We start from the raw sequence: 72,089 nt of genomic DNA, 5'->3' as shown, positions 1-72,089 counted from the left end.
GATGACCTCAGATGTTGAGTCCCATGGTGCTCAGAGCCATTTGAATCATTTGAACCCTCACTCTCTTACTCGGGCGGAACCCTATGTTAAACATTTGGCAAAAGGACAATAGACATATAACTGCTCTCGCAGTGAGAAGACTGAGGAATTTGAAGTACGAATTGTTGGAACATCCGTCCTTGTCAACACATTTGAACCCCTCTACATCTCGTATATGAATCATGCGTTTAAGTGTCCCAGACGGCAGATAAATGTTTAAGGAACGGCCGAACAAGGGTTTCGCGAGATAGCTTCCATGGGCGTGAATTACATTTTATAGAATTCCAATGAATCGCAGTCTGGCACCTGCTTCTCTTGAACTAGCTGCGTATCGGTTATTTCACTTTTGGTCGATCAGGATGCATGCTCTTGAATATTTTGAGGTCGTTACGGTTTCCGGTTTCAGACCCTGTAATCAAATATTAGTGGATCTTTAAGCAGAGGTTTCCAAAGTAACTTTTTTTGTGATGAGGGTCAGCTATAAAACGTTCGTCCAAACGTTTGTGCCCCTGCAACATTTACTGCATTTCGGCGCAGTATATCGGTGCTGCAACTTTCTTTATACAAAAGCATCGTTTGTCAACAGTTTTGCGCAAGAACCGATGTTACTCAACAAGTAGTTTATGCATATCATGAACACGAACGGTCCTATAACAGTCCATAAGAGTTCACCGGAAACAACAGGAAAGGCACACGAAATTCGAAGGTAGCTAATGATTAGATCTGTACTTACGTTACTACAACTTCTGTCTTTTCTATTTGGTAGCAGAGTTTCATTTTCTAGGTGTTCCTTCCATTTTCTCCTACAATCTAAAATTTTATCACGTACAGCAAAAATTTTTAGTGCTTCTGTAATCTCTTGATTCTTTAGTCTGTCTTCTATAGTGGAACCTTTGACACGTCTCAGGAATTTTTCGAAACAGTTGCAGTCCTCACACTGCCCTACGTAAGCGAGACCTGGGTGATTAGCAAAAATCAAGAAAGTCATATTCAGGCACAAGAAATGAAATTCCTGCTCTGGGATCTTCCGGAACAATGACAAGAAGATTTGTACATTTAAATGATTTACTAGAAAAAGAAATGTCAGAATGGAGGTGGAATCCACTAAAGCTTGTTCGATTTGTAAAGGGAGACATATATTTCTAAATGAATATTGCTACATTCCTTGCGTGAATACGAAGTTATTTGATGTACTTACACTCATTTTCATTCCAGACTGCAACATATTTTTCTTTAAAGATTTCAGTTGTTTTAACGAGTAATATTTGTAGAATACTGCTGTTGGTGTAAGTAAGTTATTTGAAACTGGACGACACTGCATGTAGGTGATGATCTTTTACGTCTCTGTTTTCGAAAGCCATGAAGTTTGGACGCTGTTCTTGAAGTAAGTAAAATAAAAATACTTTTTACGAGAGTTGATAGCAGGTTTGATTTGAACTGTGGTAGTGGTGGTCTCTTAGAGTATGACGTGGAAAAAAGTATTTCTCGTGAAACACAGCGCTTAACTTCCCTGTTAATTATCTTAGTAATTATTTACTGACACGTTTTTGCCCGGTATGCAGGCGACTGAATTTGACGATATTTAGTTTATAAAATACTTCGTTTACGTCATGGAACCTACAAGCCGGAGAGTGAGCGTACGCTGAGCTGCCTACTAGGTTTCGCTTCCGCTTCTGCTTCTTTACGATCAGACTTGCTCGACAAGTGTAGGATAAACACTCGTGTGTTGTTCGTGCTTGTACTCTTGGTTTCTGAGTTGTGTGATGGGTTGGTCTCTGGTGATGTGAATGGAGTGTTTCATCACACTCACGCAGCAGGTCGCTGCCTGCGATAGAGTCGAGCAGCGACTTGAATAGGCAGAAGGCAGGAGCATGTCCTCCCTTTGCTGGGGGTGAGAAAGTGATCCGTGGATGTAACACTGCACCGTGACTGCAGCGCTTCTATCGTCGATAAGAACGCTACCGTCGGAGGGAAAGGGGGGTGGGGTTGCATCTGTGGTGGCGCCTGCTAGAGGTTAGCATGCTGAAGACTGCCGATTACAATGTTGCCAAACACACTATATGTGTGCATTTTTCGCCGCCTGTACTGTCTCCGTTGGAGAAATGCCAGGGTGCTGGAGAAAGACTCCGATGGTCGTCCAAGTCAACCGGAAGCAGAAGTAGCCCGCGAGCGCCCGGATATACCGTATACCACCGAATCCAGGAAGAGGTTTTTTCGGAATTTTCGTACCCAGAAGTGGGGAGTCGTCTTGTGTTCGCGACATATAACGTGGAGTTTTTCTTTTCTTCGTCGATTAAAACCACGAGCTCCCATTAAGACGTTACTCTCTGCTACGTATACCGGATCATCCATGAACGTACCATTTCACTTTGAGTATTGTTCTATGATAGCAGGAAGTGTTTCTCGAACCCGTTTTTTATTCAGTTGTTTGACTTGTAGATTCTACTTCTGAAGTGTGTAATAAAGTGTGTAATGGATCGTGGTGTGGAACAACGTGATTCAACATAGAATTTTTGAACAGGATGTAGGCGTTGCTCAAGTTCCAAAATCGTGATTGTTCGGTGTCCTGAAACAACAAACAATCGTGCCACTTCGTTGAAGTTCGGAGTCACAGAAGCCAATGTCCAGAGCTGGTGAGAGCACAGAGGGCATCTGAAAAAAGCGAAGTCGACTAGGAAAGATTTAGTCGTTCAGATAGTGGACGTTTCGAAAATACTGAAATTGAAGTAATGGTATTCGTGTGCGAGGAACTACAGAAGGAACGGCAGTTTTCCGTGATGAGATACGAATTGTCGCAGTAACACGGTGTCCAGTTCAAAGCCAGCTCTAGGTAGTGTATAGGAATGATGCGACGCAATGGACTTGTGCTGCGACTTCGAACATCCCTTGCTGAGCAACTTCCAGCATCGTATGTGGAGAAGAATCAGTGACGCGTTCAGAGACATAGAAAGGAAGATGCTTACCTCACAGGCCAAATCGTAAACGCTGACAAGACACTCGTTTACTTCGAAATGCCGTCCAGTACGACAGTTGAAGAGAAAGGCGCCAAACGTGTATCGGTTCGCACCACGAGCAATGAGAAATCGCGAATCACCGGGATGTTGTGCGTGCTTCCCGATGGAACAAAGATGCGACCCTACCTCATCTTCAGTTGTAAAACTGTGCCAATGGAAGATATGCCACCTGTTGTCATATATCGTATCAGCGGAAGAGGATACATGGCCAATGAGTAGGTTATAGATTGTCTTCATACAAAATGGAACTGAAGGTGAGGTGTTTTTCTAAAGAATCGTGGATTGCTGATGCTTCATCAGCGGTGAAGACAGAAATCCCGAAATTAAACAGAGATTGTTCCAGGATGCATGACTTTGCAACTACAAGTCTGTAAAGATCATCTGTAGCAGCTGTACAGCAACTGGTTACTTCAAGGTGGTCGAACACTGACCACTACCGGGAAGTTGATGAAGCCTTCAGTATCTCTAATTACGAAATGGATCCAGACTGCTTGGACACGCACATCCAGAGCATCAGTTATGAACAGCATTAAGAAGTGCTGTGTAACAAATTTGTTGGATGGGAGTCAAGACGATCTACTAAGGAGGAGGAGGAGGATATTAGTGTTTAACGTCCCGTCGACAACGAGGTCATTAGAGACGGAGCGCAAGCTCGTGTTAGGGAAGGATGGGGAAGGAAATCGGCCGTGCCCTTTCAAAGGAACCATCCCGGCATTTGCCTGAAGCGATTTAGGGAAATCACGGAAAACCTAAATCAGGATGGCCGGAGACGGGATTGAACCGTCGATCTACTAAGGGAAGAAACGGAAAATAACTAAGGGATCTCACTGACACTGGTGATTCTGTGGACCATACCAGTGAGGGAGACTAAGTGACATCTGTATCTGATTCGCCGGCCGAAGTGGCCGAGCGGTTCTAGGCGCTTCAGTCTGGAACCGCGCGACCGCTACGGTCCCAGGTTCGAATCCTGCCTCGGGCATGGATGTGTGTGATGTCCTTAGGTTAGTTAGGTTTAAGTAGTTCTAAGTTCTAGGGGACTCATGGCCTAAGGCGTTATGTCTCATGGTGCTCAGAGCCATTTGAACCATTTTTTCTTTATCTGATTCCATTTTCTGTGTAACGGCACTCTTACTGTCACCTTCAGTTACCTGTAATAACGTAGCCATTTGAAAGTTTAGGAAATGAACCTAGCAAGTGTATAGGGGCCTAATGATTTTCCGTAATCCCTTGTTGAAAAAGGGGGGGGGGGCCGTCGTCTTGTATTTGGAGTCGTATTTGATTAGGAAATAGATGGCAATAGGTTCCGCCTCTCGAGACATTTAATGGTCTACTCTGCATTAGATAGGGATGACGGGATATTTTTGATAAAATAATGTATGCACGAGCTACTAGAATAGGTCTATAGAACAGAAATTGCAGTTGATGATAACAAACACAATGCCTGGCAAAAAATTAATGTTTCTATGTATAAAGCTCGGCGAGAGTGCAAACCTAACTCAAAAGCAATTGATAGATAAAGGTAAATAATGGTTTGGTTAACGTTAAAACTGGGAGGACACATTGGTCTCGTCCCTGTGGAGTAAGATTTCAATGAACGGCTGAGGCAAAGATGATGTTAGAAAGTAGATTGGAGTTCGAGAAGCTACTTTCGTTCAACTGTTGAAGTATACCGGAATCTAAAATGCACTTGGAAATGGATCACAAGTTTCTGAAGCTGTACTTTGTGGCATATGGCAGGAGGACGTTTAAAGTTAAGTGGACATAAAGTGCTATTAAGGAAATACTAGCACGGATCGGAGACGAAGGCTGTCTTTGAAATCCTCTAGAGGAAAATGCAGCTGAATGCGAACACCATTAGGAATATTGAAATAGTTGCTGGCAAGGGCTACATAGAGGAAAAGTTATGTGCAGCGGATTATAGTTGACATTCGAGGACGGAACTGACATGGACGATAGAGGAAGAGACAAAGGTCGATGACCAGCTAGTCGAAAGATTGTCCACTCAAAATAAATTTGCGAGAATCTGTTTTTAGTTGTACCTTGGTCTTCTGCCTGATAACTAAGTTTACGTCAACGTTAAATTGTACTTGTAACGTTCGTCTGTTTCGTGGCACATAAGCCTGGCATTAGTGATCGCAGTTGTTGCAATCGTACTGGGCCAAACTCGAGCCTAATGGCATCGTTAAAAACTGAAAGCGCTGTTTCCGACGCCAATGGTGTTCTTTACGAGCTCGTATTGGTTTTACGGTGTTGATTTCATCCGCTGTTTTCAGTGTAACAGTGGACGGAAGATAGTCAGTATTCTAACTTACGAGCCCGAGTTTCTCTAATTGTAAGATCCTCGCCATTATGTGGGAAATACTTTGGAGGAAATAAAAGGTTATTTATCTTGATTTGCAGCGTGGATGGTTAGAATTTTTAGCCTAAGCGTCTTCGCACTGCACACAGCCTTTCTTCTAACGTCTCTCATTGTACATCGTTGAGAATTTCTACGACCCTGCCACACTGGCTGAAGAAATAACATTGTTCTTCTTATTCTTTTTTATATCTTCTGATAGTACAAATTGGTAGGGTCCCACATCCAACAATAATTTGGAAGTCAGTTGTAGAATTTTAGAACACATTTTATTGTGACGTTCCTGGATACCAAGAAATTCTTCTGTGAAATCAACATGGACTTCGGAATCAAGAGGGGTTGGGGTGGGGGGAGGTGAGGGTGGGGGTTGAAAACTGGCTGATGCCAGATTATAGGGTTCAGTTATGGACTGTCGCTCAAGGTAAAAAATGAGACCGCACGGACTATCCAACCAGCTCTATATAAAACTTCTGGGTAACTTCAGAAGCTACAGGAACTTGTTCACTGATGATAATTTTGTATAAATTAAAGTCGCGTTGTTAGAAAATTTCAGTGGAATCCAGGAACAGCTCTAGGAAAAGTAAGGAAGAATGAATCCGGTTCAACTTTCCGTCGACATCGAGATCATTACAGACGATGTACGAGTTCAGATTGTGTCAAGGATGGGGAAGGAAATCGACCGTGACATTTCAAAGGAACGATACCGGCGATTTAGGGAAATCACGGAAAACCTAAATCCGGATGGCCGGACGCGGGTTTGAACCGTCGTCCTCCCGCATGCGAGTACAGTGTGTTAACCACTGCGCCACCTCACACGGTCAGTAACAGCTCCAGGGGATCGATGTTTGGTGCGGGGAGTGGCAGTTGACTTTAAACACAAACAAATGTAAAGTATTATGCATGGAACAGTAAACCTCGGGTTCTGTGAGGAATCGAAATGCCATGTACAAAACAACTTGAAACATCTGGTTTAATGCAATGCGTAATATGTCTGACCTCAACTACGTAAGTCAGAAAAAGTTCAGAAAAGATTTAGTATTACGTTTAAAATTTGTTGATAGTCGCTAGGTGCTATCATTATCGAACATTAGATGAGTATACTCTGGCTAATTTGCGCTCCGTTTTAAGCAAAATTAGTTTCTCACTCATCTCGATGATTGTAACGTCATACTTCCTGAGATGTGATTCGTACAGTGATACAATTTCGCTGGTGCATTCAGTGACATATACGGGTACTGTCTGCAAATTTTGCTTGCAATAGAATTAGTTGTAAAGAAGTAATAAATTAAGAAGTCATGCATGATGCTGAGGTTTTACTACATGAACAGTGGAAATGTAGTAAGCGATAAATATTTTTCCTTTCATCATTTTGTCGGGTTTCCAGCAAGAAAACGTTTATGTAAAGGTTTGAAATTGTGTGTAACATATTCTGGAAATCGCCAAGTGCTCTCATTCACAAATTCTGGATGAGTATAGTCTCTTGTTACACATAAGATTATAATTTAAAGAGTAGATTATGACAGCATTTTTAATTTTAAAATTCGGGCAATAATTAAAGAAACATTGAAAATAAAGATTTGCCTGTCCCTGGAAACTGTTAGATAGGCAATCTGCATCTGGGACCTCTATACCTTATCGATGAACCGGGATAGCGGTTTGGTAATGTTTGATAAGCGGAAAACTTAAAACTGGGGGACTGTCACCAAAATCAGTCCAAAATGGTTCAAATGGCTCTGAGCACTATGGGACTTAACATCTATGGTCATCAGTCCCCTAGAACTTAGAACTACTTAAACCTAACTAACCTAAGGACATCACACGACACCCAGTCATCATATTATAATTGTTACTGTCTATACATGGTGCATATACCTGGAAGGGAGCCTCACTGTAAAGTCCTATATTTTTGCCATCATGTGCCTTAATTGACAACTATTCAAACCAAGGGTCACCTTGACATATTATTTGATTTCTGAATGCATTGGCTTTTAATAAAGCAATTGGCTAGCTAATTAAATTCAAGTGATTCTATTGTAATTTTTAAACGCTTGAGCCACACTTTGGATGGTCTCGACCCTTTGTGATACTGCCACCGTTTTCTGTTGTTGTCTATTGTTCTACTTCCCTCTGCTGTCCCAGTGGACGAAAGTTAATATAAGGATTTCGTAACTACCATTTCTGGACGGTCAGCAACGTTAACTGTCAATCTCTATTAAAAACTGATTATCAAGTATTTCTTTTATTTAAAAAAAAATATCTTGGTTGTTGCCGCAAAAAGTTTTACCTGATACGAAATTTAGTACCAGTAGGTTTTTTAGTTAAATATCTACCTTGCCATGTCCCATCAGAGGCATATATTTGCTGATCTTTTGTTTTCTTATTGTTGCTCGAAGTCGCTTGGTTCAAATGCTTCAAATGGCTCTGAGCACTATGGGACTTAACTGCTAAGGTCATCAATCCCCTAGAACTTAGAACTACTTAAACCTAACTAACCTAAAGACATCACACACATCCATGCCCGAGGCAGGATTCGAACCTATGACCGTAGCGGTCGCGCGATTCCCGACTGTAGCGCCTAGAACCGCTCGGCCACTCCGGCCGGCGAGGTCGCTTGTTCTAAATTTAATTGTTCATGGCCGTTGATGGCGGTTTCTTTTGAATAAAGAAATTAAAATAAGTCTTTGCTAGTAAGTACGTCATGAGGTGGTTTTCAGTCTGGAACCTGTAACTCACCGTTGTCAGCGAATTCTGACTTTAATTTATTTTTCTTCTCCTTGGCGGGCCTCTTGTTTATATTCCAATTTGGCATTCTGTGTATATTAAGTACAATTTTGTGGCGACCAAATTAGCCGGTTCTAGGCGCTACAGTCTGGAACTTCGCCACCGCTATGGTCGCAGGTTCGAATCCTGCCTCGGGCATGTATGTGTGTGATGTCCTTAGGTTAGTTAGGTTTATGTAAGTTCTAGGGGATTGATGACCTCAGAAGTTGAGTCCCATAGTGCTCAGAGCCATTTGAACCAATTTTTCGATCAAATTACTGTAAATTTATAATTGGCAGCTGGCCATAAATACTGTGCCAGAAGGCCTTGGCCTTTTTAAAGTTTTGGAATTCTACGTATTTTAATATTGCTTTGAGATGTTCCAAGTTGTGATTAAGCTTATATTTGTCTGTGGTGCTAAAAGAACAGTAACCATTTGTCTTTCTAAACTACATTCTTGGTGGAGAATTGTAATATAAATTTATTTATTCTGGATTCCAAGGCACTTTCTAGAGAACCACAAAAGCTTCCAGATCGTTTACTTATTTTTTATTTTATGAGCATCGATGTTAATAAATTTTTAAAGTTTTATACGTTTTCATTGGACCAGTACCTTACCACTCAACATACCAGTTCCCTACCGCTTTAGATAATGTGCATTGAAGGATGTGCTCTGAAACACATGCGCATACACCAGCATTGTACACTGTCGTCGGGTATGCCACAGATCATAGCTTATCCTGCTTTTGAGGGCGGACAACATCTGCGTTCCTTGGTGAGTTGTGAACATCCAACACCTTATCTCCCACTTGTTGTTTCTCCAGCCTTCAACAAATTTCCATAGATTCTGACAACAGTAGCACGTGAATAGCCGAGAAGCTTCACTGTTTCGGAGATGCATTTTAGCAGATGCCAGGCCATAACAATCCGTCCTCCGTCAAAACCGTTAATGTCAGTGGATTTTTGCATTTCAAGTAGAATAGCAGCTAGAATGATTCCGCACCACTTAAGCTCCACGGGGTATTTTCCTCTTGTGATGTCAGATTGTGTCACGAGTAATTAGAAAAATAAGGGCATTTGATCTGTATGTACAGTCTGTTTGATCTGTAGTCTGCAAAGTGTCGTGAGGGTCATCTTTCGTTATTTGTGAAAGGTATTTGTGGATTGTAGCCAAGTGAGTTTTGAGACTATGGAGCGAATTTTTTTCCAGTTGAAATATGATTTTTCCTCTGGATGACATAATAGCTAGACGACTGCCCTAAATGTTGCGTTATATGAGTGTTGAGAGTACAATGGGAAACGGTGTAATGGGAAGCAGTATAGTGGGAAGCGTTCGTATTAACCGGGAACCGCGTTTTGAAGAGGTTGCAGTCGATGTAAGTTTTTGTCTGCGGTCATTGACCCCACTTCGGAATCCTGCAAGATGGCCAAAAGTAAGACTGTCAGTGAGAATGATTCCTGCTCCAACTCTGTTCCGCTCATATATGCCTGCAAAGCCATCAGGAGGCATCCAGACTCACTCGGGGCAGTTACCGTAGTGTGTGTGTGAGTGTGTGTTTGTTTTTGTTATGCAGTTGTCATTCATAGTATTACTGAAGTGGACTGTTGAATCGTGCAGTAGACTAAATCACTTCTGAACGATAAAACGAAATCAGAGGTCTAGTGCCTTACAGCAACACTTTTTTTTACCGTCAGTAACATTTTATGGCCAAATCTAGGGGAGTATGATGGAAACCATTGAAGCAGCCTCTGACAGCTGAAAAATGCGTAATGTTGGGGCTACAACTGTAGTAACGGAGCTGTCTACCCATTGCGAGACGGGCTAGGGTAGGCTCAACGAAATTTGACAGCATAACGGTAAGATAGGTTCTTGTAGTACGATCAAGGGGATTTCTCCACAGACGGATTTGAGTTTTGTTGTAAAGAACGTTACTGGAATGGCGCATCGGTGTAACAAGTGCACTGATAAGCTATGTAAACAGCTGTCACTTTGTAACAGAATAATTCATAGCCCAGTAGTGCTAATTGGACGTGGACGCTACACCGGACGAGCAGACGAAAGGAGCCACCAGCAGCAGTCACGAGTTCGGGCCTCCACCGCCGTACCTGCCTCCTGCACTAAGTAAACCTTACGCACTTGGTGCCACGGCGCGACGACGCTATCCAGTGCGCTCTTAGTCTGCGAGCCTCACTCCTGCCCTGTCCGGGTGGGGTGGGGGCGTGGTGGGGGGAGCGAGGGGGTGTGGATCGAAACCAGGCACAGTGGCCGCCTCCGATCACTGACAGAGCGGGCGCTGCCGCATCTCATGACATCACAGGCAGCCGTCCACCGATGAGTTGGCTACCGCTCCAGGAATTTCGGCTGATCCGAGCACCGCTGATCCCATGTGATTGTCGCCCTACTCACGTACCAGGTCGTGCCTGGGGGCATATGTCTCAGCCAGTTGATTGGGCACTAGCTGTCACCTCAATGGCCGTGCGCCAAGTATCCTCTCCCCTCCCTTCCCACTTGCCGAGAGGGCTGTGGTCGCTGCCCTGCATCTGCAGAGTGCAAAAAAAGTTTGAGTAAAATAAAGTGGTTACTTTGATAGCCGTGTTTCCCTGGACCACCACCGGCCTGCAACACTGCCACCGTCCCCCACATCCTGCCATCCTGCACCAAAGCCACAAAGCCACCACCACGTTCGACTTCATTCCACGAATTGAACATCAAATAACAGAAAATGAATGTGTTACCAAGCCTTTTACAGAGATGGCGTTGAAGTAAGTGAAACTGTAGTTGTGTTAATTTGTAATAGTTTGCCCTATTGCGTAAACTGAGTATCAACTTCATCTGCATATTACACTGAAGCGCCAAAGAAACTTATATAGGCATGCATGTTCAAATAAAGAGATATGCAAACAAATTGAAGAGAATCGTTCAACGTGACAGAAGCGCAACCTTTTCGCAAATTGCTGTAGATTTCAATGCAAAGGCCATCAGCAAGTGTCAGCGAGAGAACCATTCAACGAAACATCATCGATATGGCCTTTCGGAGCTGAAGGCCCACTCGTGTACCCTTGATGACTGCACGACAGAAAACTTTATGCCTCGCCTGGGCCTGTCAACACCGACATTGGACTGTTGATCACTGGAGACATGTTGCATGGTCAGACGACACTCATTTCAAATAGTATCGAGCGGATGGACGTGTACGGATATGGAGACAGCCTCATGAATCCACGGACCCTCGATGGTAGCAGGGAACTGTTCAAGCTGGTGGAGGCTCTGTACTGGTGTGGGGCGTGTGCAGCTGGAGTGATGTGGGACATCTGATGATAATTTTGTATAAATTAAAAGTCGCGTTGTTAGAAAATTTCAGTGAAATCCAGGAACAGCTCTAGGAAAAGGAAGGAAGAATGAATCCGGTTCAACTTTCAGTCGACATCGAGATCATTACAGACGATGTACGAGTTCAGATTGTGTCAAGGATGGGGAAGGAAATCGACCGTGCCATTTCAAAGGAACGATACCGGCGATTTAGGGAAATCACGGAAAACCTAAATCCGGATGGCCGGACGCGGGTTTGAACCGTCGTCCTCCCGCATGCGAGTACAGTGTGCTAACCACTGCGCCACCTCACACGGTCAGTAACAGCTCCAGGGGATCGATGTTTGGTGCGGGGAGTGGCAGTTGACTTTCAACACAAACAAATGTAAAGTATTATGCATGGAACAGTAAACCTCGGGTTCTGTGAGGAATCGAACTGCCATGTACAAAACAACTTGAAACATCTGGTTTAATGTAATGCGTAATATGTCTGATCTTAACTACGTAAGTCAGAAAAAGTTTAGAAAAGATTTAGTATTATGTTTAAAATTTGTTGATAGTCGCTAGGTGCTATCATTATCGAACATTAGATGAGTAGGGCTAATTTGCGCTCCGTTTTAAGCAAAATTAGTTTCTCACTCATCTCGATGTTTGTAACGTCATACTTCCTGAGATGTGACTCGTACAGTGATACAATTTCGCTGGTGCATTCAGTGACATATACGGGTACTGTCAGCAAATTTTGCTTGCAATGGAATTAGTTGTAAAGAAGTAATAAATTAAGAAGTCATGCATGATGATGAGGTTTTACTACATGAACGGTGGAAATGTAGTAAGCGATAAATATTTTTCCTCTCATCATTTTGTCGGGTTTCCAGCAAGAAAACGTTTATGTAAAGGTTTGAAATTGTGTGTAGCATCTTCTGGAAATCGCCAAGTGCTCTCATTCACAAATTCTGGATGAGTATAGTCTCTTGTTACACATAAGATTATAATTTAAAGAGTAGATTATGACAGCATTTTTAATTTTAAAATTCGGGCAATAATTAAAGAAACATTGAAAATAAAGACTTGCCTGTCCCTGGAAACTGTTAGATAGGCAATCTGCATCTGGGCCCTCTAAACCTTATCGATGAACCGGGATAGCGGTTTGGTAATGTTTGATAAGCGGAAAACTTAAAACTGGGGGACCGTCACCGAAATCAGTCCAAAATGGTTCAAATGGCTCTGAGCACTATGGGACTTAACATCTATGGTCATCAGTCCCCTAGAACTTAGAACTACTTAAACCTAACTAACCTAAGGACATCACACAACACCTAGTAATCACGAGGCAGAGAAAAACCCTGACCCCGCCAGGAATCGAACCCGAGAGCCCGGGCACGGGAAGCGAGAACGCAACCGCACGACCACGAGCTGCGGACCCGAAATAAGGCACAGCCATTCAAGAGCTAGGAGTAAGTGTGCGGAGCGATAAGGTGGTAAGATAAATAAAACTGTTTCTGAGAGTGTACGTTCCTAGAAGAGCCAACTATTACGTTGCTTCCTTGTACGTACGGGAGGCGTTCAATACGTAACGCAACCCATTTGTTTCGATCAGTCTCGGTTGAAAAATGCGGGATTTGTTGTGGGACATCGTGGCATATTCCAGCTTCAGCCGCTATAGTTTCATGAAGTTCCGATGGGTGGCGTCTATGTGCGTATCCATCAAAATGGCGTCTGTAACGGAGGTGCGTTCCAAGCAGAGAGCTGTCACAGAGTTTCTTTCGGCGGAGAAACACAGTATCGCAGATATTGATAGGTGCTTGCAGAATGGAGGCCTATTGGTGATGAAAAGCACGGTGAATCGGTGGGAGAAGCGTCTGTCACCATCACAACAACGGCGCACGTACCTGTCCAGTCTGCCAAGTGCCGGCTGGGCACACACAGCTGTGACTTCTTCATTGGCGGAACGTGCGGACACCCTCATTCGAGGTGATCGGCTGATCACAATCAAACATTTCATTGCTTGATGGACGTGTCTGTTTGCAGTGCTCACAAAACCTCATTGGACTTTTCTTCCTCTTCCAACCTACAGCACTGGTCTCGCACGTTCCTGCTTCCATCTGTTTGGCCCAAAGAAGGATGCGTTCTGTGTGATTCAATACGAGGACAATGGGGAGGTTACTGACGCAGCAAGACTTTGGCTCTGACGGCGACCGGCAGAGTGCTACTATGCGGGCATACAGGCTCTCTCAGTAAGGTGGCGTAAGGCCGAAGCATTGAACGGAGATTATGTTGGAAATCAGAGTTTTATAGCGAAAGGAGTGGGGGAATAATATGAGTATTTGAATCCTGAATATAACAAAACTATTTCGGAAACAATATGTGTTGCGTTATTTATTGAACGCCCTTCGTATATCTCGCTAAACTTAGAGAGATTCTAGGTTACACACACGTTTACTAACAACCGTTTTTGGCCGGCCGGTGTGGACGTGCGGTTCTACAGTCTGGAACCGCGTGACCGCTACGGTCGCAGGTTCGAATCCTGCCTCGGGCATGGATGTGTGTGATGTCCTTAGGTTAGTTAGGTTTAAGTAGTTCTGAGTTCTAGGGGACTGATGACCACAGATGTTAAGTCCCATAGTGCTCCGAGCCATTTGAACCAACAACCGTTTTTCCCTAAAAGCATTTGCGAGTGGAGCAGGGGAGGAACGTGGTGGGGAGGGGGGGGGGGAAGTGATGGCGGTACATAAAGTACCCTCCATCACAAACCACAACCTGGGCTCTGTAGAACAGATGTAGATGCTGGTTAAACAGGGGTTTTGTAGACAACCTCTTACGCACTTTAAACACACATTGTTAGAAATGTAATTGAGGTGTTTGTCCTCTTTGGTGCTAGATTTGTGTGGCTGCACAAGGTAAAAGGGCTTTCCATACATTCACTTGTTAAAATTCAAAAATCCAGAAAAGCATTTCTGGGTAGTTATGAATGAGGACGAAAATCTAACAACAGGGAGACACGCATAAAACGATTAGAAATCTTTAAAGTCTTACAAAAGATTTTTGGTCAGAAAGACAGAGCAACAAAAGAAGCCTTACATTGTGTAAACGACAAAAACTTAGTCCTTCGACGAGATAAAGTGCTTCATAGTTGCTATGTTATTGGCAAAGAGCATCTACGAGCAGGTTATTTTTAACAATAACATTTACTTTAATTGCTCAGAACTGCAATTGAAGGAATAAAAAGAATCACAGAATGGCACTAGCTACACGTGAGTCAGAAAACTGATGATGTAGGATGCAGGACCTTTGCTAATATGGAGATATGGTGAGAGCTACAGGTCTGGATACCCCCCGCATCAAGAAAATCTTACGTTCGATGATTGAAAAAACAGCAAAACTATATTTACATGAATCAGAAACGAAAAGTCTTTAGAGTGCAGTTTTCACCTTTTAGGCACTTGTTCGGCCGTACGATAACGATACCCGTGTTCCCAAAGGAAGGAAAATTACATTTTAACGCGTTGTCGGATACCAAGTCTTCAGAGCTGCCTTCAAAGATTGAACTGGGGGAAGGTGAGGAACGAAAACGACCGTACCATTTGCGAAGGAAACAGCTCGGTATTTGCCTTCAGTGGTTTAAGGGAAGCATGGAAAACACAAATATGGATTGTCGAACGGAGCCTTGAGTCATTGTGGTACTGAATGCGATTGAGTGTGTTGCATAAAACTACCTCGTAGTATGTGGTAAAGTACTGAACGAAGTGGCAGCCTGTGAATACAGACAAAAGACAAGTGCATGGTAAAATATCTTTTCGTACGGTGTATTATGGCTAGTGAGGATTAATTTGAAGCAGAAGAAAGGTATTTTGTATTTAATTTCATAGCATCCATTATTTCAAGATGTAGTTCATGGAATGTCCAAGCGACAGTCAGGAAAATAATTGGCCAACGAAGGAACCATGATTAATGCTTCAAGAGTTAATGCTGATCTGTGAGTAAACAGCTATTGTACTTTGTTTCGGTATTTGGTTCTTATGCTCGTTCCACGCAACTACGTCTTGAGGTGTGTGGTGAAGAGTATTTTATGTACCACAGTCTCTTCCTTCCTCAATAGTTTCAGTCGCGAATGGAGTGTGGAAACGATTGCAGCGAAGCTTCCATGTGAAGTCGAATCTCTCTAAAGGTTCACTCCTCAAAGAATTTTAACAATAAACTGCACCGTGACGCACAACACTTCTCTTGTAAAGCCTATCATTGCAGTTAGAGGAGTAGCTCCGTGACGCTTTCACGCTTTGAAAATGATCTTCTGACAAAAAACGCTGTTCCATGTTTCATCTATTAATCCTAACTGGTATCGATGTGAGACTACCGTTGTCTCTGGTCAAGTTTTGTTGCATGTAAACATCTCTTACTACGAAGTTCTCTTTGAGTGCTGCCGGCCGGAGTGGCCGTGCGGTTCTAGGCGCTACAGTCTGGACCCGAGCGACCGCTACGGTCGCAGGTTCGAATCTTGCCTCGGGCATTGATGTGTGTGTTGTCCTTAGGTTAGTTAGGTTTAATTAGTTCTAAGTTCTAGGCGACTGGTGACCTCAGAAGTCAAGTCGCATAGTGCTCAGAGCCATTTGAACCATTTTGAATCTTTGAGTGCTACGTAAACATGCAAAGTAAGTGATACATCGCAATAACGATCACGTCCAACCACCTTCCTCTCATACTGTAATGTTACTTGATCAATTCCATTGTCTGTGGCTATGTTGTGTGTTTTTAGATTTCGTACTTTGAAGCATTATAATTAGATTTAGGGTATTATTTAGTTGTAGGTTATGGAAATACGGTTTTAGAGAGGCTTCACACCGTAGTTCTAATTGGTAAATGCAACAGCCGTGCTACAAAATTGTTTTTGCGCTTAGTTTCGAATAGATCTAAATTATTTATAGTAAAAAGTAATATTAACCGGTCAGTATCATCGATTATATTTTTGTAGTGTAGACAATGATAACTGTCTTCTCCCCGCTAAAATGGTGCTTGGTGATGTAACCCGTTTCTGAACTTGTAGAAACGTCAAGGCCCGTCAGTTTGTTCCAAGAACCACAAACAGCATAGCAAAAAATGGTTCAAATGGCTCTGAGCGCTATGGGACTCAACTGCTGAGGTCATTAGTCCCCTAGAACTTAGAACTAGTTAAACCTAACTAACCTAAGGACATCACAAACATCCATGCCCGAGGCAGGATTCGAACCTGCGACCGTAGCGGTCTTGCGGTTCCAGACTGCAGCGCCTTTAACCGCACGGCCACTTCGGCCGGCAAACAGCATAGCCTCGGGCTGAAATGGCAACATGTTTTGACAAATTTTAGACGTTGAAATACTATTGTAATACTTGACATAACCACTGTACGTATTTGTAGGGGCGGGCGCGCGTGCGTGCGTGCGTGTGTGTGTGTGTGTGTGTGTGTGTGTGTGTGTGTGTGTGTGTCTGTGTGTGTGAGAGAGAGTGTGTGTCTATTGCTGTGTGTGTGGAAATAATATTGTGGCTTAAGGTATAAACATGCATTTTTTTGTGTTGCTGGCATATTTTTGCAGACATTCTAGTCATTGAATTGGCACATGACAGAATATAGAACAATTTTATTCATAAAACATTTAAACTGAATGGCTATTAGCCTTACATTAAATATAGGCTTAAAAATGTAAATGTGAACTACCTATTTAGGAAGTTACTTTTTAGCCATATATATTGTCCAACAATTAAACAAATGTGGGAATAGCACTGGGGAACAACATTTGAGAGTCTATGTTTTAGGCTCCAATCTTGATGGGTATTAGTGTGTGTGTGTGTGTGTGTGTGTGTGTGTGTGTGTACATTGAAATAACATTGTTTCACTTGACATAAACATAATTTTTTGTGTTCTCGGTACATTTTAGAAGATATTTTAGATGTGAAAAGAAGATTGTGATAGTTGACAAGCACCTCAATTTAAATGGGAAAATATTTAATCCGAGGGTCCATTGTGCCTTATACCAAGTATGGTACAGTGATCGAACTATGGATGTTGATAAGTGCTACTTAACCTGCAAGTTCGTAGCATAAACATTGTTTGCATGTCTGTGTGTGTGTCTGTGTGTGTGTGTGTGTGTGTGTGTGTGTGTGTGCGTGTGTGTGTGCGTGTGTGTCTGCGTGCGTGTGTGTGTGTGTGTGTGTGTGTGTGTGTGTGTGTGTGTGTGTGTGTGTGTGTATTGCTAATGCATTTTAGACTTGAAATACTGTTACTTAGTGTACAGTAATGGTCATACACTCACTTAAGGTATGCTAGAAATTACGTTTACATTTGAAGATTTCTCTCTTTGAAGAATTTAACGAATCGTATAAAATCTTGCTGAAAAAGGGTGAGTTTCCACTTGAGTGTTAGTAGCATCGTACATGGATAGAACCAGATAGCAGGGCGGCGCACAGAGAGAGAGAGAGACACCCCAGGCAAATCACGCGCCCGGAATGTCTCACTTTGCTGCCGCTCGCCTCGACGATCAGACTGGGCGAGCCGCCTTTGTCGGGTTCGGAACGTACTTATTGCGTACCTTAACAGTGTAGCTCAGGTGGAACATGCGGATTAGTGCGGAACCGTTCAGGTAAATTCTGTTTTCAGTGTAAAAAGCACGCTCCGTTTAGCATTTACGACTGTAATCGGTGGACACCATTATGGTAACAGGCCTAACAGAATATCAACAGAACGAGTGTCTGCATTCTGGTCTAGCTGCATTTTCCATTACTTCAGTATAAACGCTTGTCTGTCCACTGTGCAGGCAACTTTTCAGTTATTAATCGTGTCTCACAACTGAAAACAAATTCGGGTGTTGTAGGCTGATAATTGTTAAAAATATATTTACATGGAAAGTAGGTCAACATGTGGCTGCCTAAAATTTCAACCATTATGACGTTTGTTTCTCGCATAGGCCAAATGCCTTCGTTGATACAGGTGTCTAGCGCTGCTTTCTTCTGAACATTTGGCACCACTTGTGTTTGTATCATTTCGAAAATGAGCGTCACTACACCATTCTAAAAGTGTCTCGGATTTACACGTCTTCCTTTTGCATACCCATTTCCTCCATATCTTTCGTGTTCATTTTCTGCGTTATTCCTCTACTTGGCTGCGACTAAAGGATGTCGATGTGTCCATCTTGAATCATTCATTCTTATGCGGCAATTGTTTGAGTATTGAGTAAGAAACGTTCTTCTGTTTTAGAATGTACTTCTTGTTTCGGTTTTTATGTATATCCCGTCCTTATTTATTGGACCAAGTGTACTATTTAAGGTCCTTCTCGGTCTTCTTTATAACGCTGCTAGGAAATGTCTCACAGAGAATAAGATGCACTGATGCTTCTATACATCCTGTTTTCATGATAATGCTGTAATTTGAATTTGGTGTTTATGTAAAAGCATTTTTTATTGCAAAGGTTTCAAGTGAGGTGGAAAGATATGCCCATTTTCCGGCTCTCACTCTCTGTGCTTATCTATCTGATCCACTGGTAATAATCCATTTGCCCAGATATTTATAGTTGTTCACACGTTTTATTCTTCTGTTTTCGTTTTTAACTGGGATATTTTGGCCTTGTCATTGAAATTACTTATTTGCAAGCCAATTTGCTCTCTTACTTCTGTTTCAAAATCTTCTGTCATTATGACTACATCATCTGGAAAAATGAGCTTTAACACTGAACTAAAGCGTTTCCAGACCCATTTCCGTATAACACATTTTATCTTCCCATGTGTGAGGAGTGTTTTCTGAAAATTTGGCAATACGTTTTCGTTACACTCTGTAGATACGAGGGTGTGCTGTAAAGTAACGCCTCCGAATTTTTTACACGACAGCTCTTAAACCTTTTTAAGTAAAACAACTTTATTAGCATTCCTCATCTTTATTTCTGGCCATAGTCGCCCTGGCGACGAACACATTTCTCCCAACAAGAGGCCATTGTGTTGATACCGTTACTTTAGAATGTTTGTCTTTGCTGATGCAGCCACAGCCTCAGCCCTACTTTCACCGCGTTAACAGTAAGAAGGTGAAGTCCTCGAAGGAATTCTTTGACTTTTGGAAACAGATTAAAATCGAATGGGGCTAAGTGGGGAGTGTACTGAGGACGACAGTATGGAGGATGACAGAGAAACTAAGGCGTCGGATTGTTGCAGATGTCGCAGCGCTCGAATGTCGTCTGGGATTGTCATGCTGAAAAAGAGGGTAGTCTGTGTCTGGACGAACTCTTCGAGTTGTGCCTTCAGTGCCGTTTCTCACATTAAACACTGCCATGTTACACTATATAATTCGGAGACCTTTAGTGGCAGAGGGTTGCGACTTGGGCCAGAGAAACGGAAGTCGACAGATTAATATAAATGACGTGTAATACCTCAACCGTAATTGAGAATAGATTTAAAAATTCGGAGATATTACTTGTCATCACGTTCTTCCTCTCTGCACAAAATATCTTATCAGCGTTTTCAAATTCAGTTTTTGTTATAAATTTGACTAGTGTTTCCGGAGTCCTCCTTCATATTATCCCATTTTATGCTCAATCGCTTGTGTAATCGTTTTAAGATGGACAGTGACAGGATTTTGTCTGTTACTGATACTAATGAGTTGCCACGATAGTTACGCGGCTGTGTAGTTGGGTTGGATTGTTTGGAGGAAGAGACCAAACAGCTAGGTCATCGGTCTCATCGGATTAGGGAAGGACGGGGTAAGAAGTCGGCCGTGCCGTTTCAAAGGAACCAACCCGGCGTTTGCCTGGAGTGATTTAGGGAAATCACGGAAAACCTAAATCAGGATGGCTGGACGCGGGTTTGAACCGTAGTCCTCCCGAATTCGAGTCCAATGTGCTAACCACTGCGCCACCTCGCTCGGTGGCTCTGTAGTGTTTCCATTGTTATGGACCTTTGGGATGAGTCAAGGCTATCGTCCAGCTGTCTTGCAGGCGCTTGTCTCCACTATACATGTAGATTGCTTTTATATAAAATGTCAGTTGTTTCCTCAGAAGCAACTTCGATCATTCCACTACTGTGGTGTCTTCCCCAGTAGTCTTGCTATTTTTTTGTTCTGTGGACATTGTGTGCCACCTCATAATACTCCGGAGATTGTACCACTTGCGCTAGTGGGTTTTTAGTTCTCATTATATTAAACGGTTTTTCGGAACTTAGAACTTCCTTGAAGTATTTGGCAAGTATTTCACTGTTTTCTTTGTTTAATGACGCTAAGGTTGCATCTTTCGTTTGAAAAGAGAGAGTAGGTACTTGTATGAACTTTCCTGTTTGCACAAACATATACTCTATGTTTCATATGTATTGTGAGTCTGAAAAAAAGAAAATGAAACACTCAGAAAGCAAGATATTGAGAACAGTTTGTGACTTCAGTTCACCGAGATATTTTAAACTGTTCCAGTCAGACTACACGTTAGGAACTCGACTTGTCAGAATTTAGTCTTGGATTGATATTTCACTGACACATTCAATTCCAGCTCATTCAAGCGATTGGAAATGGAAATGAGCATTTGGCGTCATTCGCCGGGAGGCCCCTTGCGGGGCAGGTCGGGCCGCCTTAGTGCAGGTCTTATTACATTCGACGCCACATTGGGCGACCTGCGTGCCAGATGGGGGTGGAATGATGATGAAGACAGCGCAACACCCAGTCCCTGAGCGGAGAAAATCCCCGACCCAGCCGGGAATCGAAGTCGGGCCCGTAGGACGGCAATCCGTCCCGCTGACCACTCAGCTATCGGGGCGGACATTCAGGTGATTATCAATATTTAGAAACGGTATTCTAGCAGTACAGATATTGATATTCTGCAAGTACCTATGGTACCTTTGTATTATGTGGAACAAATGTATTTGTTAGCTGTGCGCATCATAACATTCCACAAATATTTACTTTACAAGGACGTATATATAACACTTGGTTATATTAAGTGAAATATAAAAAAAAACTGTGCTGTGTTTTGCGCGTTGCTACGAACTTATGCTTAAGCAGGTGCAGATGAATAAAAAGGTATTTATTTTCACGGTCGGACTGAATCTTTAGGTCGTTTTGAAATGATCAACACTTATCGAAAAAGAAGTCGTGATGAAATAAATAATTATTCACGTTATGGTCTAAGGCACCGAAATCGGTCTTGGAAAGCCATCTGGTTGTACGAAACTGGAGTTGCTATTTCTTCATACTAATAGCAATGTTCGCAGATGTCATACGTCGAAGAAGAAGAAGTTTGTTGTATAAAACAATATTTAAATTGTTGATATTGTGCTTAAATGGTAGTGAGTTCTGATAGCACTTTTCCAAAAGGTTTAGAAAACCGTCATTTTACAGCTAGTGGTTGTCTGTAAAGGATGTTATGTAGAGATTTTTCTTGTGAGTAAATGTTTTTATTCTTTTAGTACGCCATTTCTCTTTAGTTTTCCTGTCGAGCAGAGTACTTGTATGGTGAGTGTAATTGTGTTACCGACACTAGATTTTCCCCCTACGAGGTAAGAGCTTTACTGTTGTTGCTTTTTTTTTAATGTATGTAACTGACATTTAAATCGTTTTTAAAATTTCTCACATAATGCCATAGTGGTACAACACTTTTCCGAAACTACGTAAATCCCACCCATCAGGACCCTTAAGTTTGGAATTTGGCCCAAATGTGCGTACAACCTCCTCGATAATGCTGCAGAAGCATTGTGCTCCACCTCCTCACCCTTGGGCTCGACGAGGCTTCAAACAACAAGATGTCGACACTTGCGAAAAAAAGGCTGCCGCTCAGAAGTTCGCGTGACGTATAGGGTGCGTTAATGTCATTACATTTGCACAACATTTCACCACAAATCTCACTGCCACCGTTGACTTGTCACACGAGGGAAATGTCGTCACATGCCCCCATACCTACATTTCACCCCTTCTTTTGGTGCCTCGGCGATAGAGGTCAAAACCTTGACACCCAGCGTTGAAATGACGAGGTTTCCTTATGAGAGGCCGTAAAGCATTCGACGCACAACGCCACTCAGAATCGGCACGGAAAGGCCGGAGGGGGCGGCGTAAAGGGCATCAGCGAAACCGTCCCTTTTCCTGGGGAGGAAACTCGTTCCCACACATTTTGCAGTCAAAAGCGGCAATTTGTAGGGCGATGAGCGACGTTTAACATTGCTGACACCCTCGAGCGTTTCAACCCTTCTCTAAGGAAATTATGGTGCTGCACACCTTCATCCAACGTGATCGCAGCCGTCTGGAGCGCAGTGCCACAGCAATTTTCACTCTCGTATACTCGTTGGAATCCCTAGGGACTGTTCAAAACATTTCGACGAAATCTGAACGCGATACGAAGCATAAAAAGGTGGTTATGCTTTTTCAGCGCTCCTAATTTGTATCCTCCTGTGGAATGATCACAAGGAGACGTGAAACTGACGCAAGCGTGAATGAAACGGCAAAGTGTCCATCTAAGACCTCTCAGATCGGCAAAACTCTCGGTGGCACCCGTCCACCTTCATTGAAATTTAAAAATATGCCTGCGCAGACAGAACCCGTAACGGAGTCGTAGGTACTTGCAGGCCGGTTGCCACTTCGACACTCCCCGATTCCCGATAGCCAATTATCAGTTGCAAGGGTAGCAATCTGGCGGCGAAAGAGCAGCAGCGAAGCTTGCCTGCAGGCGCCTGATACACGTCACATCAACTTCTGAGCTGTGGCCCTTTCTGCCGCATGTGCCCACACTTTCTGACTGAAACGTTGTCGAGGCCAAGCGTGGCGCTTTTGCACCAGTACAGAAGAAGCTTTTATCAAATTCGAGCCATATTTCAACGTCGCAATGGGGCGGACTTACGGGGTTTCAAATAAGTAATCCTGTAATTCTGTTGTGCTGGGTATTTTGACAACGCATTTTAAATCTACTATGTAATTGGATACGTAAATTAGCACGTATTTCGGTTTTTACATGCTGACGACTTTATATAACGCACATCCTGAAGAGTATGAACGTGTATGATGCCTTATAATGATGAACCTCGTCAAGTGATACTAGTAATGACATTAAATACTTTATTTAAAATTGTTGGGTTTATTAGCGTAGGCACAGTGTTAGTGCAACATTTCTACACTATAAATATTTTGTTTTGCTTTGGTATACATTTCACACACATCGACACTTTGAACCTCCCTATTGAAATCAAACGCTTCTGTCGGTAATTAGTCCACGATGTAGTTTAATTTATACTAGTCAGTTTCAAATGCGTTACGCGCTTTTTCCCCGGGCAGAATTCTCACTCGACATAAATGGCTATTAGAGTGTCTGGTTTCATTAGACACGCTAACAAATGTTGCGCGAGAACTACGATGCTTTGAGAAGTGGCAGCTCAACTACTCTCTCGTCAATGCGACAACCGCCCTATATCTTGTGCCCAACAAGTCAGATTTGTTGATTTGTTTTCTTCTCATGCAGGAAATACCGTCGATGCTTACCATTCTAGAGGTTTCGATGTCGATAGCCACCAACGTCTAAGATTTGTTTTTGCAAATGAGCATTAAAACGTATAAAAAGTATCCCAGGCAAGACGTCCTCATTGGCATATATTCATGAAGGGTACTGGATAACCGGTCAGTTGACGCATTCTTCGCTGTCACATGGTTGTTGACCCGGCAACTTACATTTTTCTTTTTAGTCATTGGTCTTCTGACAGAGCTGATGCGATCCGCCACGACTCTCCTAAGCCAACAGTAGCACACCGAATGTTTTCGACTCTTTGTTGCATATATTATAGCCAGCAACCTGACGATTCCTTAAGGAATCGAAAGCCTATGTACAGTGTCACAATTGTTGAACTGTATGAAATGAAACCGACATAAAGTTCTGAACGGTATGCCTGAGGACGTTCAAACTGCACAGCTGGCGGCGGGGCATGAAGGGAATTAGTATGTGCATGCATTGTTTGCTATAGAGGCGAAGCCCACTTTCATTTGGATGGGTTCGTAAATAAGCAAAATTGACGCGTTTAGGGGACTGAGAAACCGCATTTCGAGATAGAGAACTCTCTTGACCCTCAAGGGGTGACCGTGATGTGTGTAATGCCCGGTCACGGAATAATCGGTGCGATATTCCTTGATGGCACAGTGACTACCGAACTATGAAGGTTTTGGAAGATGATTTCATCCCCATTATCCAAAGTAAACCTGATTTCGACAGTATGTGGTTCATGCAAGACGGAGCTCGACGCCATCGAAGCAGGTGAGTGTTTGATGTCCTGGGTGAGCATTCTGGCTCTGGGGTACCCAAAGGCCACTTGCGTGCGTCTCGATTGGCCACCATATTCACCGGATCTGAGCACACCCCACTCGTTTTTGTGGGGCCATATAAAAGACAAGGTGTTCGCAATGCCCCGAAAACCATTGCTTAGTTGAAATCAGCCATTCAGGAGGTCACTTCAGCCGGTCATGCAAAATTTCGCTATTCGTCTGCGTCACATCATCGCCAATAATGGCAGGCATATCGAACGTCATAACTTAAATCCGAATATCTGTAGTGACGTTTACATGTTGAATAAAGTGTATGCACGCCGTAGTTAGTTAATAATTTACGTTTTCTTGCACATAGTTCAATAATTGTCACCCTGTAGGAAGCTGCTTTACAAATGAGTTAAGGTGTTAAATATTTTATGTTAAGCATCTATACGAGAAAAAAATTTGGAAAACTTTTAAACTTATACTCAAAGTTTGCCGGAAGTCGTCCTCTCATTATGAAACACTGGATCAATATAATCTGGGTAATTTGCGGTTCATTTTAAGCAGAAGTAAATGTTTCACGCAGCTTAATGTTTATGACGTCGTATCTCCAGATATACGAGTTATAAAATGATATAATTTTGCACACACATTCAATGGTATACGTAGATACTGTTGCAAAGTGTGTTGGAATAGTCATCATTAACGTAGTTATAATTTAAAACATCACGTCAAATGCTGAAGTTTTACTGCACGAAAAGCGAAAATATAAAAAGCGATAAACTTTTCCTTTCAGCAGTTAGTTTGATTGTCAGGAAGGAAAGTTCCGTTATGGTTTTCAATTATGTGTAAAGTTTGTTGGAAGTCGCGAAGTGTTCTCATTCTCAAATACTTGACTAATAACGTCCGAGTATTAGTGCGCCGTCAGTTCACTGCCCCAAGACAAACACACAGTTTCCAACACACACAGTTTGTAACTGTAAAACTTATTTCATGATGTTAAGCTTTAGATATAAAATTGTACCTCCTAGCGCATAGATTATAAAAGCTTTATAAATTTTCACATTCAGTCAGTAATTATACTAAATACTGAAAGTCAGATTTTTGATGCTCCTGGAAATCATGAAATAGGCATCCTGCAACTGGTATCGGGTTCCTGGTTCTAGGACAGCCGCTTAGTAATACAGATCTCCGCCTTGCGCTGCAGTTCTCGTTCTCTGCGCCTCTCGCTAATACCATGCAAGTCTTTTCCTCATGTATTCTCATCCTATTCGTTCTTCTAGTCAGCAATCCCTTCTTCTAGTCAGCAGTTTACAAACAGCCTTTTCCTCGGCGACTATGTGAGGACTTCTTCATTTCTTACCTGATCAATTAATTCTTAGTATCCTACACACCCCCATGAACCATGGACTTTGCCGTTGGTGGGGAGGCTTGCGTGCCTCAGCGATACAGATAGCCGTACCGTAGGTGCAACCACAACGGAGGGGTATCTGTTGAGAGGCCAGACAAACGTGTGGTTACTGAAGAGGGGCAGCAGCCTTTTCAGTAGTTGCAGGGGCAACAGTCTCGATGATTGACTGATCTGGCCTTGTAACACTAACCAAAACGGCCTTGCTGTGCTGGTACTGCGAACGACTGAAAGCAAGGGGAAACTACGGCCGTAATTTTTCCCGAGGGCATGCAGCTTTACTGTATGGTTAAATGATGATGACGTCCTCTTGGGTAAAATATTCCGGAGGTAAAATAGTCCCCCATTCGGATCTCCGGGCGGGGACTACTCAAGAGGACATCGTTATCAGGAGAAAGAAAACTGGCGTTCTACGGATCGGAGCGTGGAACGTCAGATCCCTTAATCGGGCAGGTAGGTTAGAAAATTTAAAAAGGGAAATGGATAGGTTAAAGTTAGATATAGTGGGAATTAGTGAAGTTCGGTGGCAGGAGGAACAAGACTTCTGGTCAGGTGAATACAGGGTAATAAACACAAAATCAGATAGGGGTAATGCAGGAGTAGGTTTTAATAATGAATAGGAAAATAGGAATGTGGCTAAGCTACTACAAACAGCATAGTGAACGCCTTATTGTGGCCAAGATAGATACGAAGCCCACGCCTACCATAGTAGTACAAGTTTATATGCCAACTAGCTTTGCAGATGATGAAGAAATTGAAATGTATGATGAAATAAAAGAAATTATTCAGATAGTGAAGGGAGATGAAAATTTAATAGTTATGGCTGACTGGAATTCGTCAGTAGGAAAAGGGAGAGAAGGAAACGTAGTAGGTGAATATGGATTGGGGGTAAGAAACGAAAGAGGAAGCCGCCTGGTAGAATTTTGCACAGAGCACAACCTAATCATAGCTAACACTTGGTTCAAAAAGCATAACAGAAGATTGTATACATGGAAGGAGCCTGTAGATACTGACAGGTTTCAGATAGATTATATAACGGTAAGACAGAGATTTAGGAACCAGGTTTTAAATTGTAAGACATTTCCAGGAGCTGATGTGGACTCTGACCACAATCTATTGGTTATGAACTGTAGATTAAAACTGAAGAAACTGCAAAAAGGCGGGAATTTAAGGAGATGGGACCTGTATAAACTGAAAGAAGCAGAGGTTGTACAGAGTTTCAGGGAGAGCATAAGGGAACAATTGACAGGAATGGGGGAAAGAAACACAGTAGAAGAAGAATGGGTAGCTTTGAGTGATGAAGTGGTGAAGGCAGCAGAGGAGCAAGTAGGTAAAAAGACGAGGGCTAGTAGAAATCCTTGGGTAACAGAAGAAATATTGAATTTAATTGATGAAAGGAGAAAATATAAAAATGCAGTAAATGAAGCAGGCAAAAAGGAATACAAACGTCTCAAAAATGAGATCGACAGGAAGTGCAAAATGGCTAAGCAGGGATGGCTAGAGGACAAAGGAAAGGATGTAGAGGCTTATCTCACGATGGGTAAGATAGGTACTGCCTACAGGAAAATTAAAGAGACCTTTGGAGAAAGGAGAGCCACTTGTATGAATATCAAGAGCTCAGATGGAAACCCAGTTCTAAGCAAAGAAGGGAAAGCAGAAAGGTGGAAGGAGTATGTAGAGGGTCTATATGGGGGCGATGTTCTTGAGGACAATATTATGGAAATGGAAGAGGATGTAGATGAAGATGAAATGGGAGATACGATACTGCGCGAAGAGTTTCACAGTGCATTGAAAGACCTGAGTCGCAACAAAGCTCCGGGAGTAGACTACATTCCATTTGAACTACTGACAGCCTTGGGAGAGCCCGTCCTGACAAAACTCTACCATCTGGTGAGCAAGATGTATGAGACAGGCGAAATACCCTCAGACTTCAAGACGAATATAATATTTCCAATCCCACAGAAAGCAGGTGTTGACAGATGTGAAAATTACTGAACTATCAGTTTAATAAGTCACAGCTGCAAAATACTAACACGAATTCTTTACAGACGAATGGAAAAACTAGTAGAAGCCGACCTCGGGGAAGATCGGTTTGGATACCGTAGAAATATTGGAGCACATGAGGCAATACTGACCCTACGAGTTATCTTAGATGCTAGATTAAGGAAAGACAAACCTACGTACCTAGCATTTGTAGACTTAGAGAAAGCTTTTGACAATGTTGACTGGAATACTCTCTTTCAAATTCTGAAGGTGACAGGTGTAAAATACAGGGAGCGAAAAGCTATTTACAATTTGTACAGAAACCAGGTGGCAGTTATAAGAGTCGAGGGACATCAAAGGGAAGCAGTGGTTGGGAAGGTAGTGAGACAGGGTTGTAGTCTCTCCCCGATGTTGTTCAATCTGTATATTGAGCAAGCAGTAAAGGAAACAAAAGAAAAATTCGGAGTAGGTATTAAAATCCATGGGTTCCGCTGAATAGGTCAGGAGTTCACTACACTCTGCTGGCGGCTACACGGGTAGCGGAGGCTGTGTGGCGTGGACTGGGCGGTTTTTTAGGTTAGAAGGCCTCGGGAAAGTACGGGGTGGGCTGCAATCTCAAAGGGTGCATGGCAAATACAGGACGTGATTGGATCAAGGAACAGTCGGAATTGTGGTTGTAAATTGTTGTAGTTGTGCTGGGAAAGTCCTTGAGCTTCAAGTGTTAATAGAAAGCACAGAAGCTGAAATCGTTATAGGTACAGAAAGCTGGCTAAAGCCTGAAATAAGTTGTGCAGAAATTTTTACGAAGTCTCAGATGGTGTTCAGGAAAGATAGATTAGGCAGAATTGGTGGTGGAGTGTTTGTGTCTGTCAGTAGTGGTTTATCTTGTAGTGAAGTCGAAGTAGATACTCCGTGCGAATTGGTATGGGTGGAGGTTAAACTTAACAGCCGAACTAAGTTAATAATTGGCTCCGTCTACCGACCCCCAGACTCCGATGATATAGTTGCTGAAAAGTTCAGAGAAAATTTGAGTTTCGTAACAAATAAATACCCCACTCATACGGTTATAGTTGGTGGGGACTTCAACCTTCCCTCGATATGTTGGCAAAAATTATTTCGAGCAGTTAGTCCACGAACCCATGCGAATTGTAAATGGTTGCTAAAACACACTTGACCTCTTAGCCACAAACAATCCAGAGCTGATAGAGAGCATCATGACTGATACAGGGATTAGTGATCACAAGGTCGTTGTAGCTAGGCTCAGTATCGTTCCTTCCAAATCCACCAGAAACAAACGCAAAATAATTTTATTTAAAAATGCGGATAAAGTGTCACTAGAAGGCTTCCTAAGAGACAATCTCCATTTCTCCCGAACTGACTATGCAAATGTAGACGAGATGTGGCACAAATTCAAAGATATAGTAGCAATAGCAATTGATTCATACCTCATAAATTGGTAAGAGAAGGAACTGATCCCTCGTGGTACACAAAACAGGTCCGAACGCTGTTGCAGAGGCAACGTTCAGAAGAACGCGAAATCCCGAAGATTGGCTAAAATTTACAGACGCGCGAAATTTAGCACGGACTTCAATGCGAGATGCCTTTAATAGGTTCCACAGCGAAACATTGTCTCGAAATTTGGTAGAAAATCCGAAGAAATTCTGGTCGTATGTAAAGTACACAAGCGGCAAGACGCAGTCAATACCTTCGCTGCGCAGTGCCGATGGTACTGTTACCGACGACTGTGCCGCGCTACGGTCGCAGGTTCGTATCCTGCCTCGGGCATGGATGTGTGTGTTGTCCTTAGGTTAGTTAGGTTTAAGTAGTTCTAAGTTCTAGGGGTCTTATGACCTCAGCAGTCGAGTCCCATAGTGCTCAGAGCCATTTGAACCATTTGAACTGTGCCGCTAAAGCGGAGTTATTGAACGCAGTTTTCCGAAATTCCTTCACCAGGGAAGACGAATGGAATATTCCAGAATTTAAAACACGAACAGCTGCTAGCATGAGTTTCTTAGAAGTAGATACGTTAGGGGTTGCGAAGCAGCTCAAATCGCTTGATACGGGCAAGTCTTCAGGTCCAGATTGTATACCGATTAGGTTCGTTTCAGATTACGCTGATACAATAGCTCCCTACTTAGCAGTCATATACAACCGCTCGCTCACCGATAGATCTGTGTCTACAGATTGGAAAATTGCGCAGGTCGCACCAGTGTTTAAGAAGGGTAGTAGGAGTAATCCATCGAACTACAGACCTATATCATTGACGTCTGTTTGCAGTAGGGTTTTGGAGCATATACTGTATTCAAACACTATGAAACACCTCGAAGGGAACGATCTATTGATACGTAATCAGCATGGTTTCAGAAAACATCGTTCTTGTGCAACGCAGCTAGCTTTTTATTCGCACGAAGTAATGGCCGCTATCGACAGGGGATCTCAAGTTGATTCCGTATTTCTAGATTTCCGGAAAGCTTTTCACACCGTTCCTCACAAGCGACTTCTAATCAAGCTGCGGCCTATGGGGTATCAACTCAGTTGTGCGACTGGATTCGTGATTTCCTGTCAGGAAGGTCGCAGTTCGTAGTAATAGACGGCAAATCATCGAGTAAAACTGAAGTGATATCAGGTGTTCCCCAGGGAAGCGTCCTGGGACCTTTGCTGTTCCTGATCTATATAAATGACCTGGGTGACAATCTGAGAAGTTCTCTTAGGTTGTTCGCAGATGATGCTGTAATTTACCGTCTAGTAAGGTCATCCGAAGACCAGTATCAGTTGCAAAGCGATTTAGAAAAGATTGCTGTATGGTGTGGCAGGTGGCAGTTGACGCTAAATAACGAAAAGTGTGAGGTGATCCACATGAGTTCCAAAAGAAATCAGTTGGAATCCGATTACTCGATAAATAGTACAATTATCATGGCTGTCAATTCAACTAAGTACCTGGGTGTTGAAATTACGAACAACTTCAGTTGGAAAGACCACATAGATAATATTGTGGGGAAGGCGAACCAAAGGTTGCGTTTCATTGGCAGGACACTTAGAAGATGCAACAAGTCCACTAAAGAGACAGCTTACACTACACTCGTTCGTCCTCTGTTAGAATATAGCTGCGCAGTGTGGGATCCTTACCAGGTGGGATTGACGGAGGACATCGAAAGGGTGCAAAAAAGGGCAGCTCGTTTTGTATTATCACGGAATAGGGGAGAGGTAGATATGATACACGAATTGGGATGGAAGTCATTAAGCAAAGACGTTTTTCGTCGCGGCGAGATCTATTTACGAAATTTCAGTCACCAACTTTCTCTTCCGAATGCGAAAATATTTTGTTGAACCCAAGCTACATAGGTAGGAATGATCATCAAAATAAAATAAGAGAAATCAGAGCTCGAACAGATTGGTTTAGGTGTTCGTTTTTCCCGCGCGCTGTTCGGGAGTGGAATGGTAGAGAGATAGTATGATTGTGGTTCGATGAACCCTCTGCCAAGCACTTAAATGTGAATTGCAGAGTAGTCATGTAGATGTAGAGAAGAAATAAAAACTTTAAGGTTCGCCGATGAGATTGTGATTCTGTCAGAGACAGCAAAGGACTTGGAAGAGCAGTTGATCGGAATGGATAGTGTCTTGAAAGGAGGATATAAGATGAACATCAACAAAAGCAAAACAAGGATAATGGAATGTAGTCGAATTAAGTCGGGTGATGCTGAGGGTATTAGATTAGGAAAGGAGACGCTTAAAGTAGTAAAGGAGTTTTGCTACTTGGGGAGAAAAGCAATTGATGATGGTCGAAGTAGAGAGGATATAAAATGTAAACTGGCAATGGGAAGGAAAGGGTTTCTGAAGAAGGGAAATTTGTTAACATCGAGTATAGATCTAAGTGTCAGGAAGTCGTTTCTGAAAGTATTTGTATGGAGTGTAGCCATGTATGGAAGTGAAACATGGACGATAAACAGTTTAGACAAGAAGAGAATAGAAGCTTTCGAAATGTGGTGCTACAGAAGAATGCTGAAGATTAGATGGGTAGTTCACATAACTAATGAGGAAGTATTGAATAGGATTGGGGAGAAGAGAAGTTTGTGGCACAACTTGACTAGAAGAAGGGATCGGTTGGTAGGACATGTTCTAAGGCATCAAGGGATCACCAGTTTAGTATTGGAGGGCAGCGTGGAGGGTAAAAATCGTAGAGGGAGACCAAGAGATGAATACACGAAACAGATACAGAAGGATGTAGGTTGCAGTAGGTACTGGGAGATGAAGAAGCTTGCACAGGATAGAGTAGCATGGAAAGCTGCATCAAACCAGTCTCAGGACTGAAGACCACAACAACAGCAACAATCCTTCTACAACAACAGATCTGAAATGTTTCGAATATCTTATTTTACTTTTCCCTCAGACTTCAAGATGCAGTCCATAAAATGCTGTTTTCCAGACGTACGGCAGCCAGAAATTACTTCCTCAAATTAAGGTCTGCGTCTGAAACCATTAGACCTCTTTTAGCGAGCGATGTCCTCTTTGCCTGAGCTAGTCGATTTCTTACTCCAGGTAGCAGAATTCCTTCAGCAGCGAATCTGATCGTTGATATACATTAATCCTCAATTTTTAATCCTACTTTTTATAAATTCCTTTATTTCCATCATTGCAACCTTAGATGTACCGATTGACCAATAGGGGAGAGTGACTACACGCTTGCCTGATCACTTTTCCCTTGATCTCCTTTCTTAGTGTTGGTTATTGTTCTTATTGAATATTATTCGTGTTTCCCTGTAGCTTATACACATTACTTAATTTCAAAAAGCTTGCAGCATGTTGCGTTGTTAATGCTTTTTATATGTCGGAAAATTCTAGGATTCACCACACGTTAGTGTATTTTAATTCCGTCCTCCCAACTGTGCCTTCCATTGAATGTTATAGAAGCTCGGCATACTACTTTTATAACATTCCCTTCTTCGTACCGTCAAGCTTGTAGACGTGTTTTTTGGACCATTAACTTTTTGAGTAAAATTATATTTGACAAATCGAAAAAAGGTGCCGGCACTGAAATGCATTCATGTGATTGTATCAGCTTAATATCCTGTTTAAGAGATTTAACAATCTTGGTATAGTGGGAGGCAGTAACTAACAGTGAAAAAAGAAAATAGCTCCATCGCTCCCCATCTAGTACTTTACGGCTGACGTCAATAACGCACACAGATACTAATGGCTGCTATAATGCGGACGTCTGTTACTTTAATCTTCTGATCTCGTGCCAAACTGGATATTTATGTCAGAGCAAGAGTGGCCATATGATCGTTAACCAAACATGAAACAGCGGAAGAATGGAGGATTCCTCATTACGATGGCCTTATATTCCTTCTTTTGCACTCCATTTGAAACCACATACGCTGAATTAATGCCACGATTAATCTCGGACGTCAGCCGCTACATGTGAGGCGTGTATAGCCTCCCTCATTTCCACACGAACTGCTTGTAGGAAGCATTACGCTGGTACAGAAAGCACGGTCTCGTGAATTTGCGCTGTCACCTTGAAAAAAAAAAATTTATATCCAGAATGAATTTTCACCCTGCAACGGAGTATGCGCTGTAATGAAACTTGTTGGTAGATTACATCTGCTGGATCGAGACTCGAACCTGTAATTCGCCTTTCGCGGGAAAATGCTCTAACGATAGAGCTGTCCAAGCACAGCCACACTTAAGCAATCACTTTCCCAACTTCCTTGTGGGAATAGCCCTCCTGAAAGAAAGCATATAGGTTTGGAAGGTAGGAGATGAGACACTGGCGAAAGTAAGACTGAGAGAGCGTTTATTAAGGAGTGCTTGTGTTGCAGTTGCTGTGAGTCTGCTGTTTAATTTATTTAATTTACATTTAAAACCAGTTCAAAAATCATACGACACAGGGTGAAGAAAATGTTCCGTAAGAAGCATTAAAACACTTTATGCTGTTAAAAATTAACAAAAGTTGGCTTCTATAGTCGGTCTTTTTATCCACATATTATTGTTATTAATATTTCCTTGTCTAATTGAGATCAATAATTTGAAGGATTTACTGGTAATGGTTTAACTATGTATCAGCATTTGTAAAACTTTGTAAATCATTGTATTTCATTTCAGTAAAAGAATTACTAAAAAGAAAAGAAGTCAATCTTTAGAGGATTTGCCACCCCGAAAGCCGAAGGTCCCAGGTTCGAGCCCCAGTCTCGGAGCACAGTTTTAATCTGTCAGGTAGTTTCAAATTTACTGTGTATAAATTTTTTTAATTTATTGTAATTTCAATTCTTAGGACGTGTAGTTTTGTTCCATCGACTGAGATTCATTCTGACCTCTCCTGTAACTTCAGACGACACTTTATAGTACCGGGTGATAAAAAGTCAGTATAAATTTGAAAACTGAATAAATCGCGGAATAATGTAGATAGAGAGGTTCAAATTGACACACATGCTTGGAAAGACATGGGGTTTTATTAGAACCAAAAAAATACAAACGTTCAAAATATGTCCGACAGATGGCTCTTCATCTGATCTGAATAGCAAGAATTAGCATAACAAAGTAAGACAAAGCAAAGATGATGTTCTTTACAGGAAATGCTCAATATGTCCACCATCATTCCTCAACAATAGCTGTAGTCGAGGAATAATGTTGTGAACAGCACTGTAAAGTATGTCCGGAGTTATTGTGAGGCATTGGCGTCGGATGTTGTCTTTCAGCATCCCTAGAGATGTCGGTCGATCACTATACACTTGCCACTTCAGGTAACCCCAAAGCCAATAATCACACGGACTGAGGTCTGGGGACCTGGGAGGCCAAGCATGATGAAAGTGGCGGCTGAGCACACGATCATCACCAAACGACGCGCGCAAGAGATCGTTCACACGTCTAGCAATACTTTTTTTTTTTGCTTCTAATAAAACCCTATGTCATTCCAAGCATGTGTGTCAATTTTTACCTTTCTATATACATTATTCCGTGGTTTATTAAGTTTTCAAATTTATACTGACTTTCTGATCACCCGGTACATCACGACATGAAATCCTGATGGAAAGTTAAGGGTATTAATACCGCGCGAACAAGCCCAATTGTGATAAGCAATAACAAAAACGGCAGTTTCTCCATTGGTCTGAAGATACCACATTCAAATTACGTCCATGTTTTTCATCTGCAGTGTTTAAAAAGCTGAATAATCACAACTATGATGATATACCGTACTATTATATTCACTGCGTCTTTGGAAGCAACCGATGGTTCCATCGACTTTATAATTAAAGTATTACTAGAATGAAAATTAATAGGTACACTGTGAAATAACATTTTAGTTTCTAAGATGCTATTTTGACTCATAGTGATATTGGCTATATTTTTGTAAACGCAATAAACAGAATGTCTGAAGCCCCGTGTCCACCGTCGTGTGGTTATTCTTAACCTGGGCGGCATGCTGCGACTGCCGCACATGAAACCGTACATTTCTCGGACCCGATGAACCGACTGATCCGTCGTTATCTGGTATTCTAACTGATCTTACCCTTTTTGTATGTGAAAGCCATACTGCCTTTCTATTTATGCGCAACTGATGATTTTGCATGCCAAAAATTTTTATGTGTGTGTAATGTTAATCTTCTGGAGGAGAATGAGTGGAGTGTTGTGTGACAAGAAGATGAGCATTGGGTTGAAAGGGAAAGTACACAAGTCGGTGGTACGGTCTGCTATGATACACGGGGCAGGGACATGGCCAATCACAGTAGCCCAGGAAAGGAAGATAGAAGTGGAGGAAATGAGGTTGCTGAGGTGGATGCGTGGGGTAGCAAGGAAGGACAGGATTAGAAATGAATTTGTTAGAAGAGGTGTGAAAGTGGGACACATGGGGAAAAGATAGAAGAGAGCAGACTAAGGTGGTACGGACACTTACAGAGAAAAGGGGAAGAGTATATCGGAAACAGAGTTCAAGATATATAGATTGAAGGAGCGAGAAGGAGAGGAAGACCGAAGATGAGGTGGACGGATAAGATATCCGGGGACCTAAGGGAGAAAGGCTGGAAGAAGGAAGAGGCAATGGATAGAGTACTATGGAGGAGAAGGATCCAGAAGAGCAACGCCGACCCTACGTGACGTGGGACAAGGGGACGATAAAGAAGGAAAAGAAGAAGAAAAAGAATGTTAATCTTTTTCATACTTAGAAAGTGGTGCATTATCGGAAGAAGCAGCAGTAATGAACTAAGATTAAGACAGTTCTGTGTCATGTATTTTATAAAATACGTTATTGTTGTTGGAAGTCGCCTGAATATGATGTAATATAACTGAAATCTTCCTGTATCACCAGGCCTTTTCCGAGTATGCCAACTCGTCGTCTGATTCTTGAGCATAGTATTCCCTATTACTAGCTGAAATTTATAACTTCCACACCCATATTCTTCTGTAATCTTTTATTCCCCTACATCTGCATTCCAGTCCTCCATGACTGTTAGATTTTCACCTCCTTTTATGTACTGTATTACCTTTTCAATACTCTCATATACTTTCTCTCTTCATCTTCAGCTTGCGAATCGGCATGTATACCTAGACTATCATTAGCATTTGTCTGCTGTCGATTCTGATCAGAACAATCCTAACACTGAAATGTTCACTATAACTCGCTCTCTGCCATACCTTCCTATTCATAATGACTCCTACTCCCGCTATAAAATTTTCTGTTGCTGCTGATATTACCCTACACTCATGCGACCAGATATCCTTGTCTTCTTTCCATTTCACTTCACTGATCTGCACCATATCTATGTTGAATCTCTATTGGCAGCCCCTTCTCGGAGATCAGAATGGGGGTTATTCCGGAATCTTTTGCCAGTGAGAGATCATCATGAATCTTCTTCAATTAAAGGACGCATGTCTTGCGGATACGGCCGGTCGGTGTGGCCGTGCGGTTCTAGGCGCTTCAGTCTGGAACCGCGTGACCGCTACGGTCGCAGGTTCGAATCCTGCCTCGGGCATGGATGTGTGTGATGTCCTTAGGTTAGTTAGGTTTAAGTAGTTCTAAGTTCTAGGGGACTGATGACCACAGATGTCAAATCCCATAGTGCTCAGAGCCATTTGAACCATTTTTTTCTTGCGGATACACGTTGCGTGTCTTTAACGCAGTGGTTTCCATTTCCTTCTGCATCCTCATGCCGTTGATCGTGGCCGATTCTTTCGTCTTTAGGGGCAGTTTCCAACCCCAAGGACAAGACAGTGTCCTGGATCTGTCTCTGCCCCTCCACACTGTTTGACAAGGCCGTTGAGAGAATGAGAGTGAATTCTTATGCCTGAAGTCTTCGGCCGCCAATGCTGATTATCATTCAAAATTTAAAAATGGGCAGGTTTCAATCGCGGGACTGATAGCGTTTTATTAATAATCGAAGATTTACACCTAGACCATGGATTCATAATCTGTGCAAATTCTAAAAATGGATGTAGATTTATACACAAGGATGGATTTATATTCCACATCTTCTCCTGAACTACTGGGCCGATTTCAACCAAACTTGGTGCACATATCATTCGTTCACTGTCTGGACAGAATCACTGTGGGTGTAACAACTACCTACCTATCAAAGGGGTGAGGTTATGGCGAAAAAGCTCACGACGCGAGAATAGCCATACTTTAGTCATCCAGTATTAAAGAATGAGAGCACTTACAGACCTGCAACAAACTTTACTCGTAATTTCCAACCGTTACGACACTTTTTGTCGCCGACGACATCCATAAAATCATGAAATGAAAGAAGTTTATCGCTTACTACATTTTCATTATTTATGCACTAAAAATGTCACATGAAGTATGACGTCTTAATTTATTACTTTTTTACTACTAACGGTATTCGTGACACATTTCGCAGATATTATTCACATGCGTCAATGATTGTACCAGAAAAATTACATAATGTACGATGGATTTGGTTTAGGAGATATGACGTCATAAACACGCAAATGCGTGACAAAACATCGAGCAAGACGTTTAAATTTATTACTTCGTTGTTACTAACGCTATTCGCAACAGTTTTGGCAGACGGTATCCACATCTGAAGAAAGATTAAGGAAAGGTAAACCTACGTTTCTAGCATTTGTAGACTTACAGAAAGCTTTTGACAATGTTGATTGGAATACTCTCTTTCAAATACTAAAGGTGGCAGGGATAAAATACAGGGAGCGAAAGGCTATCTACAATTTGTAGAGAAACCAGATGGCAGTTATAAGAGTCGAGGGGCACGAAATGGAAGCAGTTTTTGGGAAGGGAGTGAGACAGGGTTGTAGCCTCTCCCCGATGTTATTCAATCTGTATATTGAGCAAGCAGTATAGGAAACAAAAGAAAAATTCGGAGAAGGTATTAAAATCCATGGAGAAGAAATAAAAACTTTGAGGTTCGCCGATGACATTGTAATTCTGTCAGAGACAGCAAAGGACTTGGAAGAGCAGTTGAACGGAATGGACAGTGTCCTGAAAGGAGGATAGAAGATGAACATCAACAAAAGCAAAACGAGGATAATGGAATGTAGTCGAATTAAGTCGGGTGATGCTGAGGGAATTAGATTAGGAAATGAGACACTTAAAGTAGTAAAGGAGTTTTGCTATTTGGGGAGCAAAATAACTAATGATGTTCGAAGTAGAGAGGATATAAAATGTAGATTGGCAATAGCAAGGAAAGCGTTTCAGAGGAAGAGACATTTGTTAACATCGAGTATAGATTTGTGTCAAGAAGTCGTTTCTGAATATATTTATATGGAGTATAGCCATGTATGGAAGTGAAACATGGATGATAAATAGTTTGGACAAGAAGAGAATAGGAGCTTTCGAAATGTGGTGCTACAGAGGTTTGTGGCAGAAATTGACAATAAGAAGGGACCGATTGGTAGGACATGTTCTGAGGCATCAAGGGCTCACAAATTTAGCATTGGAGGGCAGCGCGGAGGGTTAAAATCGTAGAGGGAGACCAAGAGATGAATACACTAAGCAGATTCAGAAGGATGTAGGTTGCAGTAAGTTCTGGGAGATGAAGAAGCTTCCACAAGATAGAGTAGCATGGAGAGCTGCATCAAACCAGTCTTTGGACTGAAGACCACAACAACAACAACAACAACAACAACAACATCCAAATCTGCCAATGAATGTACTTGCAGAAATATGTCATTCTATGAGACATAGTTCAGGAGATACGACGTCAGACACTGAAATTTGAGAAAAATTGGCACATCTTGCACGTCGTTTTAATTTATTATTTCTTTGCTACTAACTCTATTCGTAGCACATTTCGTAGGCAGTATGCAGATATGCCACTGAATTCACCTACGAAAATAAATTATTCTATGACTCACAGTTCAGCAGATATTACGTCAAATACTGAGATTCTAGACTAATTAAATGCACAACACATTTCGCAGACAGTATTCACATATACCCCTGTATTTACCTGCAGAATTATATCACTGTGCAGTACACAGGTGTTAAGATACGTAATCAGAAACATTGATCTGCGTGACAACGAAACAGCAGGAAATTCGCTCGACATACAGGTGATATATATTGGACGTGCGTATACGGGCAAAGCCAAGGGTAAAAAGCTGATCGTAAGCCCGTGGAACTATTTCAGTCACTTTTCGTACGCATATTAGTTACAACCTGGAAAGAAATACTCTAGGGCTAAGGACTGCAGTCTCCTATTGTGATAGTGTGGAGAGAAAGGGAGGAGGAGAAGTTGGACAGACAATGAGGGGGAAGGAGAAGATAGGCATAAGGAGGAGGAGGAGGAGGAGGAGGAGGAGGAGGAGATGGACAGAGATAAGGAGATGGACAGAGACAGGGGGAGGAAGAGATAAGCAGAGAGATGGGGAGGAGGAGACGAACAGACAGAGAGCGAGTAGGAAATGGGCAGAGAGAGGAGGGGGAGATAAACATGGAAAGGAAAGTGAAGATGGGAGGAGAGGTAAAGGAGGAAGTGGGAGGAGAAGATGGATAAAGAGAGGGGGAGGAGGTGATGTACAGGGAGAGGGGAAGGAGGACATCGACGAAGAGAGTGGGAGGAGGTGATGGCAGTAGAGGGGAATAGAGGAGATGAAGAGAGGAGAAACGAGCAGATGGACAGAAGGGAGGAGCAGATTGACAGAAGAGGAGATGGACACAGAGAGGGGCAGAAGGAGGTGGACAGAGAATAGTGGTGGTCAGAGAGGGGAAGGCGGACTAATAAAATATTGGAACAGTTACATTCCGAAGAAACACTGGATGCTCAGCTAGTGTTGTAATATCGATGTTGAGAAATTTGTGTTCTTTCCAGCTGAAAATAGTATTATTTTTCACATAAAATAAGTACTTATTTGTAAAAGAACGCATTTCTTCTTTTTAATCTTTAGATGTTACATGCTGAAAGGATAAAGTGGATCGCACCACCATACTACTACATCACGAGTTACTAAGTTGTCTCTCAGATGCCGTGCATTTTTCGCGCAATGTCTCTTTAACGAATACAGTTATATGAAAATATTTTTCCCCAACTTCAAGAGCTCAAGAATTAGCTCATGGTGACGGTAAGTAACAAAAGTTTCGGATGTTGATTTGGACAAAATGGAGCAAGGAAGAAGTTAACTTTCTGCGAATTCGAAATCACTTCAGGTTGCCATAATTCTGTTAATTACTCTTTTAAAAGCCTTAGCGCTTTCGCCGAATTAAGTTGAAAGGGGAGTATACAGCTGTTTATAGCTCTTTTTGTGCATGAAATGATTACACACTGTAACTACTGCGGAAGAATGGGAGGAATTCTGTTTACCTTCCCACACAGGGCAAAGTTTTGCTGCCATGGGTCGCCTCGTAGGCGACTGAAACCTTCAATGAACGGGCAAGGATCGCAGTAAATCGTGACTGGTTAAAGTGAAACTTTTAACTCCTACACACATTTTAATTGAAATGAATAACAAGCAGAAATATGAACGCTACGGAATCACTAGGATACGGTGTGACCATGCAGTGACGAATTTATTCATCCTCTTTCATTGCACACTCTGTTCGATGGATTGCAGACATCATATGTATACTCTCTGAGGCGACGGGAAATGAAATTAATTTGCGTGACAATTAACATTCAGAAAGCTTAGCATTTATCAGTGAAACTAAACATCAGATGCAACACGACCACGTCGTCGCCTTATGTTACTGCAGTCCTTCATGTATGAACTGGGGGGAATGAATGTCGTGAGAATTCAGCCTCATATTGCACATGAAATAGTTATCTAGTTCGTGATAGCATCACGGACATGCACACAAGTAAGCGACCCGTACAGATATTAGCAAGTTGCACTCTGATAGATTTTAGTAAAATTGCCAGTTACATTTTATTGCAATGAAAGTTGACGTTCCTTAAACTCATGAGCGTGAACTCATTCTATAACTAAGCATACTATTAATGAAACGGTGGCTGTCTGCGACCACAAGGCATCAGAGACCTTGCTAAAGTCAATCAGTGCCTTAATCAGCACTGGTTCCAGAATACTGCGAATTAATACTTCCCTTTGCTAGCTATGCATGACACCTTAATGGAATGAGTCGACTCAGGACCCGTCACTAACTTCATAAACCTACCAGCTGAATGGTTTAGAACCGAAGCACTGCCCTAAATACAAGATCTTAAACTTCAGACGAAAATAGTTAAACTACATACGCAATAGTTAATACAACTGAAGTAAACGGCTCTCTACTCCAAGTGGCGCTGGTACCATTAGATTTGGCCTAACATAAATTTCAACCAGAGCTAACATTGATCACCACGTTCTAGCAGAACGTATATACTAGACGATTTCTGGAGCCAGAATTTCTCTATCACCGAAAACTCACAACCCACCTCATCAAACTGCTTTCAGAGCGAATTCATTGTGGACGGCGGCCTGCGACTGATAATCTACGCCCACTGAAAAGCGTGTTAACGCTAAGTCGGCCAGAGGGGCTTAGAGAGTGCTGTCAGTCGTTGACCTCAGGTCTTCCAGAACAAAGTTTTGGAATGTACTAGGAGGCGGAATATGAAAGAGAATGAGACTGCCGATCTCAGTAGGCAAATAAGAAAAAATGAAACAAAATGTGCAATAGAATTTCTTCCTCTGGCGTCAGTCTGTGATATGCTATTGATGAAAATGTCAAATAAGATCATAACAGGTTTGAGAAAGACGAAATTGTAAAGGAGATACGATGAAAACGAACCCTTTTTGAAACTGCTACTCGTTTAACCGAGCGCTGCTGGGAATTTCACAAGACGTGGTGCTGTGTTGGGATGTTGTGTGCACTATTGTCTTCATTCCGAAGACTGGTTTGATGCAGCTCTTCGTGCTACTCTATCCTGTGTAAAACTCTTCCTCTCCGAATAACTGATGCCACATACAGCCCCATGAATCTTACTGCATTCGTCTCTTGATTTCCCTCTACAATTTTTACCCCTCCCCTCCTTCCAACACCAAATAGGTGATCCCTTGAAGTCTCATAATGTGTTCTATCAACTGATTCCTTCTTCCTGTCAGATTGTGCTACAAATATCTTTTCTCCGTAGTTCTATGCAGTACCTCCTCATTAGTTACGTGATCTTCCCATCTAATCTTCAGTATTCTTCTGTAGCACCACATTTCAAAAGCTTCTATTCTCTTCTTGTCTAAACTGTTTATCGTCCACGTTCCACTTCCGCACGTTGCTACACTCCATACAAGCAATTTCACAAAAGACTTCCCAACATTTAAATCTGTTCGATGCTAACAAATATCTCTGTTTGAGAGAGGCTTCTCTTGCCACTGCCAGTTCGTATTTTATAGCCTCTCTTCTTCGGCCATTAGTTATTTTGCTACCCAAACGACAAAACTCAAAACTCATCTGCTACTTTATGTCTCTCGTATCGTAATCACCTGAGTATCACCTGATGTAATTCGGCTACATATGATTATCCTTGTTTTGCTTTTGTTGATTTTCATCTTATATCCTCTTTTTAAGACATTGTCACTGCCTGTGTGTCTAAGGTGTTTGGGATGGAAATGCCGATATAATTCATATCAGCTGTCCACTGATAAGCTCACAATGGTTAATTACTTCTTTCACGTTTGGAACAGGCCCCAAAACACAGTATTAAAGACATATTTTGCTTTAACCTTCTGTGAAACGGGCCTCCAGGCTGATGCCCACATAGCCTGTGCAATGAACGCAGTCCTGATTCCAACCATTCAGATGATCGAAGATCCGATTCATTTGAGCTGTAATGCTCGTACTAACCGTCGTTTACTATCATCCGTAGAGGGGAGCAGGCATACAGACTGCACAAACTACGTAGTCACTGCACCTGAACCTAGTAAACTTCAGTCTACCAAGATATATAATGTCGTCCGTGTATGGTGGTGCGAGTAACAAAACAAAATAACATTATGGGATACCCACGAATCCACTTACAACGTGGCTCGGATTTCTGAAAGTGCTTTATAGCCTATGATGTTTACAAGCAAGTGGACAAAATTCTGAACATGCGATTCGTTGCTACAAGTGAAATATCTTTTTCCAAAGCTGTTTCACAGAGGAAGACTGCACTGTAGTTCCTTCTCTAGATTGTCGCACAGATGACAAAATGGTAGATATCGAAATAGACGACAGAGGGATAGAGAAACAATTAAAATCGCTCAAAAGAGGAAAGGCCGCTGGACCTGATGGGATACCAGTTCGATTTTACACAGAGTACGCGAAGGAACTTGCTCCCCTTCTTGCAGCGGTGTACCGTAGGTCTGAAGAAGAGCGTAGCGTGCCAAAGGATTGGAAAAGGGCACAGGTCATCCCCGTTTTCAAGAAGGGATGTCGAACAGATGTGCAGAACTATAGACTTATATCTCTAACGTCGATCAGTTGTAGAATTTTGGAACACGTATTATGTTAGAGTATAATGACTTTTCTGGAGACTAGAAATCTACTCTGTAGGCATCAGCATGGGTTTCGAAAAAGACTATCGTGTGAAACCCAGCTCGCGCTATTCGTCCACGAGGCTCAGAGGGCCATAGACACGGGTTCCCAGGTAGATGACGTGTTTCTTGACTTCCGCAAGGCGTTCGATACAGTTCCCCACAGTCGTTTAATGAACAAAGTACGAGCATATGGACTATCAGACCAATTGTGTGATTGGATTGAAGAGTTCCTAGATAACAGAACGCAGCATGTCATTCTCAATGGAGACAAGTTTTCCGAAGTAAGAGTGATTTCAGGTGTGCCGCAGGGGAGTGTCGTAGGACCGTTGGTATTCACAATATACATAAATGACCTCGTGGATGACATCGGAAGTTCACTGAGGCTTTTGGCGGATGATGCTGTGGTTTATCGAGAGGTTGTAACAATGGAAAATTGTACTGAAATGCAGGAGGATCTGTATCGAACTGACGCATGGTGCAGGGAATGGCAATTGAATCTCAATGTAGAAAAGTGTAATGTGCTGCGAATACATAGAAGGATAGATCCCTTATCATTTAGCTACAAAATAGCAGGTCAGCAACTGGAAGCAGTTACTTCCATAAATTATCTGGGAGTACGCATTAGGAGTGATTTAAAATGGAATGATCATATAAAGTTGATCGTCGGTTAAGCAGATAAGAGACAGAGATTCATTCGAAGAATCCTAAGGAAATGCAATCCGAAAACAAAGGAAGTAGGTTACAGTACGCTTGTTCGCCCACTGCTTGAATGCTGCTCAGCAGTGTGGGATCCGTACCAGAGAGGGTTGATAGAAGAGATAGAGAAGATCCAACGGAGAACAGCGCACTTCGTTACAGGGTCATTTAGTAATCGCGAAAGCGTTACGGAGATTATAGGTAAACTCCAGTGGAAGACTCTGCAGGAGAGACGCTCAGTAGCTTGGTACGGACTTTTGTTGAAGTTTCGAGAACATACCTTCACCGAGGAGACAAGCAGTATATTGCTCCCTCCTACGTATATCTCGCGAAGAGACCATGAGGATAAAGTCAGAGAGATTAGAGCCAACACAGAGGCATACCGACAATCCTTCTTTCCACGAACAATAAGAGACTGGAATAGAAGGGAGAACCGATAGAGGTACTCAGGGTACCCTCCGCCACACACCGTCAGGTGGCTTGCGGAGTATGGATGTAGATGTAGATATAGATGCAGATCTGGTACAAGATCAGTCACTTTTTGCCACTTGAAATAGGTAAAATTTTTGATATGACATTTTTTAGTCTTGTTTACTGGACGATTGTTTAACTGTCTTGAAGTAAGCTACCTATACTCAAACTCCGTACAGGCACTTTCGGGTCATCATTTTTCAATGAATGTTTTATGTAATTAAGTCTGTTTGTTTAAGTATGTCGGCTGCTGTAATAAAAGGAAATATTTAGTTCCGCTAGCCATGATTAAAAGTATTAGAAATAGTAATTTTCAGTTCGAACAATACGGAACATTCCTGACACGGTATAAAAAGTGTAGCGAGTCGGGGTAGTTGTGAACGCTTCATCTGCTTCCATGAAATTGGTTTTCTAGTGATACGTATTTCGAAGATTTCTTTTAGTTTACAGTGAACGCAGTGACACACAATTCCACGTTAAAAAAGATTACTGGCACGATTTCTTTCAAAATATTGTAGACCGAATCTGCTTACAGCATACACTCTTATGGATATCAAAATTACCAAAGTAATTTTTCATCTGCTTGATGAATTTCACTCGGGTTTCTATCATGCTTTTCGTTTTATTTATTTGTCTTCTAAAGAGTCTATAGTATTCAGCTCTTTCTGCACACGTTTTCTGTACTTGCTCTGGAGTTACATGTAGTTTCTTTGTCTTTGCTTTTTTTGTGAGTAACCTCCAGCAGAAATTTTTCTCTTACATAGTGTTTTCTTTCCCTGGTCTGTTGGACCACTGTTAGCGGTCAGATATCACAATGTTTGCAGTTGCAAGAAACGATCCTATAATTTCATACTTCGTCTCATATGGTTGTGGTTTCTTTTTGTGTGTGTTTCAACCTGCTCGTAAATGTCATTAGGCTATGACCCACGTTCGCATTCTCACTGGAATATTTTTTTGCAGTGAAGCACCTGGGTTTTGTTTGCTTGTCATTAAGTAGTCGAACAAAAAGATTTGTATGTCTCTAAGGTTTCGACAATAATATTTTCGTTTGCTATAGTTTCACTATTTTGTTACTTCTCTGAAACTTAATTCACTTACATCTATCTATCAATACACCCTTTCGCATATTTCAAATCTATGTAATCGTTTCACTCTCGACTATCAGTGAAAGGCACATTCTAATATTCCAAAGAGTTTGTTATACTCACTCATATATTTTGTATGTTCTTCTTATTGTATTATTGCATTATATATAACCTCTTCTAATCGCTTTTTATGCGTTTGCTATGACGTGAAAACTGATTTACTGTACCTTAGTAGTACTATCTTCTCTTGCCACCCTCATCAATGTGCAACACAATACAGGCGAACTTCTTCAGGCTTCACTGTCAACAGCCTTTGTAATCACATTTATACTTAGGTATAGGTGCTGAATCAAGATTTTGTAGCCACAAATAAGAGAAGAAGAGATGTTTTGCGATAAGCGTATCCGCTAGAAATTTAACTGCTAGAGGAAATAGCAAGAAAATCTGACACGTCTGCTAAAAGAGATATTACACGTTATTGGTTTGAAAAGTAAATGGAGAACAAACAAACATAAACAGACAAAAAGTTTGTCGAACTTCCCGCTACAAAACGCGAGAAAATTACGAACACGGCGGTGTGGTCCACAGGTGTGAAGTCAACGACCTGCTAAAATCGCGATCTGGTTGTCTGAAGTGGAAGCAAGCAGGGGACAGGCTTTGGCTTCCGAGAATATCAAGCGGCAATATTAAGTTACTCTGAAAGGTAATTTTGCTTAACGAGAACAGCCCGTTAAACGCTCGAATTTGCTGCTCTGCGCTGATTTATTAATGAGATAAAAATTTGTACCGGTTGACGCAAGAGTCATTGAAGCTTAACATTAGGAACGAAAGCTCCCCGTTAGAAGGCTTTTCGTTAACTGCTGCCGAAGAAACTACTGCTGGTAAAATATTCTTTTTTTTCGCAGAGAACAAAATTTTCATGCCTCACTTAACAAAAAATGCGTTCGTAAAAGGGCAATAAAATGTATATACGAAAGTAATATAAAGTGTTCTAAATGTGAAGGAAAAGGATTATTAATACCTATAAAGAAAGCCGGCTGCTATGGCCGAGCGGTTCTAGGTGCTTCAGTCCAGAACCGCGCTGCTGCTACGGTTGCATGGTCGAATCTGACTCGGGCATGGATGTGTGTGATGTCCTGAGGTTAGTTAGGTTTAAATAGTTCTGAGTCTAGGATACTGATGACGTCACATCGGTGTGCAAAATTTAAGGAGGGAAGTATCTTTCACAAGATGTGTCATTTTAAGTAACATAGCTCGCCGCCGCAACTGGAACCATACATAGAGAGAACTGCTAGAGTACAGAGCAGAAGGTAACTGAAAGAAACACTCAGTGGGTCCATCAGACACGACACTTTTATTCTATAACTTCATTGAAGTCACTGCAATTTGTGATAATCCTCCGGACATTACAGAAGGCGGGGTATGGTTCATAATAGGATGTGTGATTACATGGATGGAAATGCATGCTCTGCAACGCACTCTTATGCTGGCCATATGTTGTATAGGAGCTCTTGTCGTAGGGCGTTCCATTCCTCTAACAGTCCATTTGACAACCGCTGGATGGTCGGTGGTGCGTGTGGACGTGCTGCAATGCGTTCCTCCAAAGCATCCCAAGTGCGCCTGATGGGAATTAAGATTAGAGATTAGATTAGATTAATACTAGTTCCATGGATCAAGAATACGATATTTCGTAATGATGTGGAACGAGTCGAATTTTCCAATACATGACATAATTAGGTTAATTTAACAACATACTTAAGTTAATAAAACAATTTTTTTGTGTTTTTTGTTTTTCTTTATTTTTTATTTTTATTTATTTTTATTTTTTTATTATTTTTTTTAATATTTTTTTTCTTTTTTTCTTAATTTATATCTAAAAATTCCTCTATGGAGTAGAAGGAGTTGTCATTCAGAAATTCTTTTAATTTCTTCTTAAATACTTGTTGGTTATCTGTCAGACTTTTGATACTATTTGGTAAGTGACCAAAGACTTTAGTGCCAGTATAATTCGCCCCTTTCTGTGCCAAAGTTGGATTTAATCTTGAATAGTGAAGATCGTCCTTTCTCCTAATATTGTAGTTATGCACACTGCTATTACTTTTGAATTGGGTTTGGTTGTTAATAACAAATTTCATAAGAGAGTATATATACTGAGAAGCTACTGTGAATATCCCTAGATCCTTAAATAAATGTCTGCAGGATGATCTTGGGTGGACTCCAGCTATTATTCTGATTACACGCTTTTGTGCAATAAAACCCTTTGCCGAATACACATGTGGGCATAGTGCCACTACTTGACCTTGAACACGGCCATAACGTTTTTCAAAGGTCTTACATGAGATCATCGACGACCTTGATATCATCATCCTTATCAGTGGGCAGCCATGGCCCATTCCTCATCTCCAGCCAACAACAGTGCAGTATTAACAAATACAAGCTGGTGGAAGTAATCGAATTGTGTAAGTGGAAAATTAAAAACCCCTCCTCTCCCCCTATTTCGAACCAATCACACAGTGCAGGAGTCCCCGTGTCCATACAATCATAGCATAGTGTTAAAAACCCAAGGTGTGGTAGTAGCTCAATAGCATTAGAGGAAAATTGAAAAGCTGGCCCTCTCCCTCTATCCCTAACAAATCACAGCACGGTACTCCTAATCTCTAGCCAGTCATAGTGTGTTATTAAAAATTCAGTACAATGCAAATATCTCACTTGTGTTAAGGGAAACCTATCCCCTCCGTATATGGAATCAGACCATTGGCCTCCTAAGAGTCTACTATTCCCCAGAAAGGGTCATCATAACCCCTAGATTTTCGCCACGTAACTTCTAACACCTAACGCATAAAACGTTGTGCTTCCAGGCAACAACATTATAATATATTACAAGGGAGTTCAGCTCAATACATAGCGCCCAAACAAAAACATTGTAATATATTACACAGGGATACAAGTTTTCCACCTCCAGTAGCTAACATCTACCTGGTGTTAGAATATTGCTTAAGGCAAGTAACGCCAAACACTGTGGACAGTGGTATATACTGAGATGTTTGCTGTTTGTGACTGAACATGTCCCTCTCAATTCGACTGGACGGAAGAGTACTCTTAAGAGTCAGTTGTTGACATATTTCACAAGAAAACTGCCTTTAATGCAAAGAAAAGTAAACTGATGCTCATGACTTCGTATTGGAAAGAGAATTTAGACCAGTTCCCAACTGCTAGAGAAAGAGACGAAAGTAATGAGAAGCAGCGGAAATGAGAACAGCATGAAACTTAACACCAGGATTGATGATCACGAAGTAGATGAAGTTAAGGCATTCTGCTACCTAGGCAGCAAAATAATCATTGACGGACGGACCAAGGAGGTCATCAAAAGAAGACTAGCACTGAAAGAAAGGGTATTCCTGGCCAAGAGAAATCTACTACTATCAAACATAGGCCTTACTTATAGAAAGTAACTTCTGAGAATGTACATTTGGAGCACAGCGTTGTATAGTAGTGAAACATACACTGTGTAAAAACCGAAACAGAAGCGAACTGAAACATTTGGGATGTGGTTCTTCAGACGAATGTTGAAAACTGGGTGAAGTGACGAGGTAAGAAATGCGGAGGTTCTGCGCAGAATCGGAGAGGAAAGGAATATGTGGAAAACACTGACAGGGAGAAGGAACAGCATGATAAGACATCTGTTAAGACATCAGAGAATGCTTTCCGTGGTACTAGAGGGAGCTATAGGGAGCAAAAACTGTAGGGCAAGACAGAGATTCTAATACATCCAAAAAATAATTGAGGACATACATTGCAAGTGCTACTCTCACGTGAAGAGATTGACATAGGAGAGGAATTAGTGGCGGGGCGCATCAAATCAGTCAGAAGACTGATGACTTAAGAAAAACAGTTTAATAATTTGCCAAATTCGTAATAAGATATGCATAAGCGAGATTTTTTTATGATGACAATTTAGAAAATTGTACAATTTCTTAATGTGAAGTGCTTTCTACAGCATATATGAATCCCGAGGTGTTAGTCATCGGAATAGACCTTCGGACTTAGGTATTAATTCAAGAGCCTGTGCACGGTCAGGCCGCAAAAGTGTTTCCCTCTTTTTTTTGGGGGGGGGGGGGGGATTCCTAGAACGGAGAGTGCTTACCAGAATCCAGTCTAGTGTAGTGTCGCTGCACAGACGATTTCCGAATGATCTATCACGATCAGTCTAACCTGTTTTTGAGTTCTAGCCTACGACGAACTTAGCAGCGAGACGTCGGCCTTGAGGAGACGCATTTCGTTGAGCTGCAGAAATTTTGAGAGTAGCTTCTGATACACATACATGCCGCTTTAATTTCTCTGCGAATAGTTAGGACATTATCTTTGATACTGCAACATTAACTGAAACTAAGCAAATTACAAATAAAAACAAACATTTTAGCTATTTTAAAACATAGAAACTCTAAGAAGGCAAACATGTTGTCAGTTAGTTAATTATATATTATTGTGTTGCCCAATAAAGAACAGATCAGTCATTTTGTGGTACTGAAAAGAGACAAACATATTCTTGTAAATATACTTTGCATCATCACACGGGGAAACTGCTGAATTTTGTAATCATTACAGCATGGCGCTGTTGGTCAAGATCTCACCGTCCTGGAGAATCAGCATCACTTTGCTTCCTGACAGTTTGACGAGCTTTCTCTTCACCCCACAGTCTCAATGGTTGCAGAGGGCGTGCGTGAATTACACATTCGAGGCGTTATATGAGTGCAAAAACAAACTGACACTTCAGATTTATGGCCTACTGAGCACAGCAGGAGCAAACGCTCGAGGTTGTGTAGAAGGGGACAATGCCGGTGGCAGAGGAGCGCGCGGCCCCTGCGGACCACAAACTCTGCCCCCTTTTTTTGACACCCGACATAAATCAGCCCATAAAATGGATGCCACCTTCCACTGCAGGCGGCTCTGCGCAGCCATAACAGCCGCGTCTCAGCGGCGCCCTTTCCCACGTACCTAGCACCGGGCGAGAGTAACAGCTCTTAACAGTTCTTTCTAGAATGTATAAGTGCCACATCTCGAGGGTGATAATTTTATTTTATTTTCTTTTTTGGTACGAGTGTTGAAATTCCGCAAGTGATAAATGAGAATGGCACGAAGGACAATTTTTCGCATTTACATCTCGTTCTGCTAACGGTTATAGAAGTATGAGCTGCAGATTTTTAATTCGTATTTCGAATAGGCTAGAAAAGACAGAAACACAGTCTGCGTGTGATTAAATAGGAGGTTTGCTGCAGTGTCTGATAGATATTGGTAATTACGAAATAGACTTAAAAATGGCCTAGTTTCCTCAAAAATATTCACTGTTCTTTTTTTGTGAATTTCTTTATTATTTCTCGTTTCGACGCATTTTGTCAACTGAAGGATAATCTTCACAAATAAAAAAGTTAATGACAAGTATGGAAGTGAAGCATGGACGATAAATAGTTTGGACAAGAAGAGAATAGAAGCTTTTGAAATGTGGTGCTACAGAAGAATGCTGAAGATTAGAAGGGTAGATCACATAAATAATGAGGAAGTATTGATTAGGATTGGGGAGAAGAGACGTTTGTGGCACAACTTGACTAGAAGAAGGGATCGGTTGGTAGGACATGTTCTGAGGCATCAAGGGATCATCAATTTAGTACTGGAGGGGAGCGTGGAGGGTAAAAATCGTAGAGGGAGACCAAGAGATGAATACACTAAGCAGATTCAGAAGGACGTAGGTTGCGGTAGGTACTGGGAGATGAAGAAGCTTGCACAGGATAGAGTAGCATGGAGAGCTGCATCAAACCAGTCTCAGGACTGAAGACCACAACAACAACAATGCCAACAAGGAACCTAACAGATATAAGGTTTGTGATTGGATGTCAAAGTCGAATTGTACAAATGTACTCTATGGTCATCAGATGATGGGCTGATCCTGAAACGCGACGTGACAATAAAAGAAATTACTGAGCAATCCTACAGCACGTTTAATGTCTGTTTCATAATCACTGAGATATTGGTTGACTTCCTCTTTAGCGGTTGTCAATCCAGTTTGGACTAAATATTACAACTGAGCACTACACAACAGTGTTTCAATATGCCGTGCCACATAAAAGTCAACGTTTCTGGTTATTGCATTCACTGCTGAAGAAGCTGAGCATCTCATATCACTTGTAAAGAAGAGAAAGTTGAAACTGGTAACACTTATGGCATGTACCTAAGTTCTTCCATGAACGGCTAAAATTTGTTAGAAATAATGTTAGGTCCATCACTTACATAATCTTCAATGTCACTGTTCGCATACCAACAGATACTTAATTGTAAGTGAAACGACGAACAAAATTGAGTGAAAGTGGTGTCGTTCTGATTTCCTTGATGTCTATGAAATGGATAACAGATTAATTTTTACAGATATGAAAATTATTGGGAAACTAGAGAAAAATACATTATCTCTTTTGACAGGAAATGCTCGAAATTCATTTGTTGAAATAAACAGATTATCTTTCACGACATATTTTAGCGAAATGAACCATGACTATCGGTAACGACATCACACTGAGTCACCATATTTACACCACATTAAGCACTGACATAGAAAAAAATTACATCATAATGAAATCCATTAACGTCAAGAGCAGTTATCAATCCAGTTCTTTTATAATAAACAAAATATGCAAAATATGCACTGCAGCATGGCTGTGATACTGGGAATAGCTTGGTTCTGCTCTTAGATCTCCTGTTGTTTACTATCTGTTGTTTTCTATGTTTCTTGTCCTCCACAGAAAACTGCCGATAAGCGAAATGCTTAATCCGAGATCGATTAATGAGAAATTTGTATTATTTCCTTTAGTTGCCAATAGTAAAATAAACCCCCCTTGAACCATGGACCTTGCCGTTGGTGGGGAGGCTTCCGTGCCTCAACGATACAGATAGCCGTACCGTAGGTGCAACCACGACGGAGGGGTATCTGTTGAGAGGCCAGACAAACATGTGGTTCCTGAAGAGGGGCAGCAGCCTTTTCAGTAGTTGCAGGGGCAACAGTCTGGATGATTGACTGATCTGGGCTTGTAACACTAACCAAACCGGCCTTGCTGTGCTGGTACTGCGAACGGCTGAAAGCAAGGGGAAACTACAGCCGTAATTTTTCCCGAGGGCATGCAGCTTTACTGTATGGTTAAATGATGATGGCGTCGTCTTGGGTAAAATATTCCGGAGGTAATATAGCCCCAATTCGGATCTCCGGGCGGGGACTACTCAAGAGGACGTCGTTATCAGGAGAAAGAAAACTGTCGTTCTGCGGATCGGAGCGTGGAATGTCAAATCCCTTAATCGGGCAGGTAGGTTAGAAAACTTAAAAAGAGAAATGGATAGGTTAAAGTTAGATATAGTGGGAATTAGTGAAGTTCGGTGGTAGGAGGAACAAGACTTTTGGTCAGGGGAATACAGGGTTATAAATACAAAATAGGGGTAAAGCAGGAGTAGGTTTAATAATGAATAAAAAAACAGGAGTGCGGGTAAGCTACTACAAACAGCATAGTGAACGCATTACTGTGGCTAAGATAGACACGAAGCCCACACCTACTACAATAGTACAAGTTTATTTGCCAACTAGCTCTGCAGATGATGAAGAAATTGATGAAATTTATGATGAGATAAAAGAAATTATTCAGGTAGTGAAGAGAGCCGAAAATTTAATAGTCATGGGTGACTGGAATTCGTCAGTAGGAAAAGGGAGAGAAGGAAACATAGTAGGTGAATATGCATTGGGGGAAAGAAATGAAAGAGGAAGCCGTTTGGTAGAATTTTGCACAGAGCACAACCTAATCGTAGCTAACACTTGGTTCAAGAATCATAAAAGAAGATTGTATACATGGAAGAAGCCTGAAGATACTGACAGGTTTCATAGAGATTATATAATGGTAAGACAGAGATTTAGGAACCAGGTTTTAAATTGTAAGACAGTTCCAGGGGCTGATATGGACTCTGACCACAATCTATTGGTTATGAACTGTAGATTAAAACTGAAGAAACTGCAAAAAGGCGGGAATTTAAGGAGATGGGACCTGTATAAACTGAAAGAAGCAGAGGATGTACAGAGTTTCAGGGAGAGCATAAGGGAACAATTGACAGGAATGGGGGAAAGAAATACAGTAGAAGAAGAAAGGGTAGCTCTGAGGGATGAAGTAGTAAAGGCAGCAGAGGATCAAGTAGGTAAAAAGACGAGGGCTAGTAGAAATCCTCGGGTAACAGAAGAAATATTGAATTTAATTGATTAAAGGAGAAAATATAAAAATGCAGTAAATGAAGCAGGCAAAAAGGAATACAAACGTCTCAAAAATGAGATCGACAGGAAGTACAAAAATGGCTAAGCAGGGATGGCTAGAGGACAAATGTAAGGATGCAGAGGCTTATCTCACTAGGGGTAAGATAGATACTGCCTACAGAAAAATTAAAGAGACCTTTGGAGAAAAGAGAACCATTTGTATGAATATCAAGAGCTCAAATGGAAACCCAGTTCTGAGCAAAGAGGGGAAGGCAGAAAGGTGGAAGGAGTATATAGATGGTCTGTACAAGGGCGACGTACTTGAGGATAATATTCTGGAAATAGAAGAGAATGTAGATGAAGACGAAATGGGGGTACTATACTGCGTGAAGAGTTTGACAGAGCACTGAAAGACCTGAGTCGCAACAAAGCTCCGGGAGTAGACAACATTCCATTAGAACTACTGACAGCCTTGGGAGAGCCAGTCCTGACAAAACTCTAACATCTGGTGAGCAAGATGTATGAGACAGGCGAAATACCCTCAGACTTCAAGAAGAATATAATAATTCCAATCCCACAGAAAGCAGGTGTTGACAGGTGTGAAAATTACCGAACAATCAGTTTAATAAGCCACAGTTGCAAAATACTAACGCGAATTCTTTACAGACGAATGGAAAAACTAGTAGAAGCCAACCTTGGGGAGGATCAGTTTAGATTCTGTAGAAATATTGGAACACGTGAGGCAATACTGACCTTACGACTTATCTTAGAAGAAAGATTAAGGAAAGGCAAACCTACGTTTCTAGCATTTGTAGACTTAGAGAAAGCTTTTGACAATGTTGACTGGAATACTCTATTTCAAATTCTAAGGGTGGCAGTGCTAAAATACAGGGAGCGAAAGGCTATTTACAATTTGTACGGAAAGCAGATGACAGTTATAAGAGTCTAGGGACAGGAAAGGGAAGCAGCGGTTGGGAAGGGAGTGAGACAGGGTTGTAGCCTCTCCCCGATGTTATTCAATCTGTGTATTGAGCAAGCAGTGAAGGAAACAAAAGAAAAATTCGGAGTAGGTATTAAAATCCATGGAGAAGAAATAAAAACTTTGAGGTTTGGTGATGGCATTGTAATTCTGTCAGAGACAGCAAAGGACTTGGAAGAGCAGTTGAATGGAATGGACAGTGTCTTGAAAGGAGGATATAAGATGAACATCAACAAATGCAAAACGAGGATAATGGAATGTAGTCGAATTAAGTCGGGTGATGCTGAGGGAATTAGATTAGGAAATGAGGCACTTAAAGTAGTAAAGGAGTTTTGCTATTTTGGGGAGCGAAATAACTGATGATGGTCGAAGTAGAGAGGATATAAAATGTAGACTGGCAATGGCAAGGAAAGCGTTTCTGAAGAAGAGAAATTTGTTAACATCGAGTATAGATTTAAGTGTCAGGAAGTCGTTTCCGAATGTATTTGTATGGAGTGTGCCTTGTATGGAAGTGAAACATGGACGATAAATAGTTTGGAGTAGAAGAGAATAGAAGCTTTCGAAATGTGGTGCTACAGAAGAATGCTGAAGATTAGATGGGTAGATCACATAACTAATGAGGAGGTACTGAATAGAATTGGGGAGAAGAGGAGTTTGTGGCACAACTTGACAAGAAGAAGGGACCGGTTGGTAGGACATGTTCTGAGGCATCAAGGGATCACAAATTTAGCATTGGATGGCAGGTGGAGGGTAAAATCATAGAGGGAGACCAAGAGATGAATGCACTAAGCAGATTCAGAAGGACGTATGTTGCAGTAAGTACTGGGAGATGAAGAAGCTTGCACAGGATAGAGTAGCATGGAGAGCTGCATCAAACCAGTCGCAGGACTGAAGACAGCAACAACAACAATAACAACAAAATAAAGCAAACAGACAATAATGGTGTCCTGCTTGAACGTGCTCCATGAAGTAATATTTGACTGCAATGGTCAGGGTTGGCTGAGAATGCGTTGTTTGTCCAAACTTGACCGCGCACACGTTCTACATACAGGGTATTTCTGCGTCAGTCTTCCCATATTCATGTCAGGTAATATACTACCTGCCTGTCAGTATAGGGTAACCGTTTTGTGGCTACGGGCCCACATTTAAACTCCCGATCTGTTGTCCAGGGGAAAATTAGCAATAACCGCTTTCTCTTGCCACATGTTCTTGCAGGTATTAACCAACCAAAAACATATTACTCGTAATGGCTATAATTCTGCACATGAAGTAAATTATGATGCAGTGTGGTCCTATACTCAGTCCCAATAAAAATATATGCGCTTATTCCTGTTATATCCTGTACGTTGAAGTCCCTGAACATACAGTTTTCACTTGTCAAAATAGATCACTGCAGAGTGACCCTGCCTTTCGATGTTACCTACAAAGGTAAGTCATTAGAAGCATCCGTGTTGCTCACTCACTACAAAAGATCTTTTTGATTCTTCAAAATATAAATGTCGTACGAAGTTTTAGTTCTCACGAGGCTTTAAATTCTACCGAAACTTGTAACCAGGCTTCAGATTCATATCCTATTAAATGAGTCAGGCACAGCATACTATTGGAACAGCAATGTCCGCAACTGGCAGCACACCAGGTGCATAGAGAGACTGCAAGATACAGGCGATCCAGAGAGAAGCGACTATATTTTGCTGGAAAGAACTCCACTAAGCCAGTGTATCAGTGCTTCATCGACATTTTACTGTAGGAGAGACAAACTGTAATACTGGAAAGTTTCTACATTGTGTATAGCTTTAAGTGAAGAGGGAAAACTTCATAGAGAATAATTTGTAAATATTGAGAAATTGTCCAAGGAAGTGGGACTGAGGGAAATTAATTGAAACTGTCGTGTGTTATGAGGTCAGAAGTGCATACTTTTTCCCACTTTTGGAGACTACGCTTCTTCCAATTTTGGATCGCCAGTTCCTTTTCATTCTTTTGAGTGGATGTTATAATCGCCCCTCCCCATTATTCATTTCCATACATTTCCATATTCATTTTATTAAGGACATTTAACTCAATTTTAATGGCAATCGGACAAATGGAAGGGGTTACGTTTACATAAGATACATAGGCGGCTAATAAACTTTGCCATTTGCCTAAACCGACCTAAGCTCTGCTTCCTATGCATATAAGAATCTGTGCTTACCAGAATGATTAGTCACACAGTTTTAACACAATTTATTTAGACTTAAAACAAATATATTGTTCCTAATCAGTCTCACACAGCCTCACAACACTGATTCAGCCCACGACGAAAATATTTACCATGTAATTAACGTTAAGAAAGAATTTACTGTCTCTGTAGCTCGCTCTAAAATTTGTATGACTTCTTCAGGTATCCGACTATGTCGAGAGTCAACTTTACTACAATCAAACTGCAGTCCGACATAAATGGCTACCACTTACTTGTTACTCCACAATTCTCTTTTACTATTTCTCATTTTCCGTTTTTCGCTCGCAAATTCACAAAATTTCTTCCCTGTGAACGGGAACACATACTCTATTCACGATACTTCTCATGATTCCACCGAACTAATATTTCCTCAACTTTAAGGGACAGTCAAATAAAAACCAGACATTCGCCACAACGGGACCATATACCGGTTCTATTCATAGCTAATCACTACACGCGTTAAATCTTTTAACCCACCGGGAGACGAGGCGATCAATTCCTGTTCGGTAGAACGCGGTCGGTCGCTGACAGTTCTTCAAGTTCAAATGGTTCAAACGGCTCTGAGCACTATGGAACTTAACTTCTGAGGTCATCAATCCATTAGAACTTAGAACTACTTAAAACTAACTAACCTAAGGACATCACACACATCCTTGCCCGAGGCAGGATTCGAACCTGCGACCGTAGCGGTCGCGCGGTTCCAGACTGTAGAGCTTAGAACCGCTCGGCCATCCCGGCCGGCAGTTCTTAAAGTCCATAATGAGGCGAGGTACTGGAGGAATTAAAGCTTTGAGGAGGGGGCGTGAGTCGGACTTGGGTAGCTCAGTGGTAGAGCATTAACCAGCGAAAGGCAAGGGTTTCGAGTTCGAGTCCCGGTCCGGCACACAGTTTTAATCTGCGACGAAGTTTCAGCTCTATAACTGTACCCACTCCTTCTCTTCCTCGTCCGACATTCACGCACGTCTTTCTTCGCGTCACCCAAGATGTCAAATCACACAGTGAAAGATCCGGGTTGTACGGGGGATGCTGCAGTATTTTCCAACCAAATCGGTGAAGTGTAGCCTGCTTCCGATTGGCAGTGTGAGGACGGGTGTCATCGTGCAACAGGATGACTTTGTCCTGGGCGTTTTGACTTCATGGGGCATTGCATTTTTTGCGAAGTGCCTTCATAGCGCTGCGCATTGATTGTGGTTCCATGCTCGAAGTACTAGTCGAACAGAGGGACCCTGCAGTCAAAGATGAAGGTCATCATTATCCTATCGCAATTTGTGTGAATAGTTTTAAATTTCTTGGACGAAGGTGATGTGAGATGTTTCCATAGTAGGCTTTGCTGTTTGCCCTCGGACTGTCAGAATGCTGTAGTACGGAATCATCCTGTTGTGCAATGATCCCTGTCCCCTGCCAATCGGTGTAAGACTACGCTACAGTGATTTGGTTAGGAAACACTGCGTCATCCCCATACGGTCCGGATCTTCCATCATGTGATATTCACATCTTTTCATGTCCCTTACATAGGAACTTATACAGTTTCTGAACTGCAATACGACCATTACCGCTGGCCACTTGAAACCCACTGCCCACTGCTGCCTCTGACAGGCGCTCGTGATGTAATAGGGGACTCTCCGACCGTTGGTATCGAACTAGGGGCTGGAGTGGTTAAGACACTGGACTCGCATTCGTGAGGACGAGGTTCAAAAAATGGTTCAAATGGCTCTGAGCACTGTGGGACTTAACATCGGAGGTCATCAGTCCCCTAGAACTTAGAACTACTTAAACCTAACTAACCTAAAGACTGCACACACATCCATGCTCGAGGTAGGATTCGAATCTGCGACTGTAGTGGTCGCGCGGTTCCAGACTGAAGCGCCTAGAACCGCTCGGCCACACCGGCCGGCGACGAGGTTCAAATCCATGTCTGACCATCCAGATTTATGTTTTCCGTGATTTCGATAAACGTCTCCAGGCAAATGACGGGATGGTGCCTTCGAAAGGGCACGGCCGATTTCATACCCATCCTTGAAACACTCTTAGCTTGTGCTTCGTCTCTAATGACCTCGATGTCGACAGAGAATTACACCCTAATCTCCCTTCCTTCCGATCGTTGGTACGAAACTGCAGCGTCTAGAATTTTCTAGAAAGCCAACGACACAGTAATCACCGGAAGTAGGTGGCTGTTATCGATAATTAGTAAGGGTTGCCTTGCAAGGTCAACGATATTCATGACTTTGTTAACAACTTTCGGCTATCTCTAACATAGGTCGGTCACATGGTCACTTGACATTAATTTTTCACTCTCCGTGTTGTGTCGTAGAACATTATCGCTGAAAATGTGTACTGAAAGAATTACAAAATCTGTTGCGTTTTTCAGTTATTCTACTCTGTTCCTTTTCATTTTTGTCTGTAATGTGAAAGACTATTCACCGCACAGTTTTACCATCGACACGAGCGATACCAAACCAGAACTTTTTTCTAAACAAGCAGTTGTCACATTTGATTTTTTTTTTACATACCGGGTGATCAAAAAGTCAGTATAAATTTGAAAATTGAATAAATCACGGAATAACGTAGATAGAGAGGTACAAATTGACACACATGCTTGGAATGACATGGGGTTTTATTAGAACCAAAAAAATACAAAAGTTCAATAAATGTCCGACAGATGGCGTTTCACCTGATCAGAATAGCAATAATTAGCATAACAAAGTAAGACAAAGCTAAGATGATGTTCTTTACAGTAAAGGCTCAATATGTCCTCCATCAATCCTCAACAATGGCTTTAGTCGAGGAATAATGTTGTGAACAGCACTGTAAAGCACGTCCGGAGTTATTGTGAACTTTTTTTTGGTTTTAATACAACCCCAAGCATGTGTGTCAATTTTTACCTCTATATCTACATTATTCCGTGGTTTATTAAGTTTTCAAATTTATACTGACTTTTTGATCACCCGGTATTTTCCTGTATAGACATGGACTCATCATCTTCTAATCTCAATTTGTGTAATTGATTTTGCACTTTTTAACGATATTATGCTCCAGAGTTGAAGTTATTCATAATTTACTTACTCTGATACACAAGTAATTTCTTGTCTTCACTGCATTTACTGGTTAGATGCTTCCCATCAAGAATATCTTTCTTGTGCCAATGTACTGAACTCAGAATAGCACTTACTACTTACTTGTTCAATTATTTGTCGGATGTATTGTCTTCGCCCTGCAGTGTTTAGCTTCTGCAGCTCCCTCTAGTACCACAGAAGCTACTCCCCGATGTCTTAACACATGGCTTCTCATCTTACCTCGTCATCTCGAAAGGGTTACCTACACGTTTCTTGCTATTCTGGCAAGAATCTCGTCATTCCTTATCCAATTTCCAACATCTTTCTAAAGCACCGCTTCTCAAACTTTTCTTTTCCGGCGTTCTCAGAAATTTCTTCTTCAAATTAAGGTCTATGTTTGCTAGTGCTAGGCTACTTTTTATGTCCTCCTTCACTTTGTTCACGTATTCTTTTGCTTCCAAGATAACAGTATTCCTAAAATTCATCTACTGCGTAGTCACTTGTTGTGGTGTCAAGTTTGTCGCTGATCTCATTCCTACTAGTACTTATTACTGTAGTCTTTCTTCGGTGTATTCTTAATCCGTATATTCCACTTTCATTAGACTTTTAGACTTTCTATTCAACAGGTGCTGTAATTCTTCTTCGCCAATGTCGTCGGCGAATCTCGTCATAGCTACTCTTTCACCCTCAATCTTAATCCCATTTTTGAGTCGTCCATTTTTTTCCATCATGGCTTTTTTGATTATTATTCCACCTTGGTCCTTGTACTTCATTACACATTTCTCCTATAATTTACTAGTATTGTTTTGAGAATTTCGAACATTTTGCACCATTTTAATTAGTCGAATCCCTTTTTCTACATCGGCGAGTTCAATGAACGTGTTTTGTTTCCGTTATCAAGCGCCATATCAGAACCGGCCTTTATCTTTCCTAAAACCAAACTGATCGTCATCTAAAAGCTTATCGGTTTTCTTTCCATTCTTCTGGATGATTTTCTTGCCAGCAACTAGAATGCATGAGAAAAAGCTGATTGTGCGGTAGTGCTTGCACTTATCAGCCTTTATCTTCGGGACTGTCTGATGTTATGTCTCCTAGATACTAAAGACTAACTTGAACAGACATTTGGTTGCCGCTGCCTCTAGCGTTGATGCATATTCCGAAGGAATGTTATGTATTCATTTTACTTTATCTGAACGCAAATCTTCCAGAGTTTTATGAAATTCTGGCCCTCATACTATACTCCTATTTCTTCTTCTGTCACTTCATCGGACAAGCCTTTCCATCGTGGAGCCCTTCAGTATTCTCTTTCTATTTATACGCTCTTTGCTCTTCGTTTAACTGTGGAATTAATGTTGTAATGTTGATGCTCTTTCTTTTAATTTTTCCGAAGGGTGTTTGGAATTTTCTCTATGCTGAATCAGCCCTTCCGATGTAAATTTTTTTTCTTCGATTTGTTAACATTTTTCATGCATCCAGTTTCCGCGTGGTTCCTATTTATTTGATTCCTAAGTGATTTATGTACGTATTTCTGCAGTTGCTTAAAAAATTTTGTACTGCGAAATGAAACGATCGCGTGGCACTATTGGCCGGAGATACTGTCTGGTGAAATTTGGGCGCCTCGTGCAAGTTTTTTTATTCGAACCTCTTCGGCAACTCATACATCGATAGCGATGAGAACACGAACATCCAGCCCCGAGAGGAAAAAATCTCCGACCCGATCGGGAATCGAATCCGAGACGCCACGTTCTAGAGGTAGTTATGCTAACCACTAGGCTACGGGCTGCAGATAATTTTGTACTTACTTGTTTAGTCCGTCTATTGACGTATTTCTTCTCTTGCCCACGGTTTCTTAACTGTTATCTTCCTTGTATCTATGTTTGTCTGTTTTCTCTGTTTACCCTTTTCAGAGATGTCCGTTCCTCTTGAACTAAAGCGCTTACTGCGATATTCACTATCGCAGTATCTACAGCCTTAGAGAATTTCAAACGCATCTCAACATTTCTGAGTACTTCGGTATCCCACTTCTTTCCACATTCATTCTTGTGACCGATTCTCTTAACCTTCAATCTACTTTTCTTTATTACAAAGTCCGCTTCGATAGCTGAGCAGTCAGCCCCGCAGAATGACATGCAAGGGGCTCGGGTTCGTTTCTCGCCTGTGTCGGGAATTTTCTCCGCTCACGAACTGGGTGTTGAGTTGTCTTTATCATCATGTGAAGACCATCGACACGCAAATCGCCGAAATGGCGTCAACTAAAAACTTGGATCAGTCGACCGGCCTACCCGACGGGAGGCCCTAGCCACACGACATCATTACAAAATTGTGATTCGAGTGTATATCTGGTCCTGGGTATGGCTTGTAATACAGAATCTGAATTTGGAATCTCTGTCTGACCAGGATATAATCCAGCTGGAATTTTCCCGTGTCTCCAGGCCCTTTCCAGGTATACCTCCTACTCCTGTGGTGTTTGAATAGAGTATTTGCTCTTATTCGCTGAAACGCATTGCAGAACTCAATTAGACGTACTCCTCGCTCGTTCCTGCTACCGATCCCACATTCTTCTGCAACTCTGTCTTCTATTCCTCCCCTATTATCAAGTACAAATCCCAGATGATTATTGGAATGTCATTCCCCTTTATAAACAGAATTACCTATTCAATACCCTCATAGGTCTCCTTAATCTCTTCATTTCCTGATTGTAAACTATCTGTCGATTCGACGAGAACAATCGTACCACTGTAATGTTTCCAATAACTCTCTGCTCCATCATGCTATTCATAACAAGTCCTACTCCGTTATACACTCCTGGAAATTGAAATAAGAACACCGTGAATTCATTGTCCCAGGAAGGGGAAACTTTATTGACACATTCCTGGGGTCAGATACATCACATGATCACACTGACAGAACCACAGGCACATAGACACAGGCAACAGAGCATGCACAATGTCGGCACTAGTACAGTGTATATCCACCTTTCGCAGCAATGCAGGCTGCTATTCTCCCATGGAGACGATCGTAGAGATGCTGGATGTAGTCCTGTGGAACGGCTTGCCATGCCATTTCCACCTGGCGCCTCAGTTGGACCAGCGTTCGTGCTGGACGTGCAGACCGCATGACACGACGCTTCATCCAGTCCCAAACATGCTCAATGGGGGACAGATCCGGAGATCTTGCTGGCCAGGATAGTTGACTTACACCTTCTAGAGCACGTTGGGTGGCACGGGATACATGTGGACGTGCATTGTCCTGTTGGAACAGCAAGTTCCCTTGCCGGTCTAGGAATGGTAGAAGGATGGGTTCGATGACGGTTTGGATGTACCGTGCACTATTCAGTGTCCCCTCGACGATCACCAGTGGTATACGGCCAGTGTAGGAGATCGCTCCCCACACCATGATGCCGGGTGTTGGCCCTGTGTGCCTCGGTCGTATGCAGTCCTGATTGTGGCGCTCACCTGCACGGCGCCAAACACGCATACGACCATCATTGGCACCAAGGCAGAAGCGACTCTCATCGCTGAAGACGACACGTCTCCATTCGTCCCTCCATTCACGCCTGTCGCGACACCACTGGAGGCGGGCTGCACGATGTTGGGGCGTGAGCGGAAGACGGCCTAACGGTGTGCGGGACCGTAGCCCAGCTTCATGGAGACGGTTGCGAATGGTCCTCGCCGATACCCCAGGAGCAACAGTGTCCCTAATTTGCTGGGAAGTGGCGGTGTGGTCCCCTACGGCACTGCGTAGGATCCTACGGTCTTGGCGTGCATCCGTGCGTCGCTGCGGTCCGGTCCCAGGTCGACGGGCACGTGCACCTTCCGCCGACCACTGGCGACAACATCGATGTACTGTGGAGACCTCACGCCCCACGTGTTGAGCAATTCGGCGGTACGTCCACCCGGCCTCCCGCATGCCCACTATACGCCCTCGCTCGAAGTCCGTCAACTGCACATACGGTTCACGTCCACGCTGTCGCGGCATGCTAACAGTGTTAAAGACTGCGATGGAGCTCCGTATGCCACGGCAAACTGGCTGACACTGACGGCGGCGGTGCACAAATGCTGCGCAGCTAGCGCCATTCGACGGCGAACACCGCGGTTCCTGGTGTGTCCGCTGTGCCGTGCGTGTGATCATTGCTTGTACAGCCCTCTCGCAGTGTCCGGAGCAAGTATGGTGGGTCTGACACACCGGTGTCAATGTGTTCTTTTTTCCATTTCCAGGAGTGTATAATTATCTGGTGCTGTTGATGTTAGCCAATATTTATCTGAACAGAAAAGCTTATTTTCTTCCCATTTCGCTTCACTGACCAGAACTTCGAAATACGACGCTTAGATTCGTAAAATGGCACCTTTTCGTTGGTCATACAATGTTTTTCTCGATGTCACCTGTGGCGGAGATCTGCATTGGACACTAATACGGAATCTTTTGCCAATGGAAGGGTCATCATGACACTTTTCCAGCCACAGCCCACAAGTCCTGTGGATACACAGTATGTCTTAAATTAATTGGTTTCCTTCGTCTTCTGCATCCCCACGCCACTGATTCTTTCACATTTTGAAAGAACTTCCCCTTAAGCGCAAGCGGTTGTCCCGAGACTTCGTCTGCTTCTCCACTCAATTTGAGAGACAGAGGGTGACTCCTATACTGGAAGACTTCGGCCACCATTGCTGATGTTTATAATTTACATGCATCCAGTCGCTGGTTGCAATCTGAGACGGAGAACGTTTCGATTACTCGTCATAGATGCTTCTCCTTCACCATGGGTTCAATAGGGATGAATACAGCACAGACGAGTAAATAACTAAAAAGATATTACGCAACATCTAGCTACAATGAAATTATAAGGAAATCTAAACAAAATAACAAGCAACAAATGAAATAACAATATATATATATATATATATATATATATATATATATATATATATATATATATATATATGCATGACTGACACTCTTGAACGCCGGCCGGAGTAGCCGTGCGGTTCTAGGCGCTACAGTCTGGAGCCGAGCGACCGCTACGGTCGCAGGCTCGAATCCTGCCTCGGGCATGGATGTGTGTGATGTCCTTAGGTTAGTTAGGTTTAATTAGTTCTAAGTTCTAGGCGACTGATGATCTCAGAAGTCAAGCCGAATAGTGCTCAGAGCCATTTGAACCATTTTTGAACACTCCTGAACCAAAGATAAAGCAGAAAATGACTTAGTTTAGGGGATTGATTGCAGATGAATTTTCAGTCTACAGCGGAGTGCGCCAATATGAAACTTCCTCAGAAGTCGTGAACTGTGCTTTGATAGATCATCGGTAGAGCACTTGCCGGCCAGTGGCAGATGTCACAGGTTCGAGTCCCGGCGTGGAGCGTAATTTTAATCTACCAAGCTCTTTCAAACGAATGCACACTCCGCTGCAAACTGAATATTTATTCTGTGTTAGTTGAGATGTGGATTCTCGTTGTGGCATCGTAGATCGATACCACCCCCACTGGCGTCTGACAGCTGGCAACAGAAACGCGTGTTTCAGACAGATGCCGACAGCAGTCGTGAGGCAACCTCGCAGATCCCATGAGCTACGCCTTCAGCGGCTCCCTAGGAGTGCCCCCTATCGCCGCGGTATAGGCTGGCCGATGACAGCTACTCGGCCCCGTATTAGCCGTGGTCTTCGAGAGTCTTCAGTCTTAGCAATCGGCAGTTCGCTCGTGCATTGGTAGTGGGAGCCTCACACTGCACAACACTCTGTAGTTTCCTCCTTTTAATAGCTAGACTTTATTGCTGTTTGCTCTTTTGCAAAGACTCTTCCCAATGCTTCGAGAATGCTGTAAGTCAAGTAAGACTTCTGTTTAGAGTATTTACGTGTTTGCTGATCATTTCTGCTCCTGTCCAGCTTTCTTGTGATGACAGCTGCTGCACCACTCTGTAGCCCACCTCTCCTTACCATTGTTTACACAGCAGTACACGGCACTCACCACGTACCGTACCTACTGCATGAGAGCCATCGATGGATAGTACGTCTCACAAGGGCTTTAATTACTTGTATAATGGCTGTTCAGTCTTCAAAGTTGAGATTTATTTCTTTGAGCACGCTGAAAACATGAAACATATGAACATGTATGGCGACGCTTGACTTCATGCCATTATGTTTCATGTTTGCCTATGGTATACTGGTGGCTGGACAGGTTCGGTACCCCGTGGTCATTCACTTCAGATATCGCTTTACAGGGGCGTAATAGCCAAGTTTGGCCAGTAAAGGAATTACTGACGATGGTAGAAATGCCATGTCGGTTCTATTGTTTGCTCCAGCACTATCACCATACCCTCCACAATAATCGATATCTTTTTTGGTCATCAATGCTGTTAATGGCCATGTCATTGTAGAATACAGCTGTGACCGTTGTGGGTGACCGAATCGACGTAACAGATATTTTTTTAACACCAGCGTTATGTCGTGTAGACATCGCCGACTGTCATAGACTCTGTCCAACAGACACTATTGCCTCAACGTGCACACTTGCTTTTGACACTTTCCACATCACTACTCCTATTCACACGTAGGTTAAAAGTCGCCGGGAGGTACACTCAGTGCACAAAACAACGTTAATTTTTTTTCAGTCAAATGAAGATGTAAATTATTTAATTGCTATGCCAGGTTTGGATAACTAATCATTGTGAATATCATATGATATTTCTTGGTAGATGGATGGGTCAGAGCATGCCAGGAGTCAACATTTTCGTGAGGCTCCCACTACATGACAGTTGGATGTAATGCACTGGCCAGTTAAGTCTGCGAAATGTGCTTGAAGAGAGTCATTGCAGTTCTGGAAGGCACCGCCTGGTATGTAGTGCCATGGCTACTCCAGTGGCCTGGACAGCTGCGCTATCTATCTAGGTTGAGGATCCATTGCGCTAACAGCCATGTCGAGGTGGTCCCACAGCCTCTCGATTGGGTTTGAATACGGGGGAGTTTAGTGCCGAGCTTTTACCGTAAACTAATCCTGATGTTCTTTGGAACATGCACACTCACTGCGAGCTACGTGGCTTTTAGCATTGTCCTGGTAGATGTCATCGCGTTGAGGAAAAACAAATTGCATGTAGTGGTGGACATGGTCCCCAATAATAGATACATACTTATGCTGATCCAGTGTTCCGTCCAGAGCGACGAGACCATCCAAGCACTGCCACGAAACATTCCCCAGACCCTAGCGATCAATCTTTCTGCCGGGATAAAAACTGGGGGAGGGGGGTTGAGATCGCATATTGATTGGAACTACCTACAAAAATTTTGGAAGTAGTTCCACGCAGTATGTGAGTTCTTCCCCCCCCCTCCCCCCTTTTTATTACAGTTTAATGTTTCATCATTTTGGTAACACCTCAGCTTTCTACATGTCTCCCCCTTCGTCATCAGGAATGATAACCACTGACTGCCAGAGCTATTACGTTGTTTCGCTTATGTACGCAGTCCTGATTACGACAGCTGCTAAAAGCTTGCAAGTTTTAATTGTAGTGCTGCGGCTTTAATGACCAAGATTTTTTTGAGCCACGCGTCCGCGGAAGACACCGAGATGGATAACACTGCAACTGGGTAAGACCTAACGCAGTTTAAGTCTTTCCCTGAAGTTCAAATAAATGTCGTGGACTCGGCGACCTTTATTGGATGCATCCAATTCTGTTGCCAGACATTGAGCATAAAGCTATGTAGCTGGACTTTGTTAGTAATTCCGACAGTCGTGTTCTTTAGACTTTGGTCGAATCACTCAGTGGTCCGTTTCCTTGTAGTAAGGTTTAGACGATGAGTATATATCCAACACAACCAGCAACGAATATCTTGCAGATATTCAAAAACCTCCAGTTAAACGTAGTACCACACTCCACGAGATATTCTTATACCGTGCATAAGAGGGCCAGTGCTCTCGAACACAGGTCGCGAAGATGGTTAAGTAGTGCATATAGCATCGTTGTCGCTAGTCGAGGCGGCCGGAATTGAATGTTACTGCCCCGAATGTAATTAATTTCAGTATTTCTTTCAGGAGTTTACCTGCAGTTCAGGAGACTCGTGACAGTCGCCCACACATACACATTACCAGCAAGTCGCTGAAGCTGTCGTCCGTCGAAATGCCCCCATATGTAATCTACATGATTAGTTTCGGTTTTAAGGCAAAAAATTATATTGTGGTTCTTATTTCTTTACAAACCCATTCCTTTAATGTTTGTATGGGGTGTCAGATACCGACTGCGTCTTGGGTCGCCATGTGTTCGGTTTTTTACAGAACTATTCGGTATTTCATCCCTGTGTTCGATGTTCTGTGCCGAAGTATGACTGGTTCCATGCAGCAATACCTATATGGGAATAGTTTTCAGTCACATGAATCATTTATGGGATAGAGCTATAAACAAAATATGTATCGATATGGTAAAAGCAGAATTATGCATTCGTTGTAATTTGCAGTCTGCAACGTGTAACGAATTTTACCAAAAAATTAAAAGCAACATTTCTTTTTGAAATCTGTAACCGACAAAAATAAATGTAATTTTTAACATAATTGTTTTGTGGTCGAAGCTCTTTCTTTGCTGCGTTTGCTTCCTAATACGTAACTAGGAAATATGTTTCTGCCATGAGCAAACACAATTTTTCTTGCTTTACTATCTATGCAAGTTTCAGAGAAATTCCTCCAATCTCAGTGGCTTTATTTATTATCAGTTGAACAATACAAAAATAATTTATGCATTATGATGTTCACCGGTTTTTTGAGATTATATTACTTACATTATGTAACTTTTGACAGAAATGTGACCTTGAAGAATAAACATATACCTTAATATTACATATTGGTGTTCACAAGTCTGTGTTTGCAGCACAGCTACAATATTATTGTCTTCCAGTAGGTCACCTCATGTCTTCCAGTATGTCTATTTTTCTTCTTCGACTAGTGTTTAGACTTTAAAAGCTTACAGTACTGTTTTTCGCAAAGGTGTTGAAATGTATGCTGACTGTGATTAGGGTTTATGAGATTCATTTCGTAGAGTTTAATCACAATCAGAATTCATTTCAACACCTTTTTTCCGAAAGATAGTACTGTAACGCAAATAGTAGAAATAGCGGCAGTAGTGCTACAGAAAAAAATAAAAATCGATTATATCATATTACTGCTTAAAAATTTATTAACTGCCTGTGACACACTGGAAGACAACAGTCGTACCTGTTTTGCAAATACCAAAGAGACTTGTTAACAATAGTATGTAATTGTAAAGTATGTATTTATTCTTCATGTCCATATTGCTGTCAATACTTGTAATGATTAAATACTATAATCTCAGAAAGTGATAGATATCACAATGCATAAATTCTTAGTGTATTGTTCAACAGATGATAAATAAAACCCACTGAAGATAGAGAAGCTTTTACGAAATATGTATGTACAGTAAAAAAAGAAAAGTTGTGTTGTTCGATACGAAACCACATTTTCTTTTTAGACATTGTTTTTAATGTTTACTAAGTGTTTTATTGTGTACACCCACAACCCTCAGCACAGCAAATCCTTTCGTCAGGCAATGTTCGGTAATTCTGTCAATTTAATCTGGCAACCACATCTGCATCTCAGTGAAAACTACAATGATTGCATATGCTGTGTTGGGGTATTCTTGGAAATATGTTTAGTAGTTCCAGTTTAATAAATATTTCTTAAACACTTCCACATCAGCTCTTTCAGTTTCGTCGCTACTTTGTTTGGTAAATTCTGTGCGTTCAGTCCGGAAGGAATACTGATTGGGATACAGCACACGTGCTGCACGAATAACAATGACTCAAATGCGTTAATCAAAGCATAAACGCCGTTTCTTTGTTGAATGAACGAGCTATTTATCAGAGACTGTATCAAAGAGCAAATACCACGGGACAAAATGAGGGCGGCAGTATCAATTTCGGCGGTCCATTGTTCGTCGCAACTGTTAAGCGGATTACACAACCGTAATTAATTGAAATCCATATAATACACGCTCACTGTTGGGCCTATACGTACCTACGCCTGCGCAAATGACTCTCAGGGCATTCGCTTACTCATCTTTGTCCTCGTCCGTATGTTATCATATCACATAGGAACGACACAGGATTTCACAGATATTGTAGGAAAGCTTTTAGTGAAACAAAATGGACTAGAATCTGGGACCATTTCCGTTTATAATAATTATTTGTTTCAGGGTAATTCATCAGCGTTTGAAGACTAGCGACTGGTACGTATGACAGTAAATGTGGCTTCTTTATTGTCACACTCATGCAAACGCAGAAATTACTAACATCCCATTAGCCGATAATACTCTATTATCCAAATAGCAGGTATAGGATAATAATATCATGAAAATAGAGACGGACGCGATGTGTGCTAAACATAGGGCCTAGTCCACCAAAAAGGTATGAATAGTTTTCTCGCTCTTGGACGTAAAGTTGAGTGAAGAAAGTTTTGAAATTTCTATTTACCACATTCAGATACTATTTTTCCCTGAATAACGGTATATTGTGCACTTTACCAAGCTCTTCTTTTAAAAGTGTTCTCAAATGATGTAAAAATAAATAATAGGTTTTTCCCCACCTTAGTGTATTAAAAATATTTACGTCTAATATCCTTTGAGAAAAATATTCGCTTCATTGTCTATTACCCCTCCTTTGTTTAATATAATCGTTGGTTCTTTATTTTGAATAACTTTATCCTTAGAACTTAAATGCTATATAGAATGAGATCATAGTTAATGGAACTGGATTTTTCCTTGTTTCTTGTCATGAAGCTGTTGCTTAGTTCCAATGTACTTTCTGTAACGTAGTACAACATTTAAGTTTAGCAGATCTGCGTTACATTTACTGTTTTTGTAATGATTTACCCGTCTGAAACAATAGTAATAAAATTTGGCTTTATTTTTTAGCGAATGCGTCAGTAATATTAGAGGCAGATTCACGAGCATTTCAATCGCGAAAACTTCTAAAGATTCCCCGCGTCCTTGTGTACAAATTCCTCCGCCTACTGTCATATGAATATCCCTATTTACTTGTTGTGTTGCGTCTCACTACGTTAATTAACATGAAGTAGATATTAATAAAGCATAAGAATGAGGTCGATTTAGAGATAGATGTCACTAAAGAATATTTGTAAGCAGCGAACGAAATTATACGGTGGAACAAAGAATCACGTTGCTTGTAATTCGTAGACTTCAGGAAAGTTTTAATTCAGTTACAAGAAACCTGCACTTCAGAAACGGGGCAGTTACGGTGAAAATTCAAAAACACCCCTCTGAACAGAAACTAGTGTACAGTTAAAAAAAAATTATCGCTGTTCCAAGGAACCCTCAC

This window comes from Schistocerca serialis, chromosome 2 (genome assembly GCF_023864345.2).
Source record: "Schistocerca serialis cubense isolate TAMUIC-IGC-003099 chromosome 2, iqSchSeri2.2, whole genome shotgun sequence".
In the NCBI taxonomy this organism is placed as follows: Eukaryota; Metazoa; Arthropoda; class Insecta; order Orthoptera; family Acrididae; genus Schistocerca; species Schistocerca serialis.
Note: the sequence above shows the minus strand (reverse complement) of the source record.